This window comes from Haliotis cracherodii, unplaced genomic scaffold (assembly GCF_022045235.1).
Source record: "Haliotis cracherodii isolate W230 unplaced genomic scaffold, xgHalCrac1.p SCAF_8, whole genome shotgun sequence".
In the NCBI taxonomy this organism is placed as follows: domain Eukaryota; kingdom Metazoa; phylum Mollusca; class Gastropoda; order Lepetellida; family Haliotidae; genus Haliotis; species Haliotis cracherodii.
The window spans coordinates 15610370-15671317 of record NW_027266341.1 but is presented as its reverse complement, the minus strand read 5'-3'; the positions used below and the strand labels follow the sequence as shown (position 1 = coordinate 15671317).

General features: G+C 41.8%; 2 protein-coding genes across 2 annotated transcripts; both read right to left on the bottom strand.

Annotated features, from left to right (window-relative positions):
* Window positions 1–457: 457 nt before the first annotated feature.
* Window positions 458–11772, bottom strand: LOC139450081 (RING finger protein 150-like). The gene is made up of 3 exons (XM_071231720.1): window positions 11197–11772; window positions 4300–4571; window positions 458–1706 (listed from the first exon to the last, which is right to left on the bottom strand). Exons 1-3 carry the CDS (start codon window positions 11696–11698, stop codon window positions 1695–1697), a joined length of 786 nt encoding a protein of 261 aa, XP_071087821.1. The 5' UTR covers window positions 11699–11772; the 3' UTR covers window positions 458–1694.
* Window positions 11773–16815: 5043 nt separating this feature from the next.
* On the bottom strand, window positions 16816–59261 carry LOC139450537 (CD109 antigen-like). Its single transcript, XM_071232277.1, has 37 exons — window positions 59174–59261; window positions 57419–57477; window positions 53984–54138; window positions 53813–53838; window positions 53123–53276; window positions 52369–52439; window positions 52059–52184; window positions 51286–51325; window positions 50831–50915; window positions 49923–50019; window positions 48283–48510; window positions 46378–46602; window positions 44984–45082; window positions 44401–44463; window positions 43904–44095; window positions 42920–43069; window positions 42355–42549; window positions 41302–41356; window positions 40094–40289; window positions 39123–39240; window positions 36240–36353; window positions 33453–33554; window positions 32764–32892; window positions 31486–31624; window positions 30442–30618; window positions 29932–30013; window positions 29609–29765; window positions 28588–28662; window positions 28015–28186; window positions 27267–27478; window positions 26353–26502; window positions 24519–24581; window positions 23418–23527; window positions 21164–21311; window positions 19180–19282; window positions 18054–18139; window positions 16816–16933 (listed from the first exon to the last, which is right to left on the bottom strand). The coding sequence occupies exons 2-37, from the start codon at window positions 57466–57468 to the stop codon at window positions 16916–16918; spliced, it is 4362 nt and encodes a 1453-aa protein (XP_071088378.1). The 5' UTR covers window positions 57469–57477; window positions 59174–59261; the 3' UTR covers window positions 16816–16915.
* Window positions 59262–60948: the final 1687 nt, after the last annotated feature.

Genomic DNA, 60948 nt, shown 5'->3' with positions numbered 1-60948 from the left:
CCTCACACCATAAAGTTATTACATTCTTCAGTGTGAAAGACCGCTTTTAGCAATATTCCAGCAATATCACGGCGGGGGACACCAGAAATGGACTTCACACATTGTACCCATGTCGGAAATCGAACCCGGGTCTTCGGCGTGACGAGCGAACGCTTTGAACACTAGGCTACCCGACCGCCCCTCATTGCAGTGTACACAACTCTTGATATTTCACTGCATTGAACATAACAAGCCAAAATAATGACAGATGGCCATTAATGGAGTCAAATTCGCTTCTTGTCGTGGGTTATTCTCTTGAAAATGATACGTTATAAACTGTAAATGTCTCATGTAACTCACCAGTAGAGGGGCGGTCGGGTAGCCTAGTGGTTAAAGAGTTCGCTCGTCACACCGAAGACTGAGGGTTCGATTCCCGACATGGGTACAATATGTGAAGCCCATTTCAGGTGTCCCCCGCCGTGATATTGCTGGAATATTGCTAAAAGCAGCGTAAAACCATACTCACTCACTCACCCAATGAACTCACACAAAGTGAAAGTCAATTCTTAAATGTGGGCCCACTTTTCTTCTATTATTGTGATTGTCGTTAGGCTGGCTCACAGATAACCGTTTTCAAACACGTGGGCCCACGTTCTTCAATCATTTATAGTGATCGAAACATGTGGGCACACATTAATAGATAAGTTGTACCGTGTGAATGTCCGTTGAGCAACATTAGATTGGCTTACTCATCCCTCATTTGTAATTTTGTTGCACGGATCTAGAGCACCACATATTATTCTCGTTTTGCTTTATTGATGGGAAATGTCTACACAAATCCACCCGTTAATATGCGACTAAAGCATTTAGCATCACTGTCAAAGTACAAGAAGTGGATTTTCTCTGAATATAGCAGTGTTAGCTGTCGTGCCTGATGGTAGACATTACATACATAACCCAGAGAAGTATATGACAAAGACATATCTATTGGAAGTTTTTTTAATAAAAGCTATTACTTGGTACTTGATATGATCCACGAATGTCGTGAAAATGTTTTTTGAATGACTTGAGAATAATCAGCCATCTCTTCATGAGTACAAAGTTCCAACATGTATTCACAATACCATCTCTCTTCAGAGATTGAGGTTTGGTTTGTTGTTATAAGCCGCGCTCAACAATATAACCGCTATATGAAGGCGGTCTGTAAATAATCGAGTCGGGACCAGACAATCCAATGATTAATATCATGAGCATCGAACCATGCAATTGGGATCGATGACATGCATCAACCAAGTCAGCGAGCCTGACCACCTGATCCCGTTAGTCGCCTCTTACGACAAGCATAGTCGCCTTCTAGGGCAAGGATGGGTTGCTGAAGACCTATTCTATCCCGGATCTTCACGGGCCTCAGGGAGACCGAGGGAACCCCAAAAGCGAACAATGTTCCTTTTCTGATTGCCCCGAAGCAGGCAACCAGTGTCTCCAAGAATGTCCCCATCACTCTGCCACAGAACGTTGTCTCTGGATCACAGACCGCTACGATCACTGCCATTGGTCAGAGCTAAAATACACTAATACCAATGAACCTACGCTTTTAAACAGTGGCACGTGATGCCACGCGATTGAATTACATAATACTCCAGTTGCAGTAGCTTTTCATCTGGTCCGTGAACCCATCAGTCTCTTCTTGAAAGCCTGTTTAAACTCTTTGTTCATCACTGGGTAACCTGAATAATATACAAATGAGATTTCAGAGCTTCGATATCTGATATATCTGTGCTGTTCACATACTGAAACACATGTTAATTTAAGAAAAACAATGCAATGATTTGAAGCAATAATGAGCACCGAGAGACGAAATAAATTGTTTGATAGGCATTGCTTAGAAGTTGACGGATGATAAGGTAAACACAATTTTATCCCCCTGCTATGAACTCATCAAGCAATAATCACTTATCCTGTTTAATTGGCTTCATGTCCCATTGGCTTCCACCTATGTGTTCTCTGTCCATCGTGTTGTAACAGTATCATCCCTTTGCTGTCAACACCTACCAATGTTATCCCACTCATGTATGCAATTGTTGTTACTGTTAATCCTCCACCTACTATATATATTCTGTACTATGTCCCTCATTCAGTCTTGCTTGACAACGGTATACCGAAACGTCGCTTTTTGACAGCATTAAAGAAGTTGTTATCCATAAAATTGTGTCGACCTTGAGAGACGAAATGTCATAAAGTAAAAAAAATATACTCTCCTCCCACAACAGCATTTTCCCTAAAGAAACAATTTCGTATACTGAAATACAGATAAATAAAAACACTGCTATGAGAGGCAGACACGGGGTTGGTGTTTACACACGGAGCTAACTCTTCGTCCTATCACCTCATGTTTGATGCAGATAACAAATGTTTGAACAAGGTCTTCTTATGATGACTTTTTGTCATTTTTGTGTGCACGGTAGCTTACCTGTGTAGATATTTGAACCATTTTCAACCTATTCTTTTCTTCAGTAAACCTGTTCTAGACATGATACTTTTAGTGGAAATGTAGAATATGGAACATCATCCTCGATTATCAAGGGTATTGTATCGCCGGGTAGTTAATTTGCTCGTGTCAAAGTCAAGTGACCTCATCGCTCCGCGGCTTTATTTCCGACACCGCTCGGCAAAGTCCGGTGGTCGTCATTGCACAGTGTCATTACATTCCGTGTGAGGGAGTCAGTAACTTTAATATTTAAACATTAGGAGAATTTACATGATCATTTTTGCCTCCTCAATAATGGTGCATGGTGTTGTATGTCCTTAATGATACTGTTGGATAGCTTATGTTCAGCACTTTATTGTGATACTTGTCAGAATAGATACAGTAGTTAGTTTGCCATTCGTGTTTACCCCATTCCCCGGCTGTCCAGGAGAGAATGTTCTCTCTGACGTCCGCGCGCAGTGACTGAACATCGACTTAGTAATTAGTGTTTCCAATACTCAGTTCTTCTCTTAATCGTTGAAAAACCAACCTTCCCGTGATTATCTGGCATTTTGGAATTTTAGCATTTCCTTGTTCATTCAAAGTTGCTGAATCTTTAGATTAGTCTAGTTTGATATTCAGACGTACTTGTCTATTTTATCGGCAAAGTGACATATTTTAGGGGAAGGCTCTCTTTGTTTAAGAGTATTGAGTTAATTGACTCAGATGTAAATTGGTGGCAGCCGACTTAATTAGCTGTTTCCTCATCTGGGCGGTATCTTGTCAAGGTGTTGTTTATCTACTCTTAGTTTATTACTGTAATAGAGTTGCTTAGCCATGCCGCTTGTGTATTTTTTAAATTGAATTAATCAGTGATCTTTGTCAGCGCAGATTGGGATTTTCTGATCTTTTATTGTCCTCTATTAGTACAATACGCTGTTATTAATAAACCTGTGAACCTATTACCACGTTTTCATTATTAAATTACTTAATGACACCCCTCATCATTGGAGCACGGCACCAGCACCGTGACAACATACTATAAGTATCTTGTACCCATCAAAGATTAGTTTTTGAAGCGTGATGTTCCTAACCTAGCACAGACTGTCTCTCGCTCATGACTGTAATTTGATTGGATAACACATCATTTCAAACAGACTTTAAAACATAATAGAAAGCTATGATAGCGAATGGGTCCAGGGTATGTTTTCAAAATAGAAAGAAGATACAATACTCAAGATAACGAAGGATCCGTCGCACGAGCACAGCGGAAACGCTGACTACAGTAGAGTGAGTGAGTGAGTGAGTTGGGTTTAACGCCGCTTTTAACATTATTCCATTTATATCACGACGTGTCAGCTTAATGTGGGAGGAAAGCCCGAAGTGATGCAGGTCTCAGACGTTTACCACTTCGGTGAAACCCACAACACGGGTATGGTGCTGACAAACCTAGAAACATAATCGGGGCGAACCGGGATTCGACCCCACAATCATAGGTTTCTGGCGTGTCCAAGGGACGCAACTCTGCACAGCGAATCGCGGCGCCTTAGACGACTGGGCCACCCGAAATAGAAGAAGAGCCAACCAAACAAGGGCGATAATCACCACCACCAAAAAGACTGATGTAAACACAACTGAAGTCTTGCCTACAATTGCTTCCTGTTCGTTCTTTTTCTAGCAGTGATGTACGTGGTCAAATTTAAACCTCTGTCAAGGAGTCCAGCTATCTTTTTCACCCTGCTGTATGAATTTGAAATAGCGATCGGTATTTTTCATAACAGAAAGAAGATATAATACACTGGATGACCACTGCTGATTGAACATGTTTTCGAAATAATTCATGCAAAACTTACTGCAGGTCGCGATCGTTCTTTCTTACGAGCATAGTCGAACCACCCGATAAAGCAGAAGACTACACACAGAGCAAGGGGGATTATGAGGCCCACGAAATAGATGATCACTGGCAGAGCAGGGTTCTTCTTGCCGGAGTAATCAAACGTGTTGACTGTCTTGATTGCCTTTGCGCCGACAGTGATGTACATGGTCAAATTGAAACCCTTGTCAAGGAGGTCAGCTATTCTTTTACCCTCGCTGTAGGGAATTGAAATGGCGACGATCCCTTCAACTGAAACACAAGAATACAGATTGAATCGTATTTACTCATGTGACATTCAGTTCCTGTTTTTTAAAAAAAATCTAACTTTATAAAGATGAACAAGGGTTCAGCTGTGATGAATTATGCCAACCAAGACTTTCTTTCTTATGCCAATAATCGTGAATTGCGTTTGGCCACAAAAGAGCTGCTTCCTTATTTGAAAAGTTCCTTAAGATCCAAGGGCGTGCTCGACATTCTACCCTCCTATCGTAATGTGTATTTCCAGTCTAATCTAATTGTAATTTGTAGCATTTGAAAGCTGAAATATTGCTACTTTGTGATTGGGGCTTAAGTAAACGGCTGATCTCATCATAAATCCAAATAAGAGAGCTGACACCTGTGTACGGCAATGCTATGTCATGAGATTGTGTCTGCAAGGAGAGGGTACATCTGTGTGCAGCAAAGTAACGCATGTTATTCTTTGTAGGGGTTCCAGTTTATTATTTCACAAGGTTTTGTGTCACTTAAAGGTGTTGAATTCATATTGCATCCCATTACTATTATAAGGGACACGTGCACACAGCAGTCTTTGTTATTTGAGGGTATCTTGCCATTTTGTAGGTGTGTCTTCTGCAACTCAGGTGTTTTATCAGAGGGTAGTAGTGAAGTTGCTGGTGTGCCTCAGCACATTGTTGATTTGCAGTCAGATTTGGTTAAATTTGGTTTGATGAAAGGTGGTGTCAAGAAAACTCCCCCATTTATCGGCATTCTCTTGCTTGTTGGTAATGACTTAGCAGCTCTGTGGCTAACAAAACACGAGTAAGAGGCCACTTACGATCTTGCTGATACTTTTATTGATCATTCTCTTTAGGATACCTCTTCTTGAAATGAGAGTACTTCTGTTTCGAGCAATACAGTTCCTTTCAGACCCCGTACGACTCGTACGCAGCTAATTTATTTCGAAGGGTGACGATCCTTAAACTTAAGTAGTCGCTAGATAGGACTTTCTACTGATGAGGCTGCCAAGGCCCCTCTTGGTTTCTACTACCAAGATGGTGTTTTGATTAGAAAAGGTAGACCACTAGACCTTTCTGCTGCAGATGTGTGGAAAGCTTCTCACCAGATTGTGGTTCCACAGAGATGTCAGAGTATTTTGCTCAGGGTGTTTCACAGTTTCGTAACACTTGTCATGCTTGTTAGGTGGAAGGAAAACCTAATCAAACATTCCCCCTGCCCTTTTGAACCGATACCAGATACCTGATTTTTTGTTTTGTTTTGTTTGTTGTTTAACGCCAATATTCCAGCTATATGACGGCGGTCTGTAAATAATCGAGTCTGGACCAGACAATCCTGTGATTAATATCATGAGCATCGATCCACGCAATTGGGATCGATGACATGCATCAACCAAGTCAGTGAGCCTGACCACCCGATCCCGTTAGTCGCCTTTTACGACAAGCAGAGTCACCTTTTACGGCAAGCATGGGTTGATGAAGACCTATTCTACCCCGGTACCCAGGTAGGGTCGGGTAGTAGGGGATCGGGTACCCGGGTAGTAAATTTGGACTCATCCCAGTTCTAATTTCTTGGAAATCAGCTCAATAAGTCATTTCTTGGAAATCAACATAAAAATATCCCTTTGGTGGGGTGACAGGTTGTAGAAAGAGTAAAAGAAAATGCTCAACGACTTTATTTCTCCAACAAACTTTATTCATTAACATTCTGTTATTTATGTTGAAAGTGTGAGTCTAGTTAGCAATTATCCCAAGTAAATAATACAAATTCTAAATAAATGCCTCTCCATTCCGAACTGTTATGTGGCTGAACTTCACCTAGATCGCGGTTACTTTTCACTACTGTCCACTGCCGCCAATGTTGTTGTTGACAGTCTCCCTGCTTCTGACAAGTTAGATGTAGCATGTGACAACTCCGATCTATGATGTGGTTCAACATCTTGCTATCTGTAGATTTATTGGGAATGAGCCTGCTGGTCCAACGTGACTGCCAATGCAGGCCAAGCTGCAGACAAGACGGTTTTTGTAATGTATGACACGAGAGATTCTTCAGTACCCTGTCACTGTCATGATTTAACGACATTCGATGCTAGCATGTAAACGAAATGCAACAATGCTGGCCTCGGACATCGGACATATAGCTATCGTTTCTAATATTATCAAGACTAATAGTATTTTCTAAAAGTATATCTAAATGAAAAAAGAGAGTTAAATAGTCCGTTTCTTTCTATGATACATTTATGAGTCTTTTCTTGCCAATTCATTATACTCTATTTACAAAGTGATTATTTCGCTGAAAGTAGAAATTTATAATAATCAAACCACAAATTTTATCAAATTGGTCACATTTACAGAGATTAAAAAGACAAGAGATGTAGGATGAGACTTTTACAAATGCATCATTAACAAGCCTTCAACATGTTTCAACATTCATCTGCGTAAATTAAAGGGCCATAATCCAGTATGCATTTAGTAATCACCTTTGAAAAAACAACTTACAGACAATCAAAACATATTGTTACACATGCCCAGGGGTATGTAGTGCAGGAAATATATTTATTCATGAAGTTTTTTATTCTACTACACGTGCCACTACTGTTTCCAACATGCTATATGTCACCGACAAAAGCTTATACTTTTATTCAAAGTGTTTATCATAAACCGCGTACATCAGATAGCTACTCGAGACAGCACTGAGAACAACGAAGAACGAAGCATGGTGAAAACAATTTTCAACCATGGCGTCATTTCTGGAGATTCGAAGATACGCTCGCAACTTTATGACGTCGGAAATTGGACGATGATATTTTTGAAGGGGGTGTAAGCTGGTCCCATAGATGTAGCTGAACAAGCAGGTAAACGCAATTTCAGAAAGATCGCATCAAAACTGGGCGAGATACGACAATCTGTAATAGGGTAAAAGGTACAGGTAATTGCCCTCAAATATCTGTGTTAATGGCCGTCGATCTGTAAATACCAACCTTAACCCCTCTGTTCACGAAATGAACTTGTCCGACATTGCCGAGATCTGATTGTATTCAGGGATTCATCACTATTTAAGGACATGTAAACATTGTTAAAGCTTGTAAATGTTATCAGCATCCTCAAAGAGGCTGTAAATAAAGTTGATAAATGATATGAGAATGTCAAGCAAAGCATTCATGAGCATCTGAGGATTGTGTAAAATACATCGCAAGGTTACAATCTAAATCTGAAATACCGAGAAGAAACAAGATATGTTGATGACTGTATCAACTGAAAATGCGCGATAATATGACTGCGGTAAGTTTATGTTTTAAAACCAATCAACTGCAGACACTTGATGAATACATAACCTCAGAAGTCACAGACAGAGGATTATATTTGTCACTGGCTTACATTCCTTTGTGTTCTTATGACGTATCACCCACGTTTTCCTAACCTTGCCTCTTCTCAATAGTGAAACTGGTCAACATTCAAGGAAATGGCCCTTAGTCCCTATCTGTTATTCCTTCACCACGATGGCCTGAATTTATCTAATAAATGTCGATTTGATCCCAAATGCGTGGATCGATGCTCATGATGTCAATCACTGGATCATGTGGTGCAGACCTTTTATTTACAGACCGCCGTCATATAGCCGGAATATTGCGGCGTTAAACAACACACTAACACACACACACACTAACACACACACACACACGCACACACACACACACACACGCACACACACACACACACACACACACACACACACACACACACACACACACACACACACACACACATTTAAACCTACAGAAAAGTCTTAATACCGAATTAATGTCGCCCATAACGCCGTGACATTTCCATGTAGTTGCTAAAAATCCATTCTTTAATGCTGTTTTACGCGAATATGTTGAGTATGTACATGTGCTCACAAGTCACTCTTCAGGGTTCAAGTATCGGCTGCGTTCATGCCAGAGATATCGAGTGACACTCACAGTCAAGGTTTGTCCTTCTCTATTACGATCTCAGCTATGATCACTTCATTGTTAACACATGTGACCTTCTGCTGCGACCTCTTTACTTAAAGCATGTAAACAATAATGACTTGATCACCCTAAGCGGAGACCATATCTATTTTATGGTCTCTGCCCTTAGTTGTTAGAGAAATACATTGATACAAAAGCTAACCGCTAAATGAGACGAATTTCTATCCAATATTGTTCTCGTCATATGGTAAATTTGTCAACAGCAAGAATTTCCCTTCTGCCAATCTGGGTACCTTCCTATGTTGAAGTTAGTCTCTGTGCGGGGCAGAGGATAATGTACGTGTCCGTCAGTGAAAATGAAGTACTTATTTACTATTGAGAGTCACGTTTCTCTTTTGGTCAGGACCGCCTCTATGGTCTAATAATGGTAGAGCGTCCGCCCGGAGGGCGGAAGGTCGGGGTTCGATTCCCAGCCGTTAAAAGATGGTACTTGTTGTTACCCTGTCTGGCTCTCGGCATTAAGGGGCTAAAACAAGGACTGGTCGGCTCGGAGTCAGTATACTGTGTCTGAGTGGGGTATTCATGTTAAACTGTGTCATGGTATCTCAGTGTGCTAGCACTATAAATCGGCATCAGTCCGGACTAGAACAAGCAGCCACACACACACACACACACACACACACACACACACACACACACATATATACATGCACGTCGCTATATAAGTGCAATAATCTTGGACGCGACGTCTTATTGCCCAAGAGACTTACTTCAGGGATACACCTTCGGTATTTATTTCTCCCTATTTCATCCCGTTGAGTTTTCACTCATTAGAGTGTTGTAAATTGGTCGCTTAATTGCATCTTGATAATTATCTTGTCAAAGTGTTGATTTAGCGACTCTCCCTTCTTATTACTGTTATACAGCTACTAAGTTCATCGGCTTGTATATTTGCTCTGATATAATTAATAAGTGATCATTGTCAGTGAAAATTGGGTTTTTGATACTTTTTATTGTCGTCTCTTGATACTATTAACTGATGGTAATAAAATTGTGAACTTTGACCACGTTTTTAATTATTACTTTATCCTTGTTTAATGACACCCTGGCCTCAGAAGCACAGCTCAGTGACAGGACAAGTGTTGGATACACAGTGCCATTTAGAAATCGGTCACATGTGACAAATGTAATATTTGGGATAACAGTTTCTTCGTACTTCGATTCCAGTACTTTTGGGTATTGAATCCCATCCGGGATTCGAACCCACACTCACAGAGTGTCGCACCTAATCGCTGCCATTTGTGGGATCTTATCCCGGGACTCAACCCAAACAAGTACTAGACACAACTGACCCGAGAAGATCCGGGATAGAAGAGGTCCTCAGCAACCCATCCTTGAAAGGCGACTGTACTTGTAAGAGGCGACTAACGGAATCGGGTGGTCAGGCTCGCTGACTTGGTTGATGCATGTCATCGTATTCCAATTGCGTAGATCGATGCTCATGATGTCAATCACTGGATTGTCTGGTTCAGACTCAGTTATTTACAGATCGCCGTCACAGAGTGCGGCGTTAAACGACAAACAAAGCAGTTAATATATAGGTTACAATACACTGGTTCTAATACAATCTGGTAAAATCACGATAACAGGAACCTTATTGTACAGTCATTGTATTCACAGCATTAGGAATAGCAACGCATGTTTACTCATATTTGACAATTTTCAGTCAAGTGCAAACATGGTAAATGTACATCCTGCGCACACTTGGCGTGTCGTCCCATGCGCATGCGTACAGGTAAATCTGGTTAATCAAATAACATAAAGTGAGTAGGCGATATAAACTGTAAAACTGACTTGTCTGATTTACATGCGAAATGTGCATTTCCCAGGGCTATGCACAGCCCCACTAGTCCGCAAGTCCGAAAATTAATGAAAATCCCGAGGGACCAGTTGTTTTCACCAAAGTCTAGCTAGTTTATGTAAACAACTAGTCCCCAATGAAGTGCTGACTAGTTGGAGATGACCAACGCTGTCTCTGATTTACCGGCACGGAAAACAAGCATATTGTTTGCATGTAAATATATGTACGGTTCTTCATGATTATGAAAACTCAAGCTTGTTAACGCGTTTTCAAATTCTGGGAACATCAAAGTGATCCATTGGTTTCTGGCCAGCGTTGATATGTTAACGGTGGTTGAGCACGTGATTCCCGAGCATCAGATAAACTGCGTGCATACGACTTCTAACCGTCTTGTCTGGAACTTGAATTCAATTGGTCTGGCGCAAGTGATCAGCTATTTCATTGCCAATCAGGCTCGATTTCATAAAGCCTGATTTATGATAAATCGGTCCCGAACTTGTGTTTTACGAAAGAGTGTTGCCGTTTTATGTAAAGAAATATATTTAAAAACGGATTAGGTAAAAATGTGTTGCTGTTTTTGTCTGTTGATGTTCTCACATGTGTTCAATTAAAAAAACCCTGATGTTTTTTTTTTTACACTGTACGGATTAATATCACACTGTGATGATAATGAGATCTCTATTGTTATGTCATATTTGAACGTGTCATTTTGCCATTGTTTGTTGCTTGTTGTAACACATACATTGTTTACACATACATTGTTAACACATACATTGTTAACACATACATTGTTTACACATACATTATGGAATGTAAATAATACCTACCATCGTGTTTCATGATATGCAAAGGCGTCTTGACATTCTTCATGTCGTAGACAACGACCGCAGAAGCATTATATCTCATAGCATTGCTGATCTTCTTTGAAAACCTGCATGCTCCACGAGCAATCAATGCGATCCATTTCACCTGGGGAATTGTCACACTGTAGTCATCACACCCATGTTGTTTGCCTGAAACTGTTTTTACGTGGACGACTACACCACTCGCTGCCCCAACCTTCAACCTTGCAGACTTCAGTGTGTATCCAAATCTACCCTCAATCCTAAAAGATACTGTCTCGTTGGATGTTTTCTGTTTGTACGTTATATTCAAAAAGGCGTTATAGTAAAACACGGACGTCGACGACAAAGAAAGTTTCGGTGATAGCAACAGTACCATTATGATTATCTTGACGATGAGATGTGTATTTGGCAGCCATATTTGATGGCAGGCGGTTGTTCCAGGAATAAATGCAAAGGCTTTTCCCCTCCTTCTGCTATCAAACATTGTGATAAAAAGCGGTTGTCCCTTAAACCATTGAACAACGAAGCTCGTTTCTCAACCGCCAACCACAAAAGTGTTCCAACAGCGAGGAATGTGTGACCTCCCTCGTTATCGCTTTGCAGTGTTTGGGTGTGACGTCATGAGATAGACATTGTTCGAAAGCGCCATCTATAAACACAGGTCATTGAGTAGGCAAGTCCATTCTACAACAAAGAGGAAGGATAAATAACACGTTGACTGAAAATTAAAAAATACCTATCAACTCTTTTTGAAGTTACAAGGGACATATTCTCATATCGCACCGGTTGAACAAGATTACCGCAGGGCCGCCTCCCTGGTCTAGTGGATAGAGGTCTGCTGGGAGCGGAAGGTCGTGGGTTCGATCCCCGGGCACGTCATACCAAAAGATGGTACGTGTCACCTGTCTGGCGCTTGGCATTAAGGGGATAGAATAAGGACTGGTCGGCTCGGAGTCAGTATACTGTGTCTGAGTCCGGTGTTCATGTTTAACTGCGGCATGGTATCTCATTGAGCTGGCACTATAAAATCGTCAGAAGTCCGGACAAGTACAAGGAGCCCCACTCACGTGCATGCACGTTGCTATATAAGTGCAATAATCTTGAACGCGACGTTTAACTCCATTTCACCTCACCCCACAACATAGTAGCTGTGAGGAGTACATATTGTGTTGTGTCCGAAGTATACAGGGTGTAATGAGATAAATTGAGAAAAGTAATGGAGATAATTTACCCCCTTGTCGTACGCCAGCATAACTCGGAAAAGGAGCTGATATGTTACCATTAACCATAACACGTGATTTTATATTTGAGTACACGCTGTCGTCCAAGTAGCGTACGCCATTCAAACTGATATTATTAAGATGAGTTGTGTTCTCACATGAGTTGTGATGCCACCCCAAACCATTACACTTCCACCTCTAAACTGATGACGTTGAGTAACGCAAACGTCGCTAAAACCTTCTCCTGGATGCCCGTCGACGCTTGCACGACCGTCAGTGCTGTCCAGATAAAATTGGGTTCATCTGTAAACAGTAAACTGTCCCAGTCTTGTCGCCTGAGCCTCAGATGCTGTCTACACCAAGCTAGACGGGCTGGAAGGTGACGCTGAAGCAAACTTCCATGTATGGCAGTACGTCGGTGCCGGGTTTTGTGCTCCCTAAGCCGTTGGCCTCAACCCAGGGGTTGTCCGAACTGTTAATGTGGCAGTTTGCTATCGATTCCGTAGATACGCCTACCGACATATGGCATGTAATATCCATATATGTACACATATGTGTATCTTTTACTGTGTCTTTCCCCGAGGTACGCCGTGATATAACAGGAATACTGTTAAAAGCGGCGTAAAACCCAACTCACTCACTCACTGTCCCCGAGGTACGGTTAAACCGTAAGCTAATTATCTAAGTAAGCTAATTATAAATAAGGAAATATGATGAACTATTAATTACATGTTGATATTTAAGCTTTCTGACGTAAACCACCACTGACATTCTCAAGTATGCATATGTATAATTTCATTGTCGAATAGAATTAAAGAAATGTGATAACACATATTTCAAAATAAGAATATATTCTCAACAATCAAATTTACCAGACAATAATTTTACTATCTTCCCTTACTTCAACATACTCTTATTAAGTGAAAGATTGTTGTTTGCATGGCGAAAGTTTTAAACAGTAATGCAATCGAAGGAAACAATAGAAGCATAATTACATTCTACTCGAGTCGAGTACCATCTTACTATGGTATGCAAAGATGCGACTCGTGTTACAGTTTACTGGCAAAGGCTGGACTTAATCATGGGTCATGTTTGTACATGAGTATCATATTCCATATTGATATCATATGTCATTGAGTGAGTCAGTGTTGTATGAATCCTTATCTAACAATACTCCAGCTGAATCACGCGTATTACTTTTGGGATCGTCTTACACGGAAGACCTTTTTAGTATTTGTTGGAAGATATACTACTCGAAAGAAGTTAAAGAACACCCAAGTTTTCATATTACTATGGTTAAATTGTCATGGCATGACCCGCTGGGGTGATATACCAGTCAAGCCCTCAGTCACGTTGGCGGTCACCCAGATTCAAGGCCCCCGGAAGGGAACAGTTTCTTTATATCAGCAAGAGAGAGCGTCAGCTTGCTCTCGCCAGTAATCTTGAAAAATACATGACATGTCCAGTCGTCTAAGTAGCCGTAATTAGCCACGCAGAGTTACGTCTGTTTGGTACACCAGAAACCTATGATCGGGGGTTCGAATCCCGGTTCTCACCAGATGGTGTTTCTTGGTAGGTTAACACCATACCCGTGGTTTAAGCAAAGTGGTAAACGTCTGAGGCCTGCATTACTTAGGGCTTTCCTCCCACATTAAGCTGATACGCCGTGGTATTACAGGAATGCTCTTAAAAACGGCATCAGCCCCAACCCACTCACCCTGTTTCTAAATAATATCAAAAAACGTAAAAACCCTCTCCATAATCAAAACAAGTCCGACTTTTTCATGGTCATATTTTTTATGAACCATTATCAAATAGTGATGATACCAGGTGTTCGCGAAAAGGTGAGCGTATTCTGTCGCCCTGGTGACACGTACATTTACCACAAACACATGCAAAGGCAAGTCAATAATATACCTGGAAAACACCCCGTGAACAAATGGTACATCCCGGCTTTCAAAATGATGAGGGGTTATTATGAGATAACAAGATACATACAATTCCTTGGACAAAATTGACATTGGTATCTAATGTGGGGGTTCCTTTGTAATTAAATTACTCTCTCACGCTCACTCACAAGGCATACGACATAGTTAATGATATATTTATGTATGCATTCCATCAAGCACACACATGATCAGGTACCCGCGGAATCTACAAACTGGAGGTGACCGGAAGTGGTGGTTTCACCTTCAGTAACGAGAACCCAGTGACCTACGACCCAAAGAACATGTCAATCTTCACCCAGACGGACAAGGCAATGTGCATGCCTGGTAAACAGGTCAGTCAATGACACAGACAATTTTACATCATACATATTCATACATGTATAACAACAGACTGGCGTCACAAGAGGGGCGGTCGGGTAGCCTAGTGGTTAAAGCGTTCGCTCGTCACGCCGAAGACCCGGGTTCGGTTCCCGACATGGGTACAATGTGTGAAGCCCATTTCTGGTGTCCCCCACCGTGATATTGCTGGAATATTGCTAAAAGCGGCGTAAAACCATCCTCACTCACTCACTCACTGACGTCATAAGAAGTAGTAATCGATCAGGAAATCTAGCATTGTTTTATTGGTAAACGTCAGATGACATTTGCTTCCAGTTTTGAACAATTGTCCTTACCTTTGAAGACACAACTATATCTATCACCAAGTTTAGTGACAAATTCCCCATAAATCAAGGAATTAGGTAAAATCACCAAGTTTAGTAACAAATGCCCCATAAATCAAGGAATTAGGTAAAATCACCAAGTTTAGTAACAAATGCCCCATAAATCAAGGAATAAGGTGAAATCACCATGTTTAGTAACAAATGCCCCATAAATCAAGGAATAAGGTGAAATCACCAAGTTTACTAACAAATGTCCCATAAATCAAGGAAAAAGGTAAAATCTCAAAGTTTACTAACAAATGTCCCATTAATCAAGGAATAAGGTGAAATCACCAAGTTTAGAAACAAATGTCCCATAAATCAAGAAATAAGGCGAAATCACCAAGTTTAGTAACAAATGTCCCATAAATCAAGGAATAGTTTCCCCCTTGAGTTTGGAGTGTTGGACAGTCGTGTCTAAAGTTAAAAATTCCAACAATTTTTGACATATTTGAACTTTGTTGTATTCGGATATTACAAAAAATCAAGTAAATCCCTGAGTTTCAGAATCCACATGGTATTGATTCCATTTGTCTCAAATACTTTCTGTGAATATAAAGATAGTTTCACCTTGACTGTATTAAGGGTTATGGTTTGAGACAGGGATTTGGTGTTACAAATCTCTTTGTACGAAGTGTTTGGTGCTTTGAAATGAAACACAAAAGAGGAATGAGCATGTCTTCAGGCTTTAGAATCAAAACAGAAGTTGATAATACTGAATGGTGGTTTGGGCAGATTACTTCCTCGCTTAATATACACTGGCCTCACATGTGTGATTATTTGACACATCACTTATACGAAGTTTCTTCAATCTCAAACTATTAATGAAGAGATGCTCATATATGATGGTAATCTAGGCCCTGACAGTGGGATTAATTACATCATTTTCATGTAGAACATACCCGTGAAGATCCGGTTTAGAATAGGTCTTCAGCAACCCATGCTTGGCGTAAAAGGCGATTATGCTTGTCGTAAGAGGCGACTAACGGGATCGGGTGGTCAGGCTCGCTGACTTGGTTGATGCATCTCATTGTATCTCAGTTGCGGGGATCGATGTCCATGATATCAATCACTGGATTGTCTGGTCCAGACTCGATTATTTACAGACCGCCGTCATACAGCTGGATTATTGCTGAGTGCGGCGTTAAACAACAAACAATCAAATCAACAATCATGTAGAACAGGAGATGAATTTGAAATACTAACAGAAACAAAACCATTCCCATAATTATAAGAAATATCTGCTAAAATCATAGTCCATAGATATGTCCAACTGTATTATAGCAGGTGTTTATGAATCACTATCAATTTGTGATGATACCGTGTTTTCGCGAAGAGGTGAGCCTATAATGGCATCCACCACAACCAGATGCAGAGGTAAGTCAAGTGAAACAACACGGGAACGCATGGCAGAGGTCAAAACAGTGACTTGCATCCTTTGGTTCGCCTATGCTTCAAATCTAGTAATGTATTCACGATGGGACCAGCGAGAAAGATTGTAATTCAGTACACAAACATATCTCTATCAAGACAAACGGTCCCAACTAGAGTATAATTATACATAAGGGTCGTCCATAGCATGCGTGACAACCACGTTTCTTAAAAGCGCCTCCATCCTCAACATATCTGTGTCCTCCTGTGCGCATGAGTCGTTAATCCGGAAATATGTTACTGGTTCCGACCCGTCACCATAGATTCACTTCTCAACGACAAATGTGTTAATGTTGTAAAGCCTTTATTGTATCAATATAGCACCAACATGTTTACATGTCATTTTGCCAGGTTAATGGCTGAAAATCGTTGTAGCTGGTCGTTTGACTCGTCGTGGTGTCTATCTCCCTCGCCTGGCCTGAAATAAGAGTAAACAAACACTTCACACAAGTGAAAAGAATAATGTGAGCCACCATTCGTCACCACTCGCCCCTTTCCGTAACCTGCAAGAAGACTCACTCCCCTATTGATGAATGTTATGTGCGAAAATACGACAAACCAATCAGAATGCGCGTATGATTTCAAGTTCTTCGTCAAAGAATCCGTCAGATATAATTTTTGATTTTACATATGTCTTGCATCTAAAAATATACCCAAGACACAGTTAAATGTGTTCAGTCATAATGTATAACTTCGCATGTCCCGATGTGCTTTAAATTGCATCTGAAATATATATAATATATGGGGAAATATATGTGAACCATTACGCAACGAGTTGACAATTGTTTTAGGTATGCCCGTTTGAGCTAAGACGGAACCCGGTCGCAAAAATGGCCATGAGAGGGACACGAGTCGCTATTCGGCTTGTCCCGGAATAACACGAGTTTGTCACGAATGGTGAGCCACGTGGGCAAGGTGACGTAGAAAATGAAGACCAAGTTGTTCTGAATTTCAACACTTCCTCATCAACGACGGTATAATGTACAGAAACCAAACGTGATCATAAAGGACAAATGAAAGAAAATAATTAGATTTCTCAAACTGATTCGAGTATGGCGAATTTTATAATGAAATAAAAGTAAGAGTTAATTGATCAAAATTACCTGATCTATTTGTAATAAACATATATGTCTATGACATAATGTGATCACGAAGAATGCTTGGATTGTAAAAAGACAAATGAACTGTTTAGTAAGGTCAAATGTATAGTGTAAAACACCGTAATTTGAGATATTGATTTGGTCTGAAATCGGGTTTTTCAGATGCATAAACGTTGCGTAAGAAATGGCCTTAATGTCTGAAAATTTCGCCGCATTTTACAATATGAACTCTTAATAATTTGTTTTTGAAATAATGGCTTCTTAGTCGACATAAATGTACATCGCAAAGTCTAGACTGTGAACAAATGTAACAAATTACAATGATAATCATTTGAACTTGTTTGAGTGGAAAATCACGTTTTTGTTATCAATTCTACTGTTTGATTATGCATGCATACTTTGTAGGCTGTACACACATGACATCCCATCAGAACTCACCACGCAGTTTTCACACTCCACACACACGCTACAGATGTTGGAATTCTTCAGAAGCTTGGACTGGTAGAACGTTGTCACCTGCTTGGCTGAAAAAAAATGCATGGTATTGGTAAACAATTATTTTGCTGTATTTCTCAAACGTTACGGAATTTGTTGTTGGTAAATGCGCCGCTAGACTTTTCACACAAGTATTCACACAGTAATTCACCTTGGCAAATATATATCCGTGATGCTAACCAATATCGAGTGAGTGAGGTAGTGAATGTTGTTTATCGCCGCAGCCAGCTATATCAAGGCGGCATGTAAATAGTCGAATCTGGACCAGGCAAACCAGTGAATGAAAAGATGAGCAACGATTCACGCCATTTGGTTACAATTCCACGTCGTCATCCTAGACACAGAGATGGAGGTGAGGATGAAATGGGGTTTAACATCGCGTTCCAGATATTTATGCTGGTTTTATAGTGACTAGCCGACCGCCTACGTGGTCTAGTGGTAGAGCGTCCGCCCGGAGAGCGGAAGGTCCGGGGTTCGATCCCCGGCCGCCTCATACCAAAAAACGTTAAAAGATGGTACTCGTTGTTACCCTGTCTGGCGCTCGGCACTAAGGGGCTCAAAAAAGGACTGGTCAGCTCGGAGTCAGTATACTGTGTCTGAGTGGGGTATTCATGTTAAACTGCGGCATGGTATCTCAGTGAGCCAGCACTATAAATCGGCATCAGTCCGTACTAGTACAAGCAGCCACACACACACACACACACGTACATGCACATCGCTATATAAGTGCAATAATCTTGGACGCGACGTTTAACCCCATTTCACCTCACCTACATGTATAGTGCTAGCCCACCGAGATACCAAGCGCAGTTTAACATGAATATTCTACTCATTCACATTATAATCACATGTACTTCATGTTTTATCCCTTAATGCCTGACCTTCCTTATCGCCACTGCCACAGATTCAAATATCACCTGTGATGTCTATACATCTCATAACAACGTCAATTTATCACAACAGACCATGAACTGATAAGGAAATCCGGTTCCAAAGCTTCTTCAACGCATGGGGTTATCGGGCAGTTCTGATGTATTGATGTAAACATATAATTAGTGTTGACACTTACTTGGCTCATAGTAGTCGTAGACTCTGACAGGGACGGGCTGTGACTTGGCCACAAGACCTGTTCTCTGGAGGGTGACGGACAGACACACTGGGGTGGTCCCGATCTGTGACATTAGCAGAGTCGAGTTAGTAATTAAACAGTAGAATCTTGTCATGATGGTTAAATCCGCCCCACTAGGTAACTTGCACAATATGATCGTAGGCTGAGACTCGTGTTACTCCCATCACTTTACATTAGTTGTAGCGCTATGCATCTGGGAGCATCACAGGCGTGGTCCCGATCTATGACATTGATAAAGTAGAGAGTATTGCATACTCACAAAGGGTGATCCACATACAGAAAAATACGGTCATAACGAACACGCTTATAACGAACAGACGGATATAAGGAACTAACTTTATAGTCCCGACTATTTGCTTTAGTTATGCTGTATATATGTTTATAACGAATTACGGTTATAACGAACTAAAATTAGTAGTCCCTTTGAATTCGTTATAACCGTAGTTTACTGTAATTAACAGAATCATGTTACGACGTGTAAAGTATCTGTGTTTAGCGATACATTATTGTAACGTCATCAAACCTCAACACAATGTATTAGTGTTGTGTGATTGGATGATCGCAATGGCCGGTAAATGTGAATTCTATGACTATGTTCGATCATTATTTTTGAATACAATCGCCTTTGACACCAGTCAACATGGGAAGAGATGTTCAAGCTGTGGTTACTGGGCCCTGTAGAGTTCTTCATGACCCTTGAAGATCCGGGGTAGACTAGGTCTTCACCAACCCATGCTTATCGTAAGCGGAGACTATGCTTGTCGTAAGAGGCCACAAACGGGATCGGGTGGTTGGGCTCGCTGACTTGGTTGATGCATCTCATTGTATCTCAATTGGGGGGATCGAGGTCCTGGTCCAGACTCGGTTATCTTCAGACCGCCGTCAGATAGCTGAAATATTGCTGGTTGCGGTGTTAAACAACAGACAAACAGAAATCTTCACCTTGGCGCCCATAAAGTCCACCACGGCGGCAAATGTCTCGTCGTTACAGGTACAAGACCAATTACCCTGCAGGTGTGATGTGCCTTTTGGAAAGATAAACGCCAGTGGGTGCTAGGTCAGGAATGTGTCTACTGACGCCACTCGATTTGTACTTCTTTAGTGGGGTGAGATCATTTTTTTCTACTGTTTGCTCTGGACTGGTGATGGTGATGGTGATGGTGATGGTGATGGTGATGGTGATCTATTTAGGTCTCATCTTGGCTTAAAATGCGCATCAAAGATCATCAGGATTCTCCTGGTAACCGATGGAAAGGTCCCTGGAGGTTCCTTTTTTCTTCACTTTGAACAGTAGCATCAGCGCATGGCAGTTTAATGTAAGAGGAAAAGATGAAAAGGATGCGAGTCATAGACATGTACCATGTTGTGAGACCCACGAGAACGGTTGTGGAGTTTACCATACAGGAATCATAATCAGGTCGAATCTAGAATGCGAACCCACGATAGGAAGATCTTCGAACGTCGAGTGAGTGAGTGTGTTGGGTTTTACGCCGCTTTTAACAGTATTCCAGTTATATCACGGCGTGTCAGCTTAATGTGGGAGGAAAGCCCGAAGTAATGCAGGTCTCAGACGGTTACCACTTCGGTGAAACCCACGAGCACGGGTATGGTGCTGACAAACCTAGATACATAATCGGGGCGAACCGGGATTCGTACCCACAATCATAGGTTTCTGGCGTGTCCTAGGGACTTAACTCTGCACAGCAAATTGCGGCGCCTTAGACGACTGGTCCACCCGTTACGTCGAAGGGATGCAACTCCCCAAGGCGAATAGCAGTGCTTAAGCCGACTGGGCGATCCGTGACCATATTTATATTTTGAACCACTGTGTTCGCCCTTTGCAAAACGCAATTTTTTATCTAAGATATTGGAAGACGTTTTGTACAATATGCAGAACATGGGGTGCAGTAGGGGAATGGCTCACCTCGTCAAAATACAGAACCACCTTCTTGTTGGGAGTCTCGACCCTCTTGAGGGTCTTCAGTTTGGTGAGTGTTTCAAGATCCGCCTCGAAGCCGGAGGGAACTCCGAGTTCCAGGATGGCCATGCCGCTGGTGCCCGTCGACAACCATCTGAGACAAATGGGAGTTTGAATACCTAACAGAATGCTGATTGCAAAATTCAGATGCAAAAAAATTAAGTTAAATGTTTAAGTAGGGAGGCATTTCAGCATTCCTCATGATGAAAGCCTCCGAATACTATGTGAAGAAAAACAAGAATACGTACACCATGTGAATATATGTAAACATTATTCTCACTTAAGGAAACAATATTGACTGTGATGCTTTAATGACTTTCCCTCTGTTGAAAACCCGAAAAGCTCATGAAATCTACTGACAGATAAATACAGCGGAATCTGTCAAAATCGATTTTCAATGAAATTCTGCCCCCTCAGTTCCTTAAAAGTTATCATTACTCAAACTGAAATACAAGTCTTTAATTCGGACTTTGTACACTTCGGACTAAACTTAAAGTCCCAACAACCAATTTACTATTGAAAAGAAGATCTCCAAATTGGACAGGCACAGTCCGGTCCGGTCCGGAAGTATGGCATCAATAAGCAGACTGGCTCGGATATATAAGTCCAACTTTTTGTTCTCTGTGTAATCCGGACCTCGCCGTAAACCGGACTTTTTTACCAGTCCCAACCGAGTCCGAATTTGACAGATTCCACTGTAATAGTTGGTTTATTTCCATCTTGATCCTGTACCCTGGAAAACGCAACAGCCCCACACAAATTTTTTTTGTAGCAAGTTTCCTGATGACGCAGGTTTTCTGAGCGTTTGACGCGATTTGGTTACAAAATACACTAAAATACACAAACTGTCAGGTACGTTTATCCTGATGCAACATCATCCACCCTAATTTCACTAAAGTATAGTTGTTGTTTTTCTCTATCTGTAGTAGTCTGTGGATAGTCCGACAACTTCGCTTCATAACTGTCCAAGAAGTGGTCGCGTCATTCCATTTACAAGAAATGCATACCATATTAGGAAGTGACATTACGTATTGCTATCATTTATGAATAAAATGTGCCTCGTTGTCGCTATTGACCTTTCTGGCCTCGACGTGTATTTACCTCAGTTGTTGACTAGTACTGCTGTACGCAAACAAGGCTCCTGATCCGTGACGCTAGCAAACCATTAGCTTTTACTTAAAATATTCACATTATACATTCTAGCGAAATTTGAACATTTTCGGTGTGTTGATATTTCAAATACTCAATGTCAGCCAAAATGGCAAATTAACGTCCCATTCCAACCAGGAAGTTTCTACCACTGAAGAAACACGGTGTAGTAACTCTAGTGGCACCAGTGCTCACTCGTCTGAGGATCATCTAGACAGTAATGACAAAGCTTGATCCAACATTCCGTATCTTGTGGCTAAGACAAATACCCGTGAAGATTCCGGGGTAGAATAGGTCTTCAGCAACCCATGCTCGCCGTAAAAGGTGACTATGCTTGTCGTAAAAGGCGACTAACGGGATCGGGTGGTCAGGCTCGCTGACTTGGTTGATGCATGTCATCGATCCCAATTGCATGTTTCGATGCTCATGATTTTAATCACTGGATTGTCTGGTCCAGACTCGATTATTTACAGACCGCCGTCATACAGCTGGAATATTGCTGAGTGCGGCGTTAAACAACAAACCAACCAACCAACATGTGGTACCGATTTGACAGTGCCATGACTTGTGCATGAGAGCACAAAAGCGAAATCCGTTTGCGGTCCTTCCTGGTTATATAGTTTATTAGTTGCACGTTTTACTTAAACTCTCAGTGGGAATACCTGTCGTGCATGACTTGGTCCCCGTTTGCGAACACCTTATCACGCATGCGACAAAGATAAGTACTCGCAAAAACGGTTATATTCAGTACGGGAGTGAAACCCTAAGAGGCACCCATTGTTTAACATCATTTCATTTATGTCACGTCGTATCAGCTGGATGTGGGAGGAAAACACAAAGCAGGCCTCAGACATTTTCAACATTGGTTCCACCAACGAGCACGGGTATGCTGCTTTCGAAACACGAAAAATAAACAGGGCGAACCGTGATTCGATTGATAAACAACTTACCCATGTTCCATGTCGTCATTCACGTGTATTATGGTTTGATGGCATTAAGTGTGATGGCTGCTGCACTCCCCAAACCCCCACCCCCACCCCCACCCCCTCACCTAGTGCAGGTCTGGACGGTGATGGCGTTGATGTCCTCCTTCAGCAGCGAGACGGTCACATCAAATGTTGGCTCCTCCACCTCATCTTCAACGTTGAAGAACACGGCGACCTGAACGGCATATAAGGCATTTAAACATTACAACCTCATGACTAGGTGTATCAAAACTCATATTAAAGAAAAATACCTTGCAACAATTACATGGCCCTGTTTAATTCATTGTTATGTTTTTGCACCATTCCAGCAATATCATGGCGGGGAATTCGGCTGTACATATTGTGGGGAATCGAACCTGGACCCTCGGCGTGTCGAGCGAACACTTTAACCAGCAAGCTACCCTACCTCCCTAATTGTTTTTGTCTGAAGTAAACAGTAACACGAAAACTAAAAGTTGCTGACGAAAAACGAAGAATAAGGCAGTCTTGACGGAGCAAATCGTTGTACTAATAATAATTACAAATGCTGCTTACAAACTGCGACTACGTTCTGGTCACATCCCAGCTACCCTGATGTTTTCTCAGTATTAGTACTTACCAGGGGGGCACAGGTGGCCCAGTTGTCTAAGGCGCCGCGATTCGCTGTGCAGAGTTGCGTCCCTTGGGTACGCCAGAAACCTATGATTGTGGGTTCGAATCCCGGTTCGCCCCGATTATGTTTCTAGGTTTTTCAGCACCATACCCGTGCTCGTGGGTTTCACCGAGGTAGTTAACGTCTGAGACCTGCATCACTTCGGGCTTTCCTCCCACATTAAGCTGACACGCCGCGATATAACTGGAATACTGTTAAAAGCGGCGTTAACCCCAACTCACTCACTCACTCACCAGGGAACCATATCATTACATGGTAACTACATCGGGATAACGGGTCATAAACCCATGCTTGTCTTATGAAGGAACTTAATGGATATTCTCGAAGGTAGCGTGTCATCGTCCCGAAGGCGTGGATCGCTGCTCGCAGTATTAATCACTGGTTTGTCTGGTCCAGACTCGACTAGTTACATGCCGCCGTCGTATTGCTGGAGTATTGATGCGTTCAGCGTTAAACAAAAAAACGCAACAAAATAAACATTGAATGTCAACGTTTCAATCAACGATACACATACCTCAACGAGAGCGATGCCATTTCCTGTGGCCTCAACATTGACATTATCGGGAATGGATGGTAGCTGGAGAAAATATAAAAACGGAAATATGTGAAGAACTTTAAATACTGAAAACTGTCTGAAAGAAAAATGCAAAAGGTTTGAATGTATGATACATACTGGGGCCCTCTTACACAAAACGATCACAGCGCTACTACTATAGCAACAAGATGGGAGTGATGCGTGTATAACTGGAGAAAATATGAAACCGGAAATATGTGAAGAACTGAAAACATTGAAAACTGTCTGAAATCAAATCGAAAAATGTTCGTGTGTATGATATATACCTGTCCCCGTTCCACAAAGCGACTATCGTAAGTCTATGTTAAGGTTTGGATCAATGATCGTAGCGCTGAGATAGTTTTTATGGAACTGGGCCCTGTGTTAGGTGCATTTTGTGTGTAAGAATGTTTGTAACGTAGCAGTGAAAAGTGTTTCTTAGTGTGGTCGCAAACCCTGTCACGTAATATCACGCACAGAAACCTTGGAAGCAATTGAAATAGTAGTCGAATAACGCTTGCCATGGAAGAGTTACAAAATATCTTTAGATTACCTGTATATACATTTATTCAGTAAATGGTGATCGGCGTTCTTCTAGGTTGATACACATACCTGAAGAACTGTGCATGTCATACCTGGATAAATGATGAAGATGCAGAGGCTGTGTGCGCGAGGTGATGTGTATTGACATTCTAGTGCGTGTACGGTACATGTCGCTGAATGTACGGATGCGCATATAACTGTCTCTGCACGTACGGTGCGCGTAACTCCCGCTGCATGTACGGATGCGCATATAACTGTCTCTGCACGTACGGTGCGCGTAACTCCCGCTGCATGTACGGGTGCGTGTATAGGTCCGCTTCGTGTACGATACGTGTTAAATCGCCGCTGTGTGCACAGATGCGCATATAACTTTTCCTTTCCTTTGCGTGTTTACTTCCCCTGCGTGTACGGTGCGCGTTTGCTTCCCCAGCGTGTACGGTGCGTGTTTACTTCCCCTGCGTGTACGTTGCGCGTTTACTTCCCCTGCGTGTACGGTGCGCGTTTACTTCCTCTGCGTGTACGATGCGCGTTTACTTCCTCTGCGTGTACGATGCGCGTTTACTTCCTCTGCGTGTACGATGCGCGTTTACTTCCTCTGCGTGTACGGTGCGTGTTTACTTCCCCTGCGTGTACGGTGCCTGTTTACTTCCCCTGCGTGTACGGTGTGCGTTTAACTGCTACTGCTTGTACGGTGCTTGTTTACTTCCTCTGCGTGTACGGTGCTTGTTTACTTCCTCTGCGTGTACGATGCGCGTTTACTTCCTCTGCGTGTACGATGCGCGTTTACTTCCTCTGCGTGTACGGTGCGTGTTTACTTCCCCTGCGTGTACGGTGCCTGTTTACTTCCCCTGCGTGTACGGTGCGCGTTTAACTGCTGCTGCTTGTACGGTGCTTGTTTACTTCCTCTGCGTGTACGGTGCGTGTTTACTTCCTCTGCGTGTACGGTGCGCGTTTACTTCCTCTGCGTGTACGGTGCGCGTTTACTTCCTCTGCGTGTTCGGTGCGCGTTTAACTGCTGCTGCGTTTACGGTGCGTGATTACTTTCACTGCGTGCACGGTGCGTGTTTACTTCCCCAGCGTGTACGGTGCGTGTTTACTTCCACTGCGTATAAGGTGCGCGTTCAACTCCGCTGCGTGTACGGTGCGTGTTTACTTCCACTGCGTTTACGGTGCATGTTATCTGCCGCTGTATGTACGTTGCGCATTTAACTCCGCTGCGTGTACGGGTGCGTATTGGAACGCCGATACTCACATCGACACTCTGGAGCACGAGCGCGTTGTTCTGGTTGACGGAGAATTGGTGGCTGAAGCTGCCACTGCTCACTGTCACCTGGATGTCGAAGTTGTTGGAGTACGCCATCTTGGCGAACTCAGACAGAGCCTGCAAGGCCATTACCGTATCCTGGAAAAATATCAATGTTCCACAGTCGTAAAACAGTTTGTTGTGGATGCAGAGCAATTCATGAACATACTCTATTAAATGTATTTAAACCTTCATATAAATTTGTTTTTAAAAACGAATATTTCCACAGATAATCACCATATGGCCAAGTAGCGACATTGATAAAACTAAAACTTTTTCTCCCTAGAATGTGCTTCATGAACCGAGCACAAATAGAAAAACAAAGGTTGGTCCTGAAGAAGCAACCCAGTTACGTATCTTAGTATATTTGAATGAGTCTTGTTGTGCGGGAGTTGTTATTAGTATATAGGGGGCGGTCGGGTAGCCTAGGGGTTAAAGCGTTCGCTAGTCACGTCGAAGACCCGGGTTCGATTCCCGACATGGGTACAATGTGTGAAGCCCATTTCTGGTGTCCCTCGCCGTGATATTGCTGGAATATTGCTAAAAGCGGCGTAAAACCATACTCACTCACTATTAGTATATACTTGTAATGTTGATTGTAAGTGGCACAGATTGAATGAAGCGAAGCGCTCATACAATATCTCGTCGCCCACCTGCGCGGAAGTGTTAATTAGAGTTACCTCCCTTGGTGTGTATCGACGAACACCGGACATCTTTGCTCATTCGAGAAGATGTGATAGTTCCTAGAAGGCTGGCGTTACTTATAAAAGAGCGAGGCCAGGGCGATTCGAGGCCTATGTACTTGTCCAGTGCGGACAGGATAGCTCTATGAAAACACTGGCTTTCTGCCAGCCAGATTGTACCTGAGTGGACGCGAATCCACCGTGAGGGTTACGCTGAGATGCCAACCACTTCATGATGTTCAGACCGCCATTGAAGTCATCCCTTTCCGCGAATGTTAGCAGCGCGTATGACGTCATCTCGATGTCGATGGCATTTTTGGGCGATGGTGGCCTCCAATAACGGTGGGACTCAGTAGACCTTTTTTCGGGACGGTGCCAATATTTGAGACCATCTACAAGAATTCGTAAGTGATCTTTCAGTAATATCACAAAATACCAGCTTAATGTGGAGGCAAGCAGAAAGTAAAGCAGGCCGAGAATTTACAACCTTGTATACACCCACAAGGTGTTACTGTCACTGCATGTGACGTATAACTGCTTAAAACATTGTTCTGGTTATATCGTGGAGTGACAGTGTGTCAGTGTGGCAGAAAATACCAAATACAGTCATCTACGGTTAACGAACTCAAAGGGACCACTTATTTTAGTTCGTCATAACCGTAGTACGTTAAAAGCATATATACAGCATATATACAACAAATGGCCGGGACTAAAAAATGAGTTCGTTATATCAGTCAGTTCGTTATAAACGTGTTCGTTATAACCGAAGTTTACAAAGTATCATCATCTTGACACATCTGGGATTCGAAACAACCAGGAGCGGATACAGTATCCAAAGGGAAGCAACCCTGCATAGCGAAATGTCGCCTGGACATTTGAAGGAAGCAGTGAACGTTATCAAAATGTTGAAAAAAATGGCGACCTTTACCCTTAACAATAGCATGAGAGTTCAATGTATCAAACAAAGAGTCGGCCTTGTTGCTGCCGGCCAGTTGTAGGGCATAGGTCATGATGGCTAGAGCGTAGTCATCTGTTGGGGTCTCATTCTCCAGGAAACGAACTGCCTTCGTGGTTGCCTTACGAATCCGCTGCTGAACAGCCTGTTTTATAAAGAAAATCCATACAAAGTGCATGTGTAAGACAAGATGTTTGTTTACAGTACAGTTTATTCATAATGGGTAGATATATTGAGGATCGTCCCAGTATGATAGAACTGGTCCCCAATAACCTATGCTTGTCGTTGGAGTAGACTGAAATATATCGGTCGTCAATGGTGCAATGTTGCCCCAAAGGCCTAGATCGTTGATTCTGTCTTCAGTGTCTGGTTTGCCTAATCCAGGTTATTTCAGGCCTTCAAGATAAAAGTTGAATACTGCTGACTGCAGCGTTAAACATGATTCATTCATTCATTCATTCATTCATTCATTCATTCATTCATTCATTCATTCAAGCAAACAAAGTATGATTGTATTATATCTACAAATGTCTTGAAATGACAAACCCGTGGAAGGTCGTTGTTCTCCAGCAAGGCGATGAGGACGTAGGCCGTCAGTGATACGCCTTTTCCCGCTCCTCCCTGGATAAGATGAGATAATTCAACTGGTGTTGTGCTAGGTTGTTAATCTCCACAATGTATACTCTCCAAAAAAGTAGGGGATCGTGAAATATAAATGTTCGTGTATCATCGGTCGTGGGAAGAAAGATTAGGTCAGAATTTGAAAGACTGACTGCCAGAGATTGAACGATTTTGGAACCTAAACAAAACACACCCGAAACACTGCATGTGGACCATGCACTTCCTCCGTGGGTAGGGGGCATTCTTGGTTTTAACTATTCAGGGGAAGGTCGTCACATCGCGCTGAGCCATTGTTCTATTGTTGATTTTCATTATCCACTGTAACAGGTACGCTCTCTACTCTTAGTTTGATGCTGTATTAGCGATCAGATTATCTGCAACGTGATAAACGCCTAAGGGCTATTGACTTGCTTCAACCTGATAGAACTCGGCGAGAGGTAGCCAGTATGTATGTGCAATAAGTCCAATGATTAATCAGAAACCAGGCGTTAAGAAATCGAGAACAAACAGCCAATCAAGTCACTGTTCACTTGCGCCAGCCACCGACTTCAGTTCGGCGACCACGTGTTGAACCACGAGTACACATCGACATATTCTAGCCAGACGTCAATAGTGTTAAAAGCGTAGAAACTTGGGAAATCATCAGCAAAACATCCGCAACACAAAGGCCAGCCATCAGTCTTGACCAAAGACAACAACAATGGCAACAATGAAGCAAAGTCTGTCACCAGGCCGATGAGAGAGGAGTGATATCCCTTATCTTAATATACACGTTACATGTTACATTAGCCTTGCCCAGCCTACGCTTAAGCATCATTGGTCATTTGTTGATCCGGAAAAGAATTCACATCGCTTTAACACATAAATATGGAATAAAGCAGATCTGTTTTGGTGGTGTAGTTTCGATTCAAGAGGGTTTAAAGAATGACACTCTCTCTGTACTCACAGTGAGCGCTTTGTGGCTGATGGTTCCAGGTTCAGGGAAGGAGCCATCTGCCTTCTGTCTCGCAATCATCCAGTCGATGGCTCTGGTCAGTACTTCATCGTCGATGAAGGTGTATGGTTTAGCTTGGTGGAACGTCTTTACGACAAACGCTGTCAGCCTGGAGGTAGAGTCATTGGTGTAGTTGCAAATTGGCATAAAAGCATCACTTACCAATTACTGATCCCCCAAAGAGTTCATTGCTCGCTTTCTTGTCTTGTTCTTCAACTGCGCCATTGCCATTCACCATTGACAATGTTCTCACCATATCAACTTACGGAACTTACCACATGCTGCCAGATGGATCACTTTCACCAAACGCACTGAAGGAGCCATCCTTGTGCTGGTAGGTCAGCTCTCTCTGGTATCCTGGAGGAGATTGGGAGACTGAGTTTGAAATGGGCTTGCCAGTCGTTGTGTGCCTATTTTCGGCAGCTCAACCCAATGTTATTGCATATGAAGTTGCATGCGGGAATATAGCAACTCAAGTGCATTATGGTTGGCGGTAACAGGGTGATTTACGATAACGTGATCAATAACACATTTCCAGGAGGCAACAAAGAATAAACAGTATTGTGACGCTTCACTCAGTTATCAAAAGGTTTACGAACTTTGTTTCAGGTGTACGGTAGGGCAAACATTAATCCTTGGACACTCATTTCTGTATAGGACTTTGAGTTTGTAATATTCTATCACTAAGATAAGGGGTGATAGGTAGGCCAGTCAAGTGTTTGACTCCAACCGTGTATCTCTCCCAACAATGCCTACAATCTAATTCGGGAGGTACCACGACATACCAGATTCCATGTACTTGACTGCCTTGTCTTCTATGTCTCCTGTCAGCTGATTGGTTGCTGTCAGATAGTTGGTGACGAAGACATCCGGGGCCAACCCCACCATCGTCTGCTCGCCACATCCGGTAGGCATGCGCAGAAGACTGTCTAGACCATTCACTGTTGGCCCCATGAGGTCGCCTAGGTGACAATATGATATTGTTTTATAAGCACAATAGTAAACGTCATTTCTGTATGGGGTACTATTTATTTGATATATTTTTAATGTCTTCTTTCTTTTTTTTCTTTAAAAAAACGTTATTTGTTTTTGAACGAAAGCATTTTTTTTCAAATAGTGATTCTACCACGTGTTCCCGAAAAGGTGTGCGTATCCTGCCCAGCCAGTGATGACCGTAACAAGCACTTGCAACGACAATTTAAGTGTGAACAAACACGGGTCACAGGTCAAAACGAGGAATTGCATCGGACATCATTTTTGTCACTGACGCGTCAAATTTGGAAATGTCCTCCACATGTCTGTCACAAAACGTTTTTCACGCTTTACTGAGGCTTGAATGTTGTAACCCTATCAGCGGCATGACCCCCTTGGAAATGTTCGTGGAAGGATCTTGGTGGATTTCTCCTCAAAAGTTGTGAAATGTTGACACGAAAGGCTAGAGCTGCGGGAATAATGCTCGACATAAAGGGAAAGTTGACTATTCGAAAAGAGAAGGTATCTCTATTGTTATAAAGTGATGCAGATATTTTTGTCACTCTGATTTTGTTTGCACAGATATCAATATGAAGCAGATGAGGCGGTCTCACGGAAGCTTTTATTTCTAGCTCAGGTGGATAAATCAGTGGAAGGAAATGGGCTATTTGACCATTATTGAACGAAATCAGATATTTGATATACCTTCAGCTTAAGAATCACAAAAACCAGCTTGAGATTTATATGTGTATTAAACATGGTGGGAGTAGAACGCATGATGTTAAATATCATACACACCGAAAGGACATAAAATGAATAGGAGATGGCGGTCCATCTTAAGCAACGTTGCAACTAACCCACTGCGGTGATCCTAGCACTCTGTGATCCTGGTACGACGTTCTGAGGCAGCGTGATGGGCACAGACTTGGAGAAACTGGTGGCCTCCTTCAGGTCAATCAGGACAGGGACATTGTACTCTTTCGGGGTTCCCTCTGGCTGAAGAGAGATTATGAATACATGCTTGAACATTGTAATCTTTCGCGGTTTCTTCAGGCGGAAGAGTGATTAGATATGCATGTTGGAACATTGTATTGTTTTTGTGTTCCTGCAGGCTGGAGAGTGATTGTGAATATGTGTTGGAACATTGTATTATTTAGGATCTCCTTCAGGCTGAAGAGAGATGATGTTGTAAACATACATGCTCGTTTCACCAAAACGTGATCTGTTTGTGCAGGGTGTCACCGGTGGAGTAGGATACACTCATCTTTTCAAGAACACTCGGTGTCAGCACTATTTGATAGTGATTCATGAAGGAATGCTCAGGAAATAGTCGGAATCTTACAATGGACTTTGCTTTTAGATGCCAGTTATTATGATTATAGAAAAGCTGCTGTCGCTTTTAATAATTATTATGCACCTGGGCTGTTTCGAGCTTGTGTCAGCTGTAAAGGACTTCACCTGTGAGGACATACCTAACCGTAGCACAAACATCTGATGCCATCATTGTTAGTTGATTCGTGAATTTATGACAGATTACATTTTGTTCATGCGATAGTAATGAAGATGAATATATCAACATTGTATAGTTACTTAATAAATATTAATGTTACTTAAATACCGTACAGTGTCCATCAAGTAACTTTTGAAATCAGATACTGTCAACAGTAAACAACTGACGAATAAGAGTGTGAGTTGTGTTTAACGCCGCTTTTAACAGTATTCCAGTCAGGCGTGTCAGCTTAATGTGGGAGGAAAGCCCCAAGTGATGCAGGTCTCAGACGTTTACCACTTCGGTGAAACCCCACAACGAGCACGGGTATGGTGTTGACAAACCTAGAATCATAATCGGGGCGAACCTTGATTCGAACCCACAATCATAGATTTCTGGCGTGCCCAAGGGACGCAACTCTGTACAGCATATTGCGGCGCCTTAGACGACTGGGCCACCCATGCCCCCGTGACGAATAAGAAGTAAGCTATTCAGAGGATAGTTGTGGGCGCCTGGTATGCAATGGAACTGTACCGTCCTATATGTAGGTGACATTAGCCCATTAATATCATATTGAATTTTTACCACGAGGCAAGTTGTTTTGGGAATCAAGCAAACACAAGACAGAGACAACCATTGGACTTACCTCGACCAGGAGCTGTCTCTTGACGGCGTCAGCAGCGAGGGTGGATCGGGCGGAGACGGTCAGGTCGATCTTACCCAGGGTGGCGGGGACGATGGGGAAGTAGACTGAGGTGGCGCCTCCTGCTTTCACCTGGGTTAGTAAAGTTATGACTGAAATATTGCTTTTCTTGAACATCATCAGAAGGAATTGTCATTGATCATATGAATAAAGTCGACGTGCACTGCAAATTAAAGTGCACTGCAAATTGTTAAATCTTTTTTTTAACAATATTGTTACATTAAGATAGTATACCAAGCAGCATGGTTTGCAACAAACTGTACTTGTCACATACAACCTGTATGTGTCACTAAGTAAACAAATATATCACACCACTAGTCACTGCTCTCACTCTCACTCTCACTCTCACTACCACTACTTTGATCGAAATATGACTCTCTTTACCGAATCTGTACCCCGTAGGTTGAGATGGCAATGTGTGTGTGCATCTTTTAGCGCATCATGAGGCCGATTGGGTTGTATATTCCCTAAGGAGCTGAGAATTTAATTGGAATGCACACCAAATCATTGACCGGATTATGAATATATGTACTCGTAGCTCCATGAGCACCCAGCAGCGGGTGGATTCGGCGCGTTAAAGATGTTCTTCAATAATAATAATAATAATAATAATAATAATAGAAACTGCTTACGTGAACTCTCTGACTCTGATCTTCCGATTCTGTTCGTTCACGACCGTTGCCACTGACAACGACATTTCTGTATTCACCAGATTTAGGCAGGGTCACAACAGCCTAAAACAGACTCTGCGTATATTGAATTTGAAGACGGCACCTTAGTGGATTAATAGAAGCATTAGAGTTTAATTAAAATACTGGCCTCGTATGGATTTTCGTCTTCATCTATACATGAAGTTAAAACATTAGCATAAAGCATTGAAGACGATGGTTTGGACTGGCCTAACACTGGAAGCAACAACTAATAATGTCCTATCTATTACTCACGTCGACGTCCTGGGTGAGGTAGTTAAAGACGATAACCTGGACTGGCCTTACACTGGAAGCAACAACTAATAATATCCTATCTATTACTCACGTCGACATCCTGGGTGAGGTAGTTAAAGACGATGGCCTGGACTGGCCTAACACTGGAAGCAATAACTTATAATGTCCTATCTATTACTCACGTCGATATCCTAGGTGAGATAGTTGAAGACGATGGCCTGGACTGGCCTAACACTGGAAGCAACAACTAAAAATGTCCTATCTACAAGTATTACTCACGTCGACGTCCTGGGTGAGGTAGTTGAAGACGATGGCCTGGACTGGCCTAACACTGGAAGCAACAACTAAACATGTCCTATCTATTACTCACGTCGACGTCCTGGGTGAGGTAGTTGAAGACGATGGCCTGGACTGGCCTAACACTGGAAGCAACAACTAATAATGTCCTATCTATTACTCACGTCGACGTCCTGGGTGAGGTAGTTAAAGACGATAACCTGGACTGGCCTTACACTGGAAGCAACAACTAATAATATCCTATCTATTACTCACGTCGACATCCTGGGTGAGGTAGTTAAAGACGATGGCCTGGACTGGCCTAACACTGGAAGCAATAACTTATAATGTCCTATCTATTACTCACGTCGATATCCTAGGTGAGATAGTTGAAGACGATGGCCTGGACTGGCCTAACACTGGAAGCAACAACTAAACATGTCCTATCTACCAGTATTACTCACGTCGACGTCCTGGGTGAGGTAGTTGAAGACGATGGCCTGGACTGGCCTAACACTGGAAGCAACAACTAAACATGTCCTATCTATTACTCACGTCGACGTCCTGGGTGAGGTAGTTGAGGACGATGGCCTGGACTGGCCTAACACTGGAAGCAACAACTAAACATGTCCTATCTATTACTCACGTCGACGTCCTGGGTGAGGTAGTTGAAGACGATGGCCTGGACTGGCCTAACACTGGAAGCAACAACTAAACATGTCCTATCTATTACTCACGTCGACGTCCTGGGTGAGGTAGTTGAAGACGATGGCCTGGACTGGCCTAACACTGGAAGCAACAACTAATAATGTCCTATCTATTACTCACGTCGACGTCCTGGGTGAGGTAGTTAAAGACGATAACCTGGACTGGCCTTACACTGGAAGCAACAACTAATAATATCCTATCTATTACTCACGTCGACATCCTGGGTGAGGTAGTTAAAGACGATGGCCTGGACTGGCCTAACACTGGAAGCAATAACTTATAATGTCCTATCTATTACTCACGTCGATATCCTAGGTGAGATAGTTGAAGACGATGGCCTGGACTGGCCTAACACTGGAAGCAACAACTAAACATGTCCTATCTACAAGTATTACTCACGTCGACGTCCTGGGTGAGGTAGTTGAAGACGATGGCCTGGACTGGCCTAACACTGGAAGCAACAACTAAACATGTCCTATCTATTACTCACGTCGATATCCTAGGTGAGGTAGTTGAAGAAGATGGCCTGAACTGGCCTTACACTGGAAGCAACAACTAAACATGTCCTATCTATTACTCACGTTCACGTCCTTGGTGAGGTAGTTAAAGACGATAACCTGGACTGGCCTTACACTGGCAGCAACAACTAATAATATCCTATCTATTACTCACGTCGACATCCTGGGTGAGGTAGTTAAAGACGATGGCCTGGACTGGCCTAACACTGGAAGCAATAACTTATAATGTCCTATCTATTACTCACGTCGATATCCTAGGTGAGGTAGTTGAAGAAGATGGCCTGAACTGGCCTTACACTGGAAGCAACAACTAAACATGTCCTATCTATTACTCACGTTCACGTCCTTGGTGAGGTAGTTAAAGACGATGGCCTGGACTGGCCTAACACTGGAAGCAATAACTTATAATGTCCTATCTATTACTCACGTCGATATCCTAGGTGAGATAGTTGAAGACGATGGCCTGGACTGGCCTAACACTGGAAGCAACAACTAAAAATGTCCTATCTACCAGTATTACTCACATCGACGTCCTGGGTGAGGTAGTTGAAGACGATGGCCTGGACTGGCCTAACACTGGAAACAACAACTAAACATGTCCTATCTATTACTCACGTCGACATACTGGGTGAGGTAGTTGAGGACGATGGCCTGGACTGGCCTAACACTGGAAGCAATAACTAAACATGTCCTATCTATTACTCACGTCGACATACTGGGTGAGGTAGTTGAGGACGATGGCCTGGACTGGCCTAACAATGGAAGCAACAACTAAACATGTCCTATCTATTACTCACGTCGACATACTGGGTGAGGTAGTTGAGGACGATGGCCTGGACTGGCCTTACACTGGAAGCAACAACTAAACATGTCCTATCTATTACTCACGTCGACGTAGTTGAAGACGATGGCCTGGACTGGCCTAACAATGGAAGCAACAACTGAACATGTCCTATCTACTAGTATTACTCACGTCGACGTCCTGGGTGAGGTAGTTGAAGACGATGGCCTGGAGAGCCAGCTGTTCCCCTCGCGTCACGGAGTAGGGCAGGTTGAGGCTCACGAAGAAGGGGCGGAACACTCGGATCTTGACATAGACATCATGTGTAAGTGTGTGAAAATGTCATAAAGTTAATACATTCGATAAAGGCCAGAACACTAGGGTCACTAGAAAACATCATCACTTCTTTGGTGCGTGAGTGAACAAGAAATTCCAGATAAACCGTATTCCTATCTAAAAACACAATTCCAAACCCAAGAAATAGTCTTTACAATATCATATCATATAATAAGTGTATATACCGCACTTACCCAGATATTTGTATCTGCCGAAATGCGTTTTTTTAACGCAGCCTTCACGTATTTCAGTTACATCACAGAGTGCGAGCTTGATAGGGAAAGAAAGTCTGACGTTTTCCACCAACGAGCACAGGTATTACTCACATACGGTAGATTAGAACAGTGCTTCTTAGTTCGTGAAAAAACATTTTGACATCATCCTTTCACATTCTAGTCAGTCAAATAGCCATACATATCAACTCTTGTGTAATATTGTATCATTACTCGTAATGGGATCAAGCTGTTGAATTAACCAGTCGTCTTCTAAAACCCCAGACAAGAAGGCCATTGGAAAAAAACATATCTAGATCGTTGAAGTTCAATACAGACCGTCAGCCCATTATTGCTTGAACCGTTCATGAATTACCTGAATTTGTGAGATGTGAAATAGGTTTTCACATCCTGGTGACAAGTGCATAAGCATCGGCTTACATTTTATTAAGTTTTTTTTATAGTGTTCAGAACTTGGTCACACATGTGAGTGTGTGAGTTGGGTTTAACGCCGCTTTTAACAGTATTCCAGTTATATCGCGGCGTGTCAGCTTAATGTGGGAGGGAAGCCCGAAGTGATGCAGGTCTAAGACGTTTACCACTTCGGTGAAACCCCTGAGCACGGGTATGGTGCTGGCAAACCTAGAAACATAATCGGGGCGAACCGGGATTCGCAGCGCCTTAGACGACTGGGCTACCCGTGCCCCCTTGTCATTTTTGAAGAGTCTACACATTTAGACAAATATATTAATATAAAATGGTTAACTTTCATGGAGAAAATATCCTAAAAGGTGAAAACCATTTCTGATGGCATTTACCCTTTGTTGTCGTCATGCCCTATGGAGAAGTAGCGATACGGTCACATTGATGTATACAGACCATACACTGTTGCCGGGGTAGTAGTATATAATAATAGCCAAATAAAGATGTATTCCACAAATTTAATGGGTTATATACACTAGGGTTGGGACAATTCGAACCCACAATCATAGGTTTCTGGCGTGCCCAAGGGACGAACTCTTCACAGCGAATCGCGGCGCCTTAGACGACTGGGCCACCCATGCCCCCAAAGCGATGAATGAAGAATCATATGAACGGATCAATGGATAATGTGTAGATATATATATATGAATGTATGGATCAGATGATAAAAAGTATCATTTTCACAAAATATTGAATTACCTTTAGTGTTATACTTTTGGGTTGATCTGAAATAAAGCTTTTATGAAGCTTTTCGCACTGTGACTTACCTTAATCTTAACTGGTGGGCAGCTTGGCATGGTCATAGTTATTGTCGCACGTGGCCTTTTCACCGAATGTGACTATTTCATAATCGCAGTAATGATAAATATGTGACACGTGTGCAATCCCGCACACCAGCCAGTGACACATGGTAACTCGTTGTCCAGGATTACGTTACTGCTAGGTATATAGGTATGTTACAAGTGTACAATCCCGCACACCAGCCAGTGACACATGGTAACTCATTGTCCAGGATTATGTTACTGCTAGGTATATAGGTATGTTACAAGTGTACAATCCCGCACACCAGCCAGTGACACATGGTAACTCATTGTCCAGGATTACGTTACTGCTAGGTATGTTACAAGTGTACAATCCCGCACACCAGCCAGTGACACATGGTAACTCATTGTCCAGGATTACGTTACTGCTAGGTATGTTACAAGTGTACAATCCCGCACACCAGCCATGCCAGTGACACATGGTAACTCATTGTCCAGGATTACGTTACTGCTAGGTATATAGGTATGTTACAAGTATACAATCCCGCACACCAGCCAGTGACACATGGCAACTCATTGTCCAGGATTATATTACTGCTAGGTATGTTACAAGTGTGCAATCCCGCACACAAGCCAGTGACACATGGTAACTCATTGTCCAGGATTACGTTACTGCTAGGTATATAGGTATGTTACAAGTATACAATCCCGCACACCAGCCAGTGACACATGGTAACTCATTGTCCAGGATTATGTTACTGCTATGTATATAGGTATGTTACAAGTGTACAATCCCGCACACCAGCCAGTGACACATGGTAACTCATTGTCCAGGATTATATTACTGCTAGGTATGTTACAAGTGTACAATCCCGCACACCAGCCAGTGACACATGGTAACTCATTGTCCAGGATTATGTTACTGCTAGGTATGTTACAAGTGTACAATCCCGCACACCAGCCAGTGACACATGGTACTCATTGTCCAGGATTATGTTACTGCTAGGTATGTTACAAGTGTACAATCCCGCACACCAGCCAGTGACTCATGGTAACTCATTGTCCAGGATTATGTTACTGCTAGGTATGTTACAAGTGTACAATCCCGCACACCAGCCAGTGACACATGGTAACTCATTGTCCAGGATTATATTACTGCTAGGTATATAGGTATGTTACAAGTGTACAATCCCGCACACCAGCCAGTGACACATGGTAACTCATTGTCCACGATTATGTTACTCCTAGGTATATTTGAAGTTCAAGGTTTAACAGAGATATACCTTGGCTGAGGTTGGTGCAATTCCAAGGCCGCTCTGACTGTTGACGGCGAAGGCGCTGGCCACCCAAGACGTGATGGTGTCTGGCACTGTTGTTGAGATGACGGCTTTGCCATCGGCACTGTGGTATTAAATACTAGTGATGAACACAACCAATAGAGGCGACATCAGCTTATGACAATACTCAACCAAACACATACTTGCAGCATTATCAGCATAGTTACTTGGTGAAAATATGTCTCTTCTACATTGGTGGAACACTTTAATCTAATGTGGACTAGTGGACCATTATCAAATGGTATACTAGTATTACAGAATGAAACGAATTTTTGGCTGATTGCAAAGAGGTGGGATGGTGAGGTGAAATGGGTTTAACGTCGCGTCCAAGATTATTGCACTTATATAGCGAAGTGCATGCACGTGTGTGTTGGTGTGGCTGCTTGTATTAGTCCGGTTTATGCCAATTTATAGTGTAGCCCACAGAGATACCATGCTGCAGTTTAACATGAATATCCCACTCAGACACAGTATACTGACTCCGAGCCGACCAATCCTTGTGTTAGCCCCTAAACGCCGAGCGCCAGACAGGAAAACAACAAGTACCATCTTTTAACGTCTTTTGGTATGACGGGGATCGAACTCCGGAACTTCCGCTCTCCTGTCGGACGCTCTACCACTAGACCACGGAGGCGGTTGATTGCAAATAAAAATTGAAAGCGGATGAGTTTGTGTGTGCTCTTTTGCAATATCCCAGCCTTATTCGTGATGGGGACTCGCTCTCATGCTGGTCCTTGGCGTGAACAGCTGACGTTGTAACCATCAGGTGCCACCACTCTGAGACATAAGCTGTTGGTTCCTTGTTTTTTTTCTTCTAAATACCCGTTGTCTTTGCCGGCTGTTACTAAACTCACTCACCCACGCAATCAATGTAGACAAACTGAACGCATACATACGATTCCACTTCCCATATCTACCTCACTGTCTGGTTTTGCCATAGCCATGTTTCCGGAAATTCTGTCCTGATTCGTTCCACCTCTTTGAGCCTACCAGCTGAAGCATATCCTCCGGCATATCCACCAGAATTAGAATTTCCTCCTCCTCTTCCTCCACGTGGGCCTGCGCCACCACCCCTAGCAGCTTCGAATTGAAATTCACAATACCGACAGCCATCTGGTTGATAAAGGGCAAGAGAGGGATGAAAATAAATCAAAAACCAAAACAGGACGAAACGTGGGCATATAAAGATCACATTGCTATAGTCCAGCGTTCTTCTGATGTATGATGCATACAGACTAAGCCCCAGTGCCGTTCCTTTGTTGGTGATAATATCGCTAACAAGATATTTTCAATTGAAAATCAAACATATGATAAAATCAACTGAGAAGTATAGATATGTATGTGTATGCTCCTCGGCTTATGTATGTATGCATATATGGTTGTATGTTAGTATGTTGCTATGCAAATATTTTGGTATGTATGTATGCTGTTATGTATGTATGTATGTATGTATGTATGTATGTATGTATGTATGTATGTATGTATGTATGTATGTATGTATGTATGTATGTATGTATGTATGTATGTATGTATGTATGTATGCATGCATGCATGCACGTCCGTATGTAAGTATGTTGGTATGCATGTATGTTGGTATGTATGTATGTATGTATGTATGTATGTATGTATGCATGCATGCATGCACGTCCGTATGTAAGTATGTTGGTATGCATGTATGTTGGTATGTATGTATGTTGGAATATATGTACGTATGTATGTTTGTATGTTGGTATACAAAGTATTTAAGTATGTTGGTATGTATATTGGTATGCATGTAGGTTGGTACGCACGTATGTTGGTATGACTGTTTGTTGGTATGTACATGTGCCACAGGTATTCTTCTGTATACTGAAAAGTACCCCAACCACAATCAGAGGGCATAGAATGAGCTCTAGCTTGACTTATGTATGGCACTTGAATGTGGACGAGTCTTTTCTGCAATATGCAGAAACTGTTCCTTCGCAGACTGTTACGTAGTGTACACTAAACTGGCGTCCCAACGGCTACCTGACGCGTCATCTCGTTCCAAGCTGAGGTACATATGTCCATTCCAGTTTGGTCAGGGAATACTTCGGAATATATCTGTAGTTCTCTAAACGACAACGACCTCGTCAGCATGACTTACAGTTTCTGGGGCGTTGGTACACAAGCGCGTCAGTCATCACGACAACTCCAGAGTTCTGGAAAGAACACATGTACATATTTTAAGGTCAGTGCCTTTGAGGAAAAATTTATTTCAAGTACCTGCAGTAGCATAGCAAAGAGAAACAACCACTGTTCACGTTACAATCCGCGTTAATCCATAACTTTGTCGTTGCAAAGGAAATCATCCGCTTTGACGAAGTACGACACTAACGAACCATGGTACGGAGTAATGTCCCTTTGTGTATACAATTTCCAACAGTAAACTCCAGGACGACGTGCCATAGGATTAGCGGCGTCCGGAGTTACATATTAATTCTGTAAAACATGTGATGTTGTATTCATTCTAGAACATCCGTCCAACTGTTGTGGAGCGACAGAATATCAACGGTTTGTCGCCTACAGTTTCAAGTCTAATATCATCTGGATATGAAATCAAACACACCATCAAAACAGGTTCTTGTAAGCCATTGAGAAATAGAAAAGAATGTTTAGAATTTCTAGAGAGAACCTTTTCCATTTATTACATGAATGAATGAAGCTGTTAACAGTAAAACCTCGTTAATCCGGACTAAACGGTCCAATTTAAGAGAATACAGAGTAATGACCAATGTATACTTTCATAGACGTTACCAAGGTTCTCATACCATATACGACATAATTCATAACTAATCGGTATTTCAGACGTATTTTGACGAGGACGTTTGAAATCTTTATATCATATCAAAATCTATCGACAACAGGGGAAAGGAAAATAACCCGTAAAATAATAGAGTTGTACATTAAAAACAGGTTGAAGAATCCTAAAGATGCTGCTATTAAACAACGGTACCGCATACAAATGGGGGTACAGATCACCAGCAACCAGCCTCAGTACAGTGGTACCTGCAAGGTTCACATAGTTTCTTTAAGCTGAGATTTTTGTCAAGTTTAGCCGAAAATAAGAGATACAAATTTGTCGAGATGAAAACAATTGCGGACATATTTGGTGTTGTGATGATAATAATCCGACAACAAGGAAACTATGGCTACATGCCTTGAAGATCTCGTTGGCATCAGATCCTCCGTAGTAAGTAGGGTATCCCCATCCACCCCAAGGTGGACTCGACCTCTTGCGCCGGCGACGGCCGCGGCGGCCAATCCGCCCTCCTCCTCGCCCCCCAAATGGAATTTCACCTATTCCTTCGTCATAAAAGTCAATGGAGTTATAGGACTTGAGTTCGCTGATAACCTACAAGCAGCAAATGTATTCTCATCATAATTCAGGTCATACTGCATAAGATCTAGTTGCGAGTACACGTCGTACACACCTGTTACGTTTAAACGATCCATTGTGCCACGAATGGACAAATGGTGGTCAGTTATCCATGCCTAAATCATCTTGATGTACGCTAAGCATTGATGGAAGTATGTATAATTTTGACATTCTATTGAATGACTCGAACCCTATTTACGGACATGTTATCGTCATCCTGGGCCACAGGGGCACGTAAGAGAACGGTGTGAAACAAACAATTAAATATGTTCAAATATTGGTACAATCCTTAAATCCTTAAACGTGTGAGTCGACATCCGTTAGACCTTGTCGGACCTTCACCTACCTGAGATTGTGTGATGTCATTTCCGGACTTGAGGAGGAGGACGCTCTGGTCTACGGCCAGGAGGTTGACCAGGGACTCGGGGTCAGCGGTGACCTGTACATTGACACTGTCACCAGGCTGGGCAGATGTCTTGTCCATGGAGATAGACACCTAGCGGACAATTTAGATCAATTGATTTGCACTGTATTAATGAGTGAGTGAGTGAGTGAGTATGGTTTTACGCCGTTCTTCAGCAATATTTCCAGCAATATCACGGGAGGTGTGTGTGTGTGGGGGGGGGGGGATGCTCCAGAATTGGGCTTCACACTTGTCGGGAATCGAACCCGGGTCTTCGGCGTAACGAGCGACCGCTTTAACCACTCGACTACCCGACCGCCCCCCAGTATAAATGAGACAATTCTTTCCTGTCTGGGATGTCACATTTCACAGGCGTTATTTTATTTTGTTTTTTTTAAATTAATTAAATTAATTAAAAACATATGACATATATACATAGACATTCAAGTAGATACCAAATGAGGCGAGTAGTCGAACACTTTGTCATAGACACACGTAGTGAGTGAGTGAGTGAGTGAGTGAGTGAGTTATGTTTAACGCGTTTTTAACAGTATTCCAATTATGTCGTATCAGCTTAATGTGGGAGGAAAGAACGGATAGGTTTCTTGCGTGACCAAGGGACGCAACTCTGCACAGCGAATCGCGGCGCCTTAGACGACTGGGCCATCCGTGCCCCCCAGAAACACGTAGAAGACAGTGAATGAGTTCAGTGTCAGCTTCATGGGATGCCTCTAAGTCCAAAAAATATATGATACCAGTGTCAAATACATCACCATCGAATAACCATTTCTTGTTTGTTTTATTTTAACCACTATCAAACATTGGTGTATACTTTCTTTTGCCCTGTGTGTTTGTGACAGGAAAGGAACTTTCAACTTTTGTTAAATTGGTTCGCTTCATTCGACTTCAGTAGCAAGTTGACTGTACCTTGTTCTTGAAAGCACCTTCCACATCAAAGCTAACGCTGTCTGTGACGATTTCCCCATCTTCTCTGACGTAATACACAATTATCCGGGCATTTGGCGCCATCTTCGGTGTCACCGTGATGGCAAATTTGAAATCTGTCTGCTGGTTTGCGTCGATTGTGCCAGTAGCCACAATGGAACCACGAGACATTATCTGGAAAGAAAGGGAACTTGCAAATTTCCGTCCCGTGGAGAAATGGTAAATATCACATGTACTTCCACAATAGAAATGGAATAACTGATTGTCATGAAAACATGAATCATTTTCGAAGGTAACTCTTTTAGCAGATATACATGTATGCATTTCCCAGTGATGGAGTATCAAATGCCTGCTGAAAAAAATCAAATAAAAATATAGGTTCCATCGAACTAATAATCATTTGGTTCATAATTAATTTTTATTTGAAAATAACCCGAAAAGCTAAAATTTGCATCTACAACTGTGTGAAAAGCGCATACCTGGTACACTAATTCGTTGACCGGTTCTGTGACTTTGACATCGAAATCCACATCGTTTCCAGCCTGCAATAAACAACCAAACATATTTACAGTGGAGTTCATAAAGGAATATCTAACTTTTATCTGTATATCTGACGAGATTGGGTACATTTGACAAAACAATCATTTTGGACGCAAATGCATAAAAGCGACAAAACCCATTCCATACGATTCCGACAATATCATAAGCATGTGTTGATGAATCACTATAGAAGTGTTATGACAACATGTATTCGCTGAAAGGTGAGCGTATCCTGCCCCACCGGTGGCACCAGTCAAAACACATGCAAAGGCAAGTAAATAAAACCTCTCCTTAGTTTTGGAATTCAGTCATGTACACGCAGGGAGAACTGAAAAGGAATCCTGACACGAATGTTGTAGTTGTACGAGCCTCTAATCGAGTCTGGGTCAGGAAGACCAGTTACCGAAAGCATGAACAGCGATGCACGCCATCTGGTGACAGAGTTTGACAACTCTTCCCAGCAAGAGGCTTTAGGGACCTGTTCTGACAAGGTTGGCGTTGTATTGGAAGTAAAATACTTACTGAAAGTTGTTGTGATTTCAGGATCAATTGGATGTAGTTGTCGCTTGGAGAGTAACTCTTGTCGATGGATTTGTAAGCCCGCACAGGACCATGATATGCCTAAAGCAGAACAAAATGTTTAAATCAAGCTATCAAGCGATCATTCCAAGCTCTGCTTAATGCCAGAACAAGGTTTACATAATTGCGTTATTTTACGTCACGCTGGTGTGTTTCCTTACTATGTTCTTGTAACTCGAGAAATCCTTTTAGAAAGTGATCATTTTAACATATGTAATAATTTGGGATTACACTTTCTAAGTAAAGTACATATTCCAGTACCATCTGGGACTCGAACCCACAATTGGGTACCAGAAATTGTTTTTCACTTTCCTCAAGAAGTGTAATGCAAAATATAACATATATTACATGTAATCATAGTTATAACACTGGTTTCGTTAAGCAAATATAGATGATATATAAATATCAACTTTGTTGAATTTATTTAACATGTAACTTCAGGTCTTCCTGCCTTTTGGTATCGCTGATCTTGTTGTTTTTTGGCACAAACGGATAAACTTTATAAGACAGAATTTGCTGAATTCTGAAATGAATTGGTTTCTCAGACATCTCAAAATCTGAATGCAACGTAAGCACATCTATCAAAATGATAGCCAGGTTGTACATGTATGTTACAACAACGACTACCATTTCATGGATTATAAGGTTGATCTTAGGTGACTAAGCACCCGAAAAAAAGTCTTAAACATAAGACCCCCCATTTGGTAACATTTTCGTTGTGAGTGAGTAAGATGGGTTTTACGCCGTTCTTTTAGCAATATTCAAGCCATATCGTGACGAGAAAAGACCACGAGCCTATCCCACCGCCTCGATTTGTTAAATGTAGTTGTTTGGGAAATATCCGACATTGATGACACGGTTAATGTGTTATAAACGTATCTTCACAATTCTGGCAATGCTCCTAGCTCCTAGCTCGGGTAGCTTAGTGGTTAAAGCGTTCGCTCGTCATGCTGAAGACCCGGGTTCGATTCCCGACATGGGTACAATGTGTAAAGCCCATTTCTGGTGTCTCCCGCCGTGATATTGCTGGAATATTGCTAAAAGCGGCGTAAAACCATACTCACTCACTCACTCACTCACTCCTAGCTCCAGAGGGGCGGTCGGGTAGCCTAGTGGTTAAAGCGTTCGCTCGTCATGCTGAAGACCTGGGTTCGATTCCCGACATGGGTACAATGTGTGGAGCCCGTTTCTGGTGTCCCCCGCCGTGATATTGCTGGAATATTGCTAAAAGCGGCGTAAAATCAAACTCACTCACTCACTCACTCCTAGCACCAGAACGTAACCTTCTTGTCAATCTAGTGAATGCGTTAAACATAAGGTAACTGATGTATTCGTACCTCGAGACTGACGCGGGTCCCATTGGTGGGGATGTTGACTTCTACAGGGACAAGTCCTGTGTCAGGAACCGAGAGGATTTTGTCTGGGAGTGAGAAGGAGGTCGTCCTGGGAAAATAGTACATCGGGGTTGTCTTCTCTTCGATCTCAGCGGTCACCCTAGTGGAAACTCGAACCTTCTGATTGCTGGCTTGGATTGGACGCCCGTCTTGTTGCTGGACTTGCAGCTGTGGAAAAGCACTACAGGAATTAAACATACCCATGATATTTCGTTTGAATCACGAAGCAAACAAATATTTGTCCAACACTGTGTGGATCATGTGGATAATGTATTATCATAAGAAATATTTCAGAAACATGAAGTCGGTTGAATTTGTACGACCACAATTTAAGTTGCGACTGATACCCTGCAAACATACTTCTTAGATTCCTTTCCCTCAAGTGTGAACTATTCTGTCCCCTCCTCCCTAAGAGAAACTAGGATTTGGCATAAACATATATCCAATAGAACCGGACTCTTTCCAAACATGGGCCTTCTGGAAGATTTCAGTTGCTGGAGCGTCTATAACATGACCTGCTCATGATTTATTATGCTTAAATGTGTTTATCCAGTGGGAACGGTACCGTTTGATCTTTTGGATTTCAAGTTTTTATAAGCATCTTAGACTGAATGAGAGAGAGAGTGATTTTATGCCACGTTTAGCAATATTCCAGCAATATCATGACGGGGTACACCAGAAATGGGTTTCGCACATTGCACCCATGTGGGGAATCGAACCTTCAGCATGACGAGCGAACGCTTTCACCACTAGGCTACCCCACAGCCCACACTACCCCACATTTTCGAAGTAAGATGTAATCTTCACAACTTCTTTGTTATACATACTCAACTACTTCTTGTCCCTTCATCTTCATCAACTTCATGAAAAAGCGGAAGTAGTAGCCTTAAAGCTTTGTTGTGTTATGTTATAAAGAAGTTATCCATAATACTTCTTGTTATGGGATTTTTACTGTACAATAGAATTAATAAAAATAAAAGCAACATACCCCTTCCATATCCAATAGAAATCACTGCATAAAGCAGAGTCGATTATACGATTCCGACAATACCATGAGCATGTGTTTATCACATCAAATCAAATAGTAATGATACCAGGTGTTCGCGAAAAGGTTTAGCGTATCCTGCCCCACCGGTGGACCTGTCACAAACACATGCAAAGGCAAGTCAATTATTTACCTGATAAAGCACGGGAACATATGGTACAAATTAAAACAAATGTCTACCATAAAACTTGAAAGCTTTACTTATTCCTTGAGTGTTGTAAACGTGATCAAACAACTTCGGAACAAGAATCGTATGACGCTCTATGAAATCTGGGTAGAAAGAGCATGCTCGGTTGTATCTCAAGCTGTGAAATGTAAACACCAAAGGTTGGGGCTGCTGGAATATTGCTCGACATGAACGTCAACGACAGAGTCAGAACAATCAATCTCGATTATGTTCCGAAACTGATTCTACTTGGCGTGAAGGCAAAACAGTCTTGAAAACTATATGAACGGAACACTGAAAATTAGTAATGACACCAGATGTTTGCCAAATGGGTAAGCGTGTCCTGCCCTACCAACAGCACCCGCCCACCACACAGTTTGCATAAAAAGTATGTGTTAACACAACAAGAAACCTGCTGTGAGTGTAAACATTTAGCTGAAATTTGTGATCCCAAAGTAAATAGAACCGTCATTAATTATCCCGACTTCCTCATTCATTAATTCACATCATATACCTGATGGTGTTTGATAATTCCAATCTGTTTTAGTCGGTTCTACGACAAGCATAGTTTACTGGGGACATCCTGGTAATAAAAGCAATAGAGGGCGGCCTTAATACATCCCGGTGAAATACTTACGAAGGCGATGTATTTGAGTCCAGGTTTAAATGTGTTGGGATCAGAAGGTGCGAAGGAAAGCCTGACGGCATCCTGATGGATCTGGATCTTGTTGGAGCTGTTCAAGGTGATCCCAGTCAGGTCCTCCGTCACATTAGCGACCACCTGGATCTCCTGCCCAGCCAGACCAAAACTGCGAACCCTCTTCATCGCCGCCAGTGGGATGGTAACCTTGCTCTCACCATCAATCTGAAGAAAGGAGTGAGTGAGAAAGTATGTTTTTATTTTAGCAATATTCCAGCAATGTCACGGCGTGGGACACCAGAAATGGGCCTCGCTCGTGGTGCCCATATCGGGAATCGAACCCGGGTCTTCGGCGTGACGAGCGATTGTTAGGAGGAAGGATAATGACGACAACACGGCAACAAATAAAATATCATCTCATAATAAGTGCGATACTGTATAACAGTGTTATAGTTCTGAACACACAATGTCTTTTAGAAAGTGGTCAAATGTAACACATAATATATTGGGGATAACACTTTCCGAGTATAGTACAGATTCTTGTACCCAACACAACCCAAAAGAGTACAAGAATCTGTACTTTAATCAGAAAGTGTTATCCCAAATTTAACATTTGTTTCTGTTATAGATCATTTACAAATCTGGAAAGGATCACACCAGGGAGACAAAATATTGGTATTCTGTAGTTCATTCTGTTGTAGCCACTGCACCTTCTATAACTTCTGTTCTGCGTAGCTACCATTTCAATCACAAATACGTGTTCAGTACCTCCACGTTAGCTATAGTTGACAGGAAACCATGGAACGATGCCAAAGGACTGGAAGACCTAAAGTAACTGATGACCTTAATACGCCGCAATGTACACCATGACTACCAGATAGACACTCACAATAGCATGGTACTGTAAGCATCGTTTGGAGATTAAGCATCGCCTAGAATGAAAGCTCGAGGTGGCCTTTACACCTACAGCTTTCCATTACGTTTGTCCACCTGACGTTGCTGCTATTAATGCTACTGGAGGCCATATGCTTGTTCTGCTGTTCTGCAATGGCACAGCGTCTCTGAATGTTCATTCACCTGCCGTTGCTAGTGGTTCGTGTATCAAGAATCAAGAATCAAGAATATTTATTGTGTAGAACACCCTCGTAGGGCAGGGTACAAACTATCTACATATGGAAATAAGTATAACTATAAACATCAGAGGTCTACATAATGTACATTATATATAGAGATATTACTGTACATATTATTTTCATTCATAGTATATAAACAAACATATATAATTATATATATGATGAGGTGGCTGGCAGCTTACGCTTTAATAATGTAGATACTTTATTTAAGACACAATACTTGTAGTAAAGATTGAAGGTCATATCTAGATGTTGTCTATAAGATAGGTTCTTTTGATAAACATGTCAGAGATAATTTGTGAAACATATTTTGCTTTTTCAGCGCAGGATACTTGCAAAGATTTTTATATCATATTGGCAGTTTAATAAATCTAGTGTTCGAAGAAGTAACTGTCTTTCGTAACGATAGTTTGGACAGTCACTGTACAAAAGGAAGTGTTATTCGTCTTCTATCTTGTTACATATTTTACATATTCGCTGTATCAGTGATCTGAATGCACTTACAGCCACTGTCTTCTTTACCATCGGCCAGGGAGGATAGTAATACGGTATTTTGGCCACAATGTTGACTGTCCCTTTCACCGGCTTACCGTAGGTGTACCTGGAAATACCGACACAGTGACACTGGATATGTGTATCACATGAACAGTACGCGGATATAATAAGAATAATCTGACTGAGCAATGACCCAACATATTTTGCTGGGACTGGCGCCCATGTTGGACACTGAAGCCGATATAGTAGTAACGTTGTCTCCTGAATGGCATTATACACCTGTATATCTAACTGTTCATAAGCTGATAAAACAAGCATATTTCATAGTTAGCCTAACCCCGTTGGGATTTCGTGTTAGAGCAACCTATGCAGGTCCAAATAGGAGACCAAATGGATCGAGTGCTCAGTTTCGGTGGCCTGGTCGATTGCGTGTCTTTGTTCCCCGACGGCGTGCATCGTTGTTCACAATACCGATCACTTGATTGTCTGGTTCAGGCTCGATAAGTCGCTTTCATATGGCTGGCGTCAAACAACAAGCGCGCGCGCACACACACACACACACACACACACACACACACACACACACACACACACACACACACACACACACACACGTGCATGCACGTCGCTATATAAGTGCAATAATCTTGGACGCGACGTTAAACCCCATTTTTTCACCTCACCTCGAATCTCATGGAATTTACAATTCATTTCATTATACGTCAGTCGAATAGAAAAGTAGATGCAACAATCAGATATACAAACTATTGACAAGCAACGACTTTAACTTAAACCAAAAAAATTTTCTTAGATACATAGTGGTATTTGCTATCATGGAGATTCAAGTGATTGAATACTACAGCACTACCAAGACTACTTTTGGACGAACGAACGAACGAACGAACGGATTGACTTACTTGGCCTTAACTGTCGCAGTGATATCGTTGTCAGATGCAAGGCCATATGGTGGAAGTTCTACTGTTACCTCAAACTTGGGCAAAACTGAAAATGTTAGATCATCAAGCCTGTACATTGCCCGCCCTAATGTTGCAACTTTTGAAAAATACGAAGACCTAAGAATTTTATGATGATACAACATGAATAATAATAAAAGCGACGAAACCGACTATATAATGAGCATATGAATCACTATCAAAAAGTCGTGATACCAGGTGTCAAGCGGTGGCAACCGTCACAAACACACGCAAAGGCAAGTAAATTGTTCACATTAACAAACATGGGAACACATTGTACAAGTCAAAAAAGAGAATTACATAATAGGACATCATTTTTTTTTAGGAACGATTAAAAGTAATCAGTTTACTATCAAGGTCATTACGTACGTTGCGATGCGTACTAAGCCATAGCTCACCATATTCAGCGATGGTGAACACTTTTTCCTTGGATATTTTCTGTGAGAAATATAGGTACATGTAAGTAATATACAACTGATACTGCTACACAACATCGTAATATAGCATATGTACTACTCAAAAGAAGCTAAGAATACCGATCTTTTCATGTGGTGATAAATCGGACATCGCTGGTGTATATTGCAACACACAGCCTCGAGTTATGGATGTTAATTAACTTCTTTTTTAGTAATAATAATATATCCATTTATACTGCGCCAGATTCCATTCACCAAGTTAATGCTCATGGCCCTACATAGTTTTAGCAAATGATCCTGATGAGAGGGGAGTAGAGTTGATAGTGTTGTCTGAAAAGGTGTGTTTTCAGATGAGCCTTAAAGGATGAAAGCGATGGCGACGGTACATGTAGTAGGACGTGTATATTCATATATCATTTAATGGAACATATACTAGGCTTTAGAACGTTACACTTTTATTCTTCTTATTGTCACAGAACATATATATATACGTATAAGAACAACGATGTTGCATACTTGATTCTATGAGCGAGTTAGAGAGTTAAGTTGTACAAGCTCAATGTGGGAGTAAAACACTAAATGACACAGGTTGTTGACGTAAACTGTTCTTGGGACAGATCTAGATAAACGAATATAACTACGTCTTAGTCTATGAAGTTTGTAATTATGTTTTTGAATAAGAATGCCACGTCTTCAAAATATACTACCTCGACTGCGGGACGCGATTCACTCACATGTTCCTAACCACAACTTACACCGGCTGTGACCTTGATCTTCCAGTCACCGAGTACAGGTTGGCTGGAGGTGGGGAGGTAGTTGGTGATGACGCCGCTAGCATCCTTCAGTCTCATCCACTGCTTGATTTTGTTAGAGTTGGGATCCTGAAAACATTGAAAAACATGGTGTATTCACACAGGACGACGATGCGAATTTCATCTCTGTGTGATATCATCAGAACCTGCAAATATGTTATCCATTTATGTAAAATTATTTCAATGGTATTGTGTATTGGCACTTTGCCAATAATTAATGAAATGAAGTTGTAAGCCGTAAGGTGTTACTCACGAAGATGTCGACGTTCATGGCGCCGGTGTACAGCTTCGTGTCGGGGAACATGGCAAAAGCCCGGAAATTGACTGAAATTAACCCAAAAAATCAATTGAGATGCCACACAGACTCGCATTGTAAGATAAATGCGCATATACACACTTGAGTGATCGCGCGGATACAATTACCCGTTAAACATACTGTAGAGTGCGAGACAGTTCGGTTCATGAATGGGACTCGACCACAGGAGAACAAAACCATGCGGTGGCACTGCATCCTCGTTGGAAATCCGGGTCAGAATAGGACCCAAGTACCCAATGCTTAGCCTACTATGATGAGAACGAGGTGACCAATCTGTGACCTATATGTGACCGATGCTAGACCAATGTGTGACCAATATGACCTATGTGTGACCAATCGCATCCCCAACCCCAAAGTCACAGACGTGCATGCAGACGGACACACAGAGACACGTAGACACACACACACACACACACACACACACACACACACACACACACACACACACACACACACACACACACACACACACACACACACACACACACACACACACACACACACGCACGCACGCACACACACACACACACACACAGGCACTCACACACACACACAGGCACACACACACACGACAAAAGAAACATTGAAAACTAATGACAAGTTTATACAAATCTCATAGAGCAGATAATAATTAAAACGTCATTATTTTTCAGTTGAATACCATTAACATGCATCGAAATGAAAGAATCACCTGTTTGCCCAGGCTTGTACATCGCTTTGTCGGTTTGGATGAAGATGGACATGCCTTTGCCGCTGTATCGCAAGGTTGTCTCGTTCTTGAAGGCCAGTCCACCATTGCCAGACACTCTCAGCTTGTAGCTACCGCTTTTCAGATTTCTCGGTACCTAGTCATAACATGCATGGTTGAAAAAGTGAGATACACATTTAACGCATGTAGACACAGTAAACATTAAGTGTTAGCAAAATGAGTTTACCAAAAAAAGATGAAATGATTTTTGATCAATTTCAATTTCCAAAGCGATGAATGAGTGAATGAGTTGGGTTAAACGCCGCTTTTAACAGTATTCCAGTTATATCGCGGCATTTCAGCTTTATGTGGGAGGAAAGTCCGACGTGAAGCAGGTCTCAGACGTTTACAACTTCGGTGAAACCCACGAGCACGGGTATGGTGCTGACAAACCAAGAAACATAATCGGGGCGAACCTGGATTCGAACCCACAATCATAGTATTCTGGCGTGCCCAAGGGACGCAACTCTGCACAGCGAATCGCGGGGCCTTGGACGACCGGGCCACCCGTGCCCCCAAAGTGATGAATGAAGAATCACATGGACGGGTCAATGGATAATGTGTAAATATATATATATATGAATGTATGGATCAGATGATAAAAAGTATCATTTTCACAAAATATTGAATTACCTTTAGTGTTATACTTTGGGGTTGATCTGAAATAAAAGATAGAAATCATTTGAGACAGACATGTACAATCATGCTGTGATGGGAAGAACAAACGTCATCACGAAACCCAAATTATCTATTTGAAATAACAATGTCATGCCAGAATTTTACTCATTCATCAGCTGCATGTACCTTGTCTTACAACACCTCTTGCAGAAGCGACGGTTTGTCTCCCTTTAACGATCGTGGCCTTGACAGTGACGTCAGAAGTGGCTTTGAGGATGTTCACGCTGACCTCAAAGTCCATGCCCGGCCGGACGGTTGTTGGGGAGAGTACAACATAGGAACTGGAAGGGATAGAGGGCTTTAAGTTGGTCCGTATGTGTATCTAGCATCATGCAGGAAATCTGTACATGTTTTCCTTCATCTAATAACGTTCGTTATATGATATGCTAAGCAAGAATATTATTGTGTTGATTATTGAAAATGATCGCAACTGCATAAAACACCGATGGAGAAGAATGAGAAATGGCTAAAAGGAGAAAGTATGAAATTTGGTATGTCAACCCATTGCTTGTCCTGATAAGTGTGACCGCCTCCGTGGTCTAGTGGTAGAGCGTCCGCCAGGAGAGCGGAAGGTCCGGGGTGCGATCCCCGACCGCGTCATACCAAAAGACGTTAAAAGATGGTACTTGTTGTACTGGACTGGTCGGCTCGGAGTCAGTATACTGTGTCTGAGTGGGGTATTCATGTTAAACTGCGGCATGGTATCTCAGTGAGCCAGCACTATAAATCGGCATCAGTCCGGACCCAAGCAGCCACACAAACACACACGCTTACATGCACGTCGCTATATAAGTGCAATAATCTTGGACGCGACGTTAAACCCCATTTCACCTCACCTGATAAGTGTGACATGATATTTCTACATGGCTGCACAATGCCAGACTGAATGAACAGAGAAGCTCACCCCAGTATATTTCGATATCAAATACACCAACAAGAGTCGAATAAAGTAGCCAGACTCCAAAGGGTTTCCAGTGTTGATTTTTTTGTAATCAAAAGACATGAGGGTGAGAGTATATATATATATATCTCATCTAATATCATTCTCAATCAGTAGGTGACAAATAAACAATAAATGTTATTCATAAAAGGAATCACGTCTTCAAAATGCCTGCTTTTGTAGAGAGTTGGTTTATGATTTTGTATCGGCCATAAAATTTCCTAGTCCCGTGATAGGATTCGAACCACAGACCTTCTGATCCGAGATCGGACGCCTTGTCCACATGACCAAAGAGGTTAACCCCATCAGCAAGCTGACAGGTAAGGATGTCATCTGTGGGATGACTCCACGCCCTGCTACATTTTCATAAATACTGCCTGTCTGTGTAGTGACGTTTCATTATTACATCACAGACGAATATGACGCTGTTGCTTCTATGCTATGACGCCACAGGCATGGAACGATTTCACCTTGCACTCAACCACATCCCAACTAACCAAAGGGTTCGGTATTGTTACTTTCTTGTCGCAGCAATGTTGGAATGAAATGTGTCAATATATCTTTATGTAAGAGGTCTAAAGAAGAATCATTTTTGATAGATTTGTATATTTAAACATAAGCAAACGCGCGTGTCAGTCAACTCATGGGTAATCAGGGAAGTAATAACACCTAGAGATATCGATATCGCTCACAGCTGAGAAAGCCAGCATCGGATAATAAGGCTCATTATCAGCCATCACAAAGGCAAAGTCGGTAAACTTTGAACAAAACCTATCAGGAATACCTTAAAGAACATTAATCTGCGTCATTGCTTCGTGGTAGTGGCAGTACCAGGTTCTGTTTATGCACATCACGACAACAGAGTCAGCTTTTACAAGACGAGGCGAGAAAGCTAATTTTTTTTAGATTTAATGAGCGCGAGTAAACACCTTGTTAAAATGTCAGATAATGTGTACACGGGAATCCTACCTGTCTATACGCGAACGCGACCCGTCTCAGTTGCTTCCTGGTCTTTGCCCTAGTGACAGGAATATGCTGCACCCTCAGCTAACTCATTATTGTAGAATATTTCTTTCGGTAGAAGTATGTTTAAGTAAACTTCACACTTTTCTTAATTATCTACAGGTAAATTGGACTTTGCAAAATGTAACTGATTTGATTTTAGTAAATCTGTGAGCATTCTGTGGAAGTTTACAAGAAAGGTTAACAGCTACATGTATGCATCAACAACCTTTGACGTGGAAATGTCAATCAACATCTCTCGAATTCCAAACACACTAATCTTTATTGTATTCATGGACATGCGGTGCTTGCAAAATCTAAGCGTAGCTTGTAAAGAAACATCTGTTAGCGATATCTTCATTAGGTTAGTGTGTTGTCTAACTCCGAACTCAGCATTATTCCAGTTATATAACGAGAGCCTGTAATTGATCGAGTAAGACACACCAGTGATTTGGGGTGACGGGAAGGCACAGCCAACCTTTTTATGCAAGCCTACTATAATACATGTCAAAAATTGGACTTCAACTAAATTGAAAATGAATATCATTTCCTTCTTATTTGTACTTCATATCCAACATTACGTTTACATTTTATTGATACATATTTTCACACTAATCCATCATATGAAAAATTTGTAAATCTTATGTCTTCTAAATGTAATTACACTATTACACAACTTGCTAAATATATCTACCACGCTTTTAGATTACGCGAGTCATTCACAATTCACTGATGTATTATTTATGTATTATATTCCTTTCATGTACTTATGCATACACTTTATTGATATCATGTATGTTCTATGGGCCTATGGCCTGAAACTTAGATGAAATAAACTCTCTCTATATATAATACATTTGGAATTTATATTCTGGACGTGTAGAAAGTGTCATGATAAGTAACAGATAATTTATTGTTGTTTTCAACAGAATTAACATATGACGACTAAAAGCATTTTGCTTCTCAAATTATTTTCGTTCAAAACTCACTTGGATGTTAACATGTGATCCCGTAATGCAACAATTTAAAAGAAAATGCTTTTACACTTCCTATGTCCATGAGGATTGCGCGTTAGAATGGGTGCGGAAATAAACAACAAACAAATATAGCAAACAAATATGTAGTGGCGTACAAACCTAGCTCACTAATACACTCTCTTACCCACCACTAGACGATAAAATAATTAAGAGTGAGTGAGTGAGTTGTGTTTAACGCCGCTTTTAACAGTTTTCCAGTTTTATCAAGGCGTGTCAGCTTAATGTGGGAGGAAAGTCCGAAAAAAACACGAAGGAACATGAAGCAACATAAATTTTGAATTGGATTATCTCGAAAATGAATACCACTTTTTGTATGCCATCAATATTCAGAATAACGATTTAAATTTACAACCTTTGTACATTTGTAAATCGTATGTTTTCAACATGTAAGCGTACAATTAATGAACAGTCTAAATGTATATCACGCTATGAAACTTAAAATGTCGCTCCACATCTAATGTTTATTAAGTTATATGTAAATATTCATTGACAAATATTATGACTCTGTATGTCTATGCGCATGTGGCCTTAGAACTTATCAATAAAACTCATTATTACTAGAAGATAATGCTATGTACTTACTCTTTTGCGAACGCCGCCCCCAGGAGAGCTACCAGGACGAACTTTAGCATCGTGGCGAACTGAAGAATTAAACAAAATATCTGCTTAAAATCTGTTTTTGAAAGGCATTTAGAAGTGATACACATGAGGAAGAAAAGTTATGGATGTCAACTTCTAAATTACGAGGAACACAACGTCTATCTGCGCCAGTTGTCTAGCTTCCCTTGTTAAGTTTCACCTTTCCTTATCTTATTACTTTTGTTGTTCTCACGTGTACATGTATATACGCTCTCTGCCTCATACTTGTATCATTCATTCAGGACTAAGGAGTAAGCATATACTCCGAAACGTTTTGTTCCTCATAATAAAGAAGTTGACATCCACAAATCCTCTTCCTTAAAATATAAGGTTCCCGATATGCGCAAACTAACTTTTGATAATTTTAGGAATTTGTAAACAAAACCTGTTTGCCTGTTTGGGAGCATATAGCAACTGTACCATGACTAAGTAATTACTCAACTGGTAAGTTATTAAATAGTTCAATATAGTTTCTTCTAATCCATGAAATAAGTCTCTTTTCACAGGCGCCATACGCTGTTGTTAGTGTAACGTTATGACTTTTGACATCAATATGAAATATGTCTGTTAATCGTCACAACGTTTCGAGTTATGATGCTTGAGATTGTCTGCCGCACAAATTACATTGTTGCAAGGTGTATTTTCTTTAAGAAATATTTAGACTCACAGATTTAGTTAGAAAACTATCTGGTTTTGTAGCTGTAGCTGAATACACATCTAGCCTCTATACAGAACCCCAGGCCCCCTCCAGAAAATCAAATGGTGGTATGTCAAATACAGTAGTGTTAATGACGTGCACATATATCCTGCTGATTTGAGAAAAATAAAAGGCGACAAAACCATTTTCATAATCATTAGCAAGAGTCAGTTGTACAAAAATGTTTCTACAGAATATTCAAGTAGAAACCGTGTATTTACAAAATGACAAGTCATGATAAGTAGTTTTTCCCTGCTCGAATTTTAAGATTGTGTGTCTAAACATGCCATATGGTATAACAGCTGCAAACACAATGAGCGTAGGGTATTGCTTATGAAATATCAATATCACTTCATAACTCTCTTATTTTTCTACCGCCTCCGTGGTCTAATGGTAGAGCGTCCGCCCGGAGATCTGAAGGTCCGGGTTTGATCCCCGACCGCGTCATACAAAAAGACGTTAAAAGATGGTACTTGTTGTTACCCTGTCTGGCGCTCGGCATTAAGGGGCTTAAACAAAGACTGGTCGGCTCGGAGTCAGTATACTGTGTCTGAGTGGGGTATTCATGTTAAACTGCGGCATGGTATCTCAGTGAGCTAGCACTATAAATCGGCATCAGTTCGGACTAGTACACGCAGCCACACAAACACACACACGTGCATGCACGTCGCTATATAAGTGCAATAATCTTAAACCCCATTTCACCTCTCCTCACCTCTTATTTTCCTGCAGAAAGATTTTAAAGAAGACTTCAATCAACAATCAATCAACAAATTAACTGAAGCAATAGAATATTAATCCCAGTAACGTATGAATGTTAAATGGTAAACATGATGACCAACGACAATGCAGATATACAGTAGCTGCGCTTAGGTCAGGCCAGTGACGTTAAGGTCACTTGACATTTCATGAATAGTTGAAGAAAGTGAACAAGGCTCGAGCTTCAAGAAAATGTCAAGAAATATAAAATCACAGCAATACACAAATATGAACTTTCTCACCTCAACATGTCAGCCTCTCATCTCATTTCCGACAAACTGAGCGTGTCTTATATAGCATCCCTTCAGTTAGACCAGTTGACATTGCAATAACGCAAGTGTCTTTAATATATTCCATTCAGGTAGGCATGCACCAGGTTGACATTTGAACAACACGGATCTGCACTCGCTGTAAATACCTCCGAGTTCACACTTGATGTTGAACAACTTCACTGCACGTTGGCTGCATATTTTGAGGTACATGTTTTTTTCATCTAAGCGAAGTCAATGTAATGTTTTGAAGTAGAGAAAGAACAAGTTTTCTTCGAGTTATTTGGTTAGGCAGCAATAGTCTCAATTACAAATTGAAGGGGACGAGTGGTTCATGACCGCTATTGGCTGTGCAGAGTTACGTCCCTTTGTCTTACCAGGATCCAGTAATCGTGGATATGAATCACAGACTTGCATTTTTCTCCGACACTGAACTGACAAGCTGTGATATGACTGGATGTTCTTCAAAGTTATTTGTTTACTTGTTGTTTAACGTCGAACAGTAATATTTCAGCTATATTACAGCAACCTGTAAATAATCGAGATAGATAACAAAGTGGTCGATATTTCGAGCAACGATCCATGCCGTCGGGGTACGATTACACGCAACCAACCAAGTCACCACACCTGACTACTCCATGCATTTAGACGCTTCTCACGACCAGCAAAGGTTACTGGGGACTTATTCTTACTCGGAACCCCCATGGAAACTCTTCAAATCGACGTTACATCAGACTTATTCAGTTCTCAACCATGTGCAAATTACAGTAGGTGACCAACCCTGCCAATCTAATGAAAATCAGATTATATATGCCTGTACCATGACTTTCTGTGTGAGGATCTGTACCATAACTTTCTGTGTGAGGATCTGACAGTACCTTCCTTGAAGGTCGCGTTAGATAAAGCTTTCACGACGAGCCGTTATTGATATAACAAACGAATGAGAATACTAAATCCACGCCATTTCATTGGTGAATGTATTTTATACTTCCTGTAGTTTCTGAGCGACATGCATTGCAACTACACACAGACGGGAGTGCAATCAAAGGAATATGGATATTCCATTGTCTTATTCGAAATTTGTGGTTAACTTCGAGTAATATTTCAGCAGTTTTCGGCAAATATTTTGAGCTACATTTTCCCTTGAAATATAAAACTTCTAATCCCAACATAATATTAAGCACCCCTTCCATTAAGGACTCTGGAGAATCATTCAACAGTGTTTAAAAGACTTAGATAAGGAAACAGGCACATCTAAATAACACAGTGTACTATTGTATAACCACAAACGTTCTACATTGACACATACACGTACAAACAATCACGAGTTACAAGTTACACAGTGGAATGTTCATGTAGCTGAAGTGGTGTCCGCATTAGGTATGAGATCAGAATTATTAAGAACTGACAGGGATGGGTGTTGGGTGGTCCTAAGGTTTAACCTGTCTGATTGAGTGTAATCGTATCACGAATGGGCGTATGCTGTTTTGTGTCGCAACACTCACTATCTCATATATATCACGGCGTCCTGCAAACAATCCAGCCTTGGCAATAGAAACCATAGGTTGGCAGCAAGAGCAATGAGCCATGATGTCGGGACACGATAAGACAACCTATGTAACAACCATATCCTCCGCTTTTGGCTCTTACGATACCCCTGGGATAATTGGGACATACTGTTTCCAATAAACCCGCACTGGATGGAGAGAACGCGTATCATGACAGTTTGGATCGTTGTTCATGTTGAC

Excerpts from the sequence above, each read along its gene's own strand:
- LOC139450081 (XM_071231720.1), bottom strand. The coding sequence starts at position 11,698 with ATGTTTGATAGCAGAAGGAGGGGAAAAGCCTTTGCATTTATTCCTGGA. Across the intron at positions 4,572-11,196 it reads GCATATCATGAAACACGATG|TTGAAGGGATCGTCGCCATT; the intron begins GTAGGTATTATT and ends CTTGTGTTTCAG.
- LOC139450537 (XM_071232277.1), bottom strand. The coding sequence starts at position 57,468 with ATGCTAAAGTTCGTCCTGGTAGCTCTCCTGGGGGCGGCGTTCGCAAAA. Across the intron at positions 44,096-44,400 it reads TCAACGAATTAGTGTACCAG|ATAATGTCTCGTGGTTCCAT; the intron begins GTATGCGCTTTT and ends CTTTCTTTCCAG. Across the intron at positions 19,283-21,163 it reads TGGTTCTGTATTTTGACGAG|ATCGGGACCACCCCAGTGTG; the intron begins GTGAGCCATTCC and ends CTAATGTCACAG.